The sequence below is a fragment of the Gymnoscopelus braueri genome, assembly GCF_963280865.1.
Source record: "Gymnoscopelus braueri genome assembly, chromosome: 23".
In the NCBI taxonomy this organism is placed as follows: domain Eukaryota; kingdom Metazoa; phylum Chordata; class Actinopteri; order Myctophiformes; family Myctophidae; genus Gymnoscopelus; species Gymnoscopelus braueri.
In genome coordinates, this window is record NC_137625.1 from 18,265,940 (window position 1) to 18,338,028 (window position 72,089).

The window sequence follows — 72,089 nt, forward strand, 5'->3', positions numbered from 1 at the left end:
ATTTATTCTGGACCAAGTACTCATCATCCCCAGTACTTGAGTCAAAGTATACTTGACTCAAGTACTCCCGGTCAAATGTTACTTAACTACAAGTGAAAGTTGCTCCGTCAAATTTGTTCTTGAGTTAAAGTACTGCAGAATTTGCTTTTAAAAAATACTTCTGCAGAATCTGCACCATGTAACTTACCTCTTCTACCCCGGATTTTAACCCGGTTTCTGCGCAAGTGCTGACATTTCTACCATTGAGCTAATAGAGCCTCCCTGCTTGCTCAGGGGATAAATAGTATCTTGACCATCAGGTCAAAATTCATGTCAGGTCCTGCCTGTGTCTAGGTGAGACACATGTTTCTAGAAGAGCAGGGAGACAAAATACAACCACCCCAAAAGTTATATTGTATTGTGTAACATACTCTATCATACAGATTGGACAAAATGACATTTTATTCATAAAAACAGTGAGGCTTTAAGTATTCAAAAGCATGCTTTGAAACATATAGTATATGTCTGTACAATTTTATCAATATTTAGTTTGAGGGTGTCTTTGATGTTAACTAGTTACAGTATGTTACTCTTCTGTACCTACTGTACTGCTATGCCCTGTATCTGTAACTTTTATGGCTGTGCCGTCTCTGGCGCCTGAATTTCACCCATGCACGGGATCATTAACGGTATCTTAACACAGTAAAATCTTTTACAGTGTTCATTTATCCATTTGTAACTCGGAGAGTGTAGTGTGACCAAAAGGTCCATTTGCTCACATTTGGTTCTCTCTCAGAGTTAAATTAACACCGACAATTGTGTATAACGTCTCTGGCGGGTGGAAACCTCAAAACTGTTACTTTTCAGGAAAGCAGCAGATCTACAATCTCAAAAATCTAAATCCTAACCGTTTTTGGAAAAAAGGAAAAAAATGTTTTTTTCAATATTTTTCAAAAATAGCAGATCTACAAGCTCATAGCGCGGCACTCGGTGCCGCGCTATGAGCTTGTATATCTGCTATTTTTGAATAGCCCAAAGAAATCTAAAGTGACACAGATGCGTTCCAGGTCTTAATGGGTTAAAGATTAAAAACCGGTACAATACAGAGATGGACGTTCCAGTGATACGGCATATTTTAGGTTGTTGATATTGTTTGTTTGTTTGTTTGTTTGTTTTGTCACAGGAACCCCATGACAACACATCCCACACAGGGCTGCTCTGTGTGGGCTAATTGCTCCTCCCACAGGAACTCTCTGATTGAGTGGCAGAGCACGCCCACTCCTGAGGGCGGGAGTGGGCGGACATGTTGACATCGCCTTGGCAACTGTGATTCTACATTTTCCTACTTGTAAAATGTTTCCTTTTTTCCTCATTCTCAGTGGTTTTTTATTTACTTGAGTTCTGTGTGTAAAAAAGAAATATATATATATATATAGTCTACTTCACTTTAACTATTATATATATATATATATATATATATATATATATATATATATATATATATATATATATATAAATACTATTTTAAAGTATTTTTAGAAGCAATTAATCCAGCACTTGAACTCATTTGACATAGAAACTTTCACTCATAGTTGAGTAACATTTGACGAGGACTACCTATATACTTTGACTCAAGTTCTGGGGTTGAGTACTTTGTCAACCAATGATCATTCTCTGCTCCCGCCGCCTCTGGCGTGATTTAGCGAGGCGGCGCCGCGGCAGCGAGGATGTTGATGTCACCTCTGAGCTGACAGGGAGTGAAACTCGAACCCTTTGCTGTCTTTTCTTCTTCCTCTTCCTTGTTCTGATGAACCTCTTAACCCGACACCAGAGTGGTCTGTTTTACTTAAACATTTCGTGTTGGTTGGTGGAGCCTGACCCTGTCAAGGCTGAACCAGAACACACAGACACACACACACACACACACACAGACGCACCGTCAAGGCTACACCACAACTGGCCTCTTCAGGGCCCCGAGGGAATTTACAGGTTAGTGAGAAGTTAAGACATCTAACCCACCTCCACAGTGCGCGCACACACACACACACACACACACACACACACACACACACACACACACACACACACACACACACACACACACACACACACACACACACACACACACACACACACACACACACACACACACACACACACACACTCCCCCCAGCCTGGGGGAAAAAAAGAAATCCTGTTTGGCAAGCTACTAAAGTCTAAAGGTTTGGCTCAACATGTCTGGACATCTCTCCCCTATACATGTAGCACCCTGTAACAGAAACTGTTATATCATTATATGTAATTATGACACCTTATAATTATAATTACATTCACACAGCTTCAAATTCTAAAATTGCAAAAGTAGCAGATCTACAAGCTTGAAACGCATCGCTTCGCGCCGCGTTTCGAGCTTGTAGATCTGCTACTTTTGATGCTTCTGTGAGACGCTGTATAGTATGATCAAGTGCGTTAATTTCCAAAAAAAACACTAAAAGTTAAAATATGGCGATAAGAGTTTTCTGCCCGACAGCGATGATATATGGAACCAGGCTGGTGCCTTCACTTCTGTACATATCAACCCTCCAACTTCTGTCCCTGTCAAACTCAGAACCAGTGTGTGGACAAAGTGTGTGGATAAAGTACTACCCCAGTAGTTGATTCAAAGTGTATACTCCTGGTCAAACTCAAATACAAGTGAAAGTTGCTCAATCACATTTGTTCTTGAGTGCTTTTAGAAATACTAACTAAAAGCACAAATTACAAAGTACAGTTTCTTTTTAATATCAGTGCATTGTTGTTTTAAAAAATTTAAACATTTAAAACATTTGAAACATTCAGAAATGGTGAAAATAGCAGATGTACAAGCTCACATGTACAAGCTCACAACGTGTTGTTAGCTTGCAGATCTTCTATTTTCACAATTTTTTAAATAGGACATAAGTGGTTAATTCATTTTGTATTGTATTGTATTATTATAAGTTTGGGTCCCAGCAGGGGGTGGGTCCCTTCCTAGAATTGTAGTGGACTCAAAAGTGCAATGTTTGTCTTTGAAATGGAGTGGAGTGAAAGTCATAAGCTTCAAAGGGAAAGTAAAGTACAGAACTTTACTCAAAACTTTTACTTATATAAGCAGTGTTGATTTCGTCGACTAAAACTATGACGAAAAATGTTCGTCGACTACCTTTTTTCACTGACGAAAACTAAATAAAAACTAAGCTATGATGACTATAATCAACTGTGGATTTAGTCGACTAAAATCTTATGATATTTAGTCGACTAAAACTAGACAAAAACGAAAACATTTCAGATGACTAAAATATGACTAAAACTAAATGGAACTTTATCCAAAAGTCTATGACTAAAACTAAATCAAAGTTTGCTGTCAAAATCAACACTAATGTACAGTTCTAAAGGAAATGTACTTTGTTACTGTGTCCACCATTGCTCAGAACTATGTCCAAACAAGCCCCTAGCACCAGTACATGCCCTGGTATGTCACCAGTACATGCCCTGGTATGTCACCAGTACATGCCCTGGCATGTCACCAACACATGCCCTGGCATGTCTCCCTACACTGAGTCATCCAGAAGTGGACCTCTGTGCCAGTAACCTCGCGTCACCAGTCTTTCCACCTCGGAGGAAAGCCTAGTATGCGTTACTAAAGACCCATATGATCCGGTCTAGGCCACGCCTACTGAAAAAAAAAAGAAGAAAAAAGAATCCTCTTTCCGGATTGTCGCGATCCGGTTTTGCTGTGCCGCTTTGTTTTGGTTCCCCAATCCCTATTTAAATGGAATAGAATTTCCCCGTGGGATAATACGGATACAGACGCTAAATAGTCTCCGGAAAGTACAATCACATTTATATTAAAAAAATAAGTGAAAGTAAGCCGCATCAAGGATTTTATTAGGACGGACCTATTTTGGGGTGACGTCTTTCCGGATTGTCACGATCCGGTCGCCTGATGACGCGGATGACGCGCCTGGTGACGTAGGGCTACTTCCGCTCCCGACCGGATCATAGACCCGAAAAGCTTTGCTTCCCAGGCTACTGTGCCAGTGGCTCTCAAATTGGTGTCCAGGGACCCTCAGGGTTCCTTGAGGGGTGTTCCAAATGGAACCTTACAGGTCTGTAACTCTGAGTGTGTACAAATGGAACCAAATGGACCCTTACAGGTATGTAACTCTGAGAGTATACAAATGGAAACAAATGGACCCTTACAGGTCCATTTGGTTCCATTTATATACTCTCAGAGTTAATGGGGGTCCTTGAAAGTAATTAAAAAAAAGTTTGAGAACCACAGATTTTGCGTGTTTATCGGCCCGTTATTTCGTAGTTACCCTAACAAGAGCCCCATATCACGGCACAACACAGCTGTGGTTTCTTTATCTTGTTTGGAATCTTTACTGTACAGCATTGTAGGAGACTAAGGAGAGCACATAATGTTTGCTTCCTGTGTGTGTGTGTGTGTGTGTGTGTGTGTGTGTGTGTGTGTGTGTGTGTGTGTGTGTGTGTGTGTGTGTGATGCATTTGATCCTCAAACCACGACTGTACTGTATATTATGTGTCAGCGTATACTGGTTCAAACCAGCTGTGAACAGAAAGAGAAAGGTGCATAACCTATTTTGTGTCAGGACACGTGTGTGTGTGTGTGTGTGTGTGTGTGTGTGTGTGTGTGTGTGTGTGTGTGTGTGTGTGTGTGTGTGTGTGCGTGTGTGCGTGCGTGTTTGCGTGCGTGCGAGCGAGCGAGCGAGCTCCTGATTGGTTAAAATTGGTATCCTGACCTGAAAAATGTTTATTAAAGAGCTGGAGAGATGGGTAGACCCCTGTTACTGTACAAACACTAAACTTTTGTTTCGTCTGTGTCTGTGATATGCAAACAATATGTGAAGCAAGCAAAACTGAAAACCAAAGAGCCATCACTGCTATTGTTACACTAAATCGTATACCGCACAAAAATATGACAACAGGCATAAACGACAAGTTTATTAACCACATGAACCCTAACGTTCCCTATTCTGGAGTGTGACTGAACATTCAGTGAAAACAGATTGGCTATTTTCTGCAGGGATTTGGTGTAGAGGGGAAGAAAGTAGGAGGCTAGAAGGACTCCGGTCCACTAAGTGTATTGTCTCTGTAACCTCATATGTCCAAAACTGTTATTTTCAGGATTCAAATTCAAGTATAAAAAATAGCAGATCTCAGGGTAGTTAATACCCTCACAAAAACGCTATACCGCCTCCCCCATGACAGCCGGGGCGCCTGATGGAGGGGAAGGGAACTGGTTGGAATAACGTGTTCCTTCCACGCGTTACGTCCAACCAGGGAAACTCCCCCCTGTCAGGTGACAAGAAGGTCAGTTGGCTCTCATGCATTGAAGGAGGCATGAGCTCGGCCCTGGCCTCCCTAGGCTGGTGAGGGGAGTGTAGCGCCCAGGATCACTTAGAAAATTGGCACCGGGTGAAAAATAAGGGTTACAAAATCGCGGGATAAAAAAATTAAGCACACAAAAATATATAGCAGATCGACAGGCTCAAAACGCCTCGCTTCGCACCGCGTTTCAAGCTCGCAGATCTGCTGCTTTCGATGCTTTTGTGTGACGCTGTAGTATGTAGTGATGGGCATATCGATACTTTTTAATGTACTTCCGGTTCCGGTTTACGGCCATTTCCGGTTCCGTTTCTGGTAATTCCGTTTCCGGTTTACGACCATTTCCGGTCCCGTTTCCGGTTTGGTTCTGTTTCCGGTATCGGTATTGGTATCGGTATCGGAAAATTGGCCCCAAAAATATCGGTATCGTATCGAATTGAAAAAATGTGGTATCGGCACATCACTAGTAGTATGATGTTGAAAGTTAAAATATGTAGATAGGGGGCTTCTGCCCGACAGCAACGATATAGGATTTAAGTGGCTAAACACACTTACAGTACAACAAGTGACATTATGTGACCAAAAGATATGCTGTATGTGTCATCATAACAGATACAGAAAGAGCAGGGTGTGATATGATTGAGCACTCAAGAAAACATGATGTTCTACAGTACCATGTAGATGAGATGTTCTTCAACAGCAGCATCCCGTATCCTTGGCAGTGGTGGAAAGTAATGAAGTACATTTACTTAAGTGCTGTACTTAAGTACAATTTTGAGGTATTTGTACTTTACTTGAGAATTTCCAATACTTCTACTTCTACTCCACTACATCTCAGAGGCAAATATTGTACTTTTACTCCACAACAATTATTAGAAAACTTTAGTTACCAGTTACTTTTCAGATATAAATGATTATATTAAGAAACATACATTAACCACTTTAGCCCTATTTTATAGGCTATTTGAAAATAGACGATCTACAAGCTCACAACGCGTCGCATCGCTTTTGGAGCTTTAAGTACATTTTGATGCCAATACTTTTGTACTTTTACTCAAGTAAATGTTGAATTCTGGACTTTTATTTGTAACAGAGTATTTCTACATTGCAGTATTGATACTTTTACTTAAGTAAAACATTTGAGTACTTTTTCCACCACTGATCCTTGGGCACGCAGTGTCTCTGTAACGGAGTGACCGCGGTGTCACCAGTGTCTATAAAGAAAGGAGGTCAAAGATAAGTGATAAAACGATAAAGACAGATGAGACGGTAAAATAAAGAAGCCAGAGAAAGTCTGTCGATACTGTGAACCCCTCCAACTTATACTGTACACACGCACACGCGCGCACACACACACACACACACACACACACAGCGATTTTGGGCTCACAAAGTTCCCACTAGATGCATCAGATGCATCTCTGGATATCGTCATGTGTCTCTCTCCAGAGGTGTAAACTTGTAAAGTAACTAAGTAGGCCTACATGTATTCAAGTACTGTACTTAAGTACAATTTTGAGTTACTTTTACTTTACTTGTGCATTTACCATTTCAAATACTTTATACTTCTACATCTCAGAGGCAAATATTGTACTTCTACTCAATTCATTTGAAAATATTAGTTACTAGTTACTTTATAGAGTTAGATTATTATCCATGCATTAACCATTAAAGTCCTATTTATCAGTGGCTGTTTGTCAGCGGCTGAAACGGGACATTCTACGTAATGAGTACTTTTACTTTTGGTACTTTAAGTACATTTTTATGCCAATACTCAAGCAAATGTTGAATACAGGACTTTTGCTTATAACAGAGTATTTCTACATTGCGGTATTGATACTTGTAGGCTACTTAAGTAAATAAATTGAGTGCTTTTCACACCACTGGCTGGTCTCTGTTGCTGACGCTTGGACTTCTCTGTGAGGCTGCAGGCCAAGGCACTGGGGCTAACGCTGATAATCAATACCGGCTGGTATTTTTCCACACACACTATCTGCTACATTGAAAGTGCTTTTTTTTTTAAGTCAAGTGACAGCCAGGTCAACAAGCTTCACCAACGCCCAGGAGGTCAACGGTTTCACGTGGCCTATGGAACTGAAATGATTAGCTGTCATTAACAAGGAAGAGAGGCAAAGCTAACCTTCGTTAGCTTTGGGCGTGTTGAGTGGTGTTACGTCATTCCATTATGTGGAGAAGATGCTAATCAGAACCTAAGTGGTATGAACCGTGTTGTTTAATGCTCTGACCTCATTCAGTAAACTGCCTTAACAACCATTTTGACACTCAACCACTTAAACCCCACAGTATATCACGCTCAACCAGGGGATGAATTGGTATAGGACCCAAAAAATGCATAGAACACACACACGCGTGGTTGTAGGCGAAAACTAAGTATTTTCGGACAAAAAGTGAACCACCACAAGCACACACCTCTCGCAGAGGGAAAACAGGCCAGCAAAAGTTCTTCCCCAAAACAAGGGAAACTGTACAAACAAGCAGTAACTCGAGCAATCACTAACACACTGAACACACTGAAACACAAGACTACAATCCGGCAACAAGACAAACAATGGCAGGCAGTCCTTTAAATACCACACTATAATAACTCAAACATCTTCAGCTGGGTTGCCACTCAGTGTTGATTTTGATTTAGTTATGTTTAGTTTTAGTCATATTTTAGTCTTCTGAAATGTTTTAGTTTTGGTCTAGTTTTAGTTGACTAAATATCATAAGATTTTAGTCGACTATAATGCATTTTTGGCGGGCCGTGATGCCATTGAAATGGCTGATTTTCACTGCATGCCGGAAATAGCAGATCTACAAGCTTGTAGATCAGCTATTTTCGGTCTGTGACACGGCCGCGCGCACCCATGATGACTTGTCTTAGTTCTACTGGATCTCTTCGACACTAGTCCCTCACTAACATTTTGATCTATAGTTTTTATTTGTTGACGAAATTGTCAGTATATTTAGTCATAGTTTTAGTCATCATAGCTCAGTTTTTTTTCAGTTTTTTTTTTTTTTCGTCTTAGTTTTAGTCGACGAAATCAACTTTGTTACCACGGAGGAATCAGTCTCTGACGTGCGTGCGTGCGTGTGTGCTTGCGCGTGTGTGAATGCGTACGTATGTAATTGCTGGTGTGGATAGTGGTGTGATTAGTAACGTTGGTCTCCATAATAGCAGCTGGTTATCAGCACAGATAATACGTGGAAAGTCTCACCAGTCTGTGAGTCACACAATGAGACATGTTAGCTTCTGGTCACAACAGGCCCCGTTACGTGTTCCACTGTGTAAGCCCCTCCATGATTAGATCTACGCATAATCTGTCCGACAAGGTGTGTACTTTGAGGTACATATAAGTATGTACATCTTTCAACCCTAAGAGATACAGTATACCGCATGTGTTACGAGGAAAACTTGAGAGATATCCTTTTCAGCGGTGGTGGACGAAGTACTCAGATATTTTACTTAAGTAAAAGTAGCAATACCACAATATAAAAAGGCCTGTGTTTGAAATGTTACTTGAGTAAAAGTACAAACGTATTGGCATCAAAATAGACCTCAAGTACCAAAAGTAAAAGTACTAAAATGTTTGAAAATAGCAGATCTACAAGCTCAAAACGTGTCGCGATGTGACGCGTTGTAGATCGGCTATTTTCAAATAGCCTAGGTATAAAATAGGGCTAAAGTGGTTAATGTATGTTTTATAATATAATAATTTATATCTGCAAAGTAACTAGTAACTAAAGTTTTTAAATAATTTTAGTGGAGTAAAAGTACAATATTTGCTTCTGAGATGTAGTGGAATAAAATACTGAAAATTGGAAATACTCCAGTAAAGCAAAAGTACCTAAAAATTGTATTTAGTACAGTAAGTAAATGTACTTAGTTACTTTACACCACTGCGTTTGACCTGGAAAATATCTTTATACATGACAAGTATTAGAGGGTCCAAGTTGTTGAGCTGAAGTGATATTGGTGAATTCCAAATATTATCAAACTATTCTGCGGCGTCTCTGGACTTGCGTCACGGCACCCTAGGGTGCCACAGCAGCACCCACTTTGAGAGAAAGCCTGCTCTAAATTAGGCATTGTGTCATGAATGAGATGACAGCTGGAGGTGAAATGACAACGTGCTGCGTGGGCCAGACATGGATCTGATCCCCAGCTGTTTGAGGCCTAGCTGTTTCAAGTGTGAGTCATGTGGAAAGCTTTAGGTATGCCCTGTGTGTCACTGACTCAGAGTCACACCCTCCACTCTGGGCTCTGGCACAGGGGTCTTCAATGTTTTTCAGGCCAAGGACCCCTTAGTTGAGAGAGAGATGAAGCAGGGACCCCCCACTGCATATTGTATAAAATGGTGATGTGGATGGATTTCATAGATAGCTTCATAGACTTGTTTGACAGCACTGTCAATGTGTATAGCGTTGTGTTGGATTCATGTTAACGTGTATTTTCAGACAGTTAACCACTTAAACCCTCAATACTTAGAAAACTTGTACACCAAATTCTTTGCCGAGAATAGTCGATCTACTATAAGCCCACAACGCCTTGCAACGCTATTTTTGGCTAATGTTCCCCCCAGAATAAGGATTCTAGGGTTCAAGTGGTTAATGTAAAAAAAAAAGAAAGACAAAAGTTTCCTATCACACAAAGATTTGGCGGCCCCCCTTTGGTAACTCTGAGGACCGCCTAGAGGTCCCGGATAGAGATATATGGGCATAAAAGGGACACAGACAGACAGACATACAGACAGGTACAATGGGTAGCCTAGACTTGCATCGTTCCCGAGTAGACCAGTGCCGGTCAAGTATAAATATAAGTAAAGATTACTCAATATAAAAACGTTTAAATGTTTGTATCTTTCTCTTCTCTCTCTCTCTCTCTCTCTCTCTCTCTCTCTCTCTCTCTCTCTCTCTCTCTCTCTCTCTCTCTCTCTCTCTCTCTCTCTCTCTCTCTCTCTCTCACACACACACTCGGTATTCAGACAGATGGTGGTTAAATGGATGACACCGCCTTCATGCAAAAAAAGCTGTACCGAGTAGAGGTGTGTGTGTGTGTGTGTGTGTGTGTGTGTGTGTGTGTGTGTGTGTGTGTGTGTGTGTGTGTGTGTGTGTGTGTGTGTGTGTGTGTGTGTGTGTATCTGCGTGCCTGTGAGACTTCTTCAAAACCACTCTCCTATTATCTCAGTCAATAACATATCCGTCAGCTCTGTCAAATCTCAGCCAAAGGGGGAGTCATTTTGGGGACTTTTGTTTTCATTGGCCGTCATCGATCACCCAGGGCATTCTGACCGACCAGGAAACCAACCCTTCCAACCTTGAGGGCAAATCAGTTCAGAACAGGGATCAAATAGCTTTGCTTGAGGTGTCTTCTTACTCAAAAATAACACACACGCCAGGCCCTGCTACTGCTAGCCAATCAGAGCCTAGTGTTTACCGTACTCATGCCTAAATACACACTTGGAATGGTTTATGTTCAGAAGAGTAGGCTACTTGGTGAAACTGTTCTATGATGAGTGGATGTAATATTTATGGGAATGTAACATATTTCGTTGCTTTTGGGTGGAAACCTTATGTCCAAAACTGAAGCGATGCATTTTGAGCTTGTAGATCGGCTATTTTTTTTGTGTGTGTGTGTTTGTGTGACACTGTAGTCTGGCAAAGTAGGGCATTTATTTACAAAAAAACATAAAACGTTAAAATATGGAGATAAGAGGTAACGAATTATGTACAGCTCACTGTTTCAAAACACTTTGAATATGTCCCAGACATGCTGCCACTACAGTATGTCCAAGTCTGTGTGTGTGTGCGTGTGTGTGTGTGTGTGTGTGTGTGTGTGTGTGTGTGTGTGTGTGTGTGTGTGTGTGTGTGTGTGTGTGTGTGTGTGTGTGTGTGTGTGTGTGTGTGTGTGTGTGTGTGCGCGTCGATAGTGAAACCATTGCCTTCTCATCAGGGAGTGCCCGCAAGCCATTGCACAGAATCATCACAGTATTGCATGCAGTGTGCCCAAAACACTGCCCTCATGGTGTGTACTATCTTGTCTGAGCACACACACACACACACACACACACACACACACACACACACACACACACACACACACACACACACACACACACACACACACACACACACACACACACACACACACACACACAAATCATTTGAATGGTAGAGCTTGTTAGATTGGCTATCGTTTTAAATCAGTCTAAACATGTTTTTTTACAAGGGACCCCCTGAAGACATTTGAATAAAAACTTATGTTGCTATAGCTAAAATCTAAAATGACACAGTGCTTTCCTAGTGGTTAAAAACTAATTACAACTAACTGAAAATGAAAATAAAAAAGTCAAAACTAAATAAAAGTACTTCTATAAAAACACTTCTTCCACCACTGATCCTGTATGAAACCTAGAGTTCAGGTGATCAGGGGAGAAGAACTACACACTGTGTCTTTTCATGGTTGTGTAATGACACAAACCAACCATCCTTTAAAAGGTCACACAGCAGGCCATTACAGGCAGACTTATGTGACACCACGGCCTACGAGGCGGACTAGACCGCCTCAAGCTCTAAACATAACTTAGTGCTACTGGGGGGGATACTAATTACAGTCTGGGTCAAACCTGTTTCATGACATATGTGAAATACTGTACGAGATTCAAAACCCGATTATTTATGGGCTTATGTGTCATTGGGGGACATCAGTCCTGGCACTAGCACAGGCACTCACACTCTCTCACAAACACACACACGCACACGCACGCGCACACACACACACGCACGCACACACACGCACACGCACACACACACACGGGTATGTCGTCCCTATTTTGGGCAAAAGCCACCAGCTCAGTGGCCTCATGGTTAATTAAGAGTGTCTGCCCTGATATTGGGAGGTCGGGTATTAGATCCCCGACCTCGCCGGGTCAAAAACGGTACCCAGTGCTTCCCTGCTTGGCACTCAGCATCAAGGGTTAGATTGGGGTATGTCCCTACAACTTACAACTTAACATCATGTCCAGGGAATGTACTTGTACATCAAGCCGCCTCACACTACAGAAACAGGAGATAGGCTCCTGGCCCTATGGGCCACATGGCTCGGCAAGGCTTACGTACGCCGTAGAAAAAGGCGGACGTTTGGCTATTTTCGCTGCGTGGCACCGTCGTACAACAAAGTATAATTCCAGGCTTAAAATGGTTGAAACAATAACTTGTTTGACTTATTATGAGATTCATTAGTTATGGATTCAACTCGTTCAGCCAACAGCCGAGGTGAAATCCCTCCTGGAAGTGAATCTGGCGACTGAATATAGCTGGGGTGTCTCAAATGTCACGTCTATAAATACCACACACACACACACACACACACACACACACACACACACACACACACACACACACACACACACACACACACACACACACACACACACACACACACACACACACACACACACACACACACACACACACACACACACACACAGAAATATAAATAGTGCTGTTAAACATAGTATAGCTCCTACACATGTGAAGACGAGAGTCTGTAGTAGCCGTATCTTAGGCGTGAACATTTATAGTCAACTCTCTACCGTCTGACTCAGAGCTGAGTCAGGCCTTGAACCTCACCTCTCCCAACATTACTGAAGCAGTGAGGGAGAGACATAGGAGCAGATCAGCAGTGGTGTAAAGTACATTTACTTAAGTACTGTACTTATGTACAATTTTCAGGTACTTGTACTTTACTTGAGTATTTCCAATTTCCAATACTTTTACTTCTACTCCACTACATCTCAAGAGGCAAATATTGTACTTGTACTCCACTGCAATTATTTGAAAACTTTAGTTACTAGTTACTTTGCAGATATACATTATTATACATTATATATTACATTATAAAACATTAACCACTTTAGCCCTATTTTATACATAGGCTATTTGAAAATAGCAGATCTACAAGCTCACAACGCGTCGCGATGCGACGCGTTGTGACGCGTTGTGAGCTTGTAGATCGTCTATTTTCAAACATTTTTGTACTTTTACTTTTGGTGCTTTAAGTATATTTTGATGCCAATACTTTTGTACTTTAACTCAAGTACATTTTTAATTCTGGACTTTTACTTGTAACAGAGTACTTCTATATTGCAGTATTGGTACTTTTACTTAAGTAAATAATTTGAGTACTTTTTTCACTACTGCAGATCAGACAGAAGAAAAGACGTTAGGCCTATTGCTGCGTTCACACTGGCAGCTACAACCTTTCAATGTAAGCCAGGGGTCCTTGGGGGGGTTCCAGGGGGTCCCCCGTTAAATTTGTTAATACAGCATCACAATCATTTTAACCACTTTATCCATATTTTATATGTTGGCTATTAAAAAATAGCAGATATACACGCTCACAGCACTTGACTTTGTGCAACACTGCAAGCTTGTACATCTTAAAGTATTGGAAAATTGTGAATTATTAAAAAAAAAAACGTATTTACACAAATCCTCTCTTCTGGGGGTCCCTGGCACAAAACATTTTCACATGGGGGTCCGTGGCCAAATATACATCAATTTGGGGGTCCTTGGCATGAAAAGGTTTGAGAACCACTGCTCTAAATGATGAAGTTATTATTTTAAATGTCCTAATTGTTTCCTCCCAGTTGAAGCCCATTAACCGAATAAATACCAGAGATCGAGTCTGATCGTCTGGCTATACGAGAGACTTAATTCTGTCCCCATGCTTTGCTCTGTGTGTGCATGTGCACGAGCGAGGCCAAGCCACAGAGCACACAACCACAACCAGAACCTTATAGTACCCTACAGCGGGTTCAGGCAGCTTCCTCCTGGAGTCAGCATCACCACAGTGAGAGAGAGAGAGAGAGAGAGAGAGAGAGAGAGAGAGAGAGAGAGAGAGAGAGAGAGAGAGAGAGAGAGAGAGAGAGAGAGAGAGAGAGAGAGAGAGAAAGAGAGAGAGAGAGAGAGAGAGAGAGAGAGAGAGAGAGAGAGAGAGAGAGAGAGAGAGAGAGAGAGACCAGTGTTTCCAAGTCTGCTTATTTGGGCTTTTTTCCTAATGTTGTTTAAACCAGTGGCTCTCAAACATTTTCATGTCAAGGACCCCCAAATGAATTTGTATTAGTCTGAAAATAGTTTGTGCCAAGATTCGTGTTGTTAAAAAGTTTCAAAACATATTCCACAATGTTCACGATTTTTATAGCAGATCTATAAGCTCACGCCGTTGTGAGCTTGTAGAACGGCTATTTTCAAATAGCTGATGCATATACTGTAAGTTTAAAGTGGTTCTCATCTCGATGATTTTGCTCTAATGTGAGCGTGCGTGCATATGTAGGCAACCCTCTTCTTTTGGGCTTGTTTTTGTAGACCTGGCTGCTTGTTTCTCTCGCAATATGGCAACGCTGAGAGAGACAGACAGAGAGTGAATGAGAGTCATGGAAAGTTTGTGGTTTGGTGAGTGGAGCTCTTCCTGCATGCTGTCCCGGGCATCAAAAGGGTGCGGAGAGTTTCCTTCACTTGTTTTTCTGAAAGGTGATTAACCCAGTAGACGCCGCACCCAAAGCACATTCACTTTAAGCATTAACAACATCACCGTCGGGTGGAAAACTTGTATGTCCAAAACTGTCACCTTTCAAGAAATGGATAAAAGAACCAATGGATGCGATGTTGCTATTATTTGGTCACAAGCTTTTCATTTCTTATTATGTGTACAACCCACAGACAGACTATAACCACTTTCAACCTGGTGTACCTATTTTGGGCATGTCAATGAACTACAACATAAAAAAGAAAGTTGAAACATGAAGATACAAGGACATGCACACACTAACCATACATAATGCAATATGTCACATTCAGTTATTTCCCATGTATAGTATGAAATATACTGCGTCCACACTGCCGGATACAAAGATACAAATCTACACAGCATATTTGTAACTTTGTACCTTTGTAGCTAAAGTTGAAGCTAGATCAACTTTAGATCAACTGTATAGCTTTGTCGCTGTTGTAGCAGCTACAAACGTTGGATGTAGCTTTGAATCTTCATGTCGCTGACTTCCGTTGAAAAAGAATGCTAGCCTGTATCTTTGTAGGTGCTAGTGTGAATGCAGCTTTACTCAGGTTGCGCAGACAGCTTCATAGCATGAGGTATTGTCCTCCCTTACTGAAAATTCTAAGGAAATCCTTTTGTTTGCGTACTCGTAAAACGCATGGTATGAGTTCAGGTTTTAATTTGCCCGACCGATCCCACAGTCCGATAGACAATAATAATCCCATTCTTTTGACGATAAAAGGGGAACGTGAGTCACTGCAGTCCCACATACCTGCTGGTTTATCTGTTTTAAGACTACAGCCAGAAGATAAGCCAAACCCTAACCTGAGATATCACTGATTATCACAAAATGTTTCAGGAGCATTAAAGCCAACTCTGTGTGTGTGTGTGTGTGTGTGTGTGTGTGTGTGTGTGTGTGTGTGTGTGTGTGTGTGTGTGTGTGTGTGTGTGTGTGTGTGTGTGTGTGGGGGGGGGGGGGTGCGTGTGTTATTTTAAGAGTGTTGTTTTGTCTACACTGTTGGTGAGCACAGAGCATATTGCTTTACCTTTTCTATGAACCTCACATGTTTGGGCTTTGCCTGTGTGTGCATGTGTGTGCGTGCGTGTGCGTGTGCCCTGGCTTGTGTATATGCATGCATGCACATGCCCTACCAGCAGACTATATGAAAGAGTGCAGGTCGGCTAGCCACCCATAGGCCTCTCTGTCTCGCTCCCGTGCCCCCAACCCCTCCCCACACACACACACACACACCAGAAAGTTCACGTGCGGTTTGACGATAAAAGCCTCCATTCATTAGTCTGAACCGAGGACCCGACGTAAGGACAGGATACCCCACCCTCGTCTGGCATTGAGCAGGAACACATTTCTTTAAAGCAGCGCTGGTGGTGGTTGCTGCTGCTATGGAACACAACTTCATTTACTGACATTTGGCTGTTGGTGAACAGCACACTAAACCAGTGGTTCTCAAACTTTTTCGTGCCAAGGACCCCCAAATTGATATAGATATATGGCCGCGGACCCCCATTTGAAAATGTTTCGTGCCAGAGACTGTGCCAGGGAAAATAAATGAATCTTTGCATTGCGACGCATTGTGAGCTTTTAGATCGGCTATTTTCAAGTAGCAGATGTATATGTGACGCTATATTAACTCATTTTGCTGGGGACCCTCTGGAACCCCCTCGAGGACCCCTGGGGGGGCCCCAGACCGCACTTTGAGAACCACCGCTGTACTGTACTATAACGAGCAGTAGGGTTGCTTTTACTTTCACACAGTGGGAAAGTCGGGGGAATTCTGCTCCAGGTCTGATGAGGGCACACGTTGTATCCGTCCATAAAGTCCCTCGATTGTTCTCTGTTGCTTTCTTTCTCTTTCTCTTTTATGTTGTGCCGTTTGTTTTCCTTAAGCCCGATTTATACTTAGTTGCACTCTGGTGTTGGCATGCCGTAAAAAGCAGATCTACAAGGTCACGTTGTGAGCTTGTAGATCTGCTATTTACTGAGCATGACACCGGCACGCAACTAAGTATAACTGAGGCTTTAACTATACCGGTCTCCACCTATAGACCAGGCGGCTATCTTCCCTGCCATGTTGCCAGTCTCTCAACTGCTATCTCTCACTCAGAGAGGCGGTCCATATGGTAAATCTGTCTGCCGACCCAAAGATGCAGCTCTGCTCCTCAGTAGGAACAAAAGTGGTGGAAAAAAATATTCTTTTAGTAAAAGTAGCAATACCACAATGTAGAATATACTCTGTTACAAGTAAAAGTCCTGTATTGAAACCAGAGTAAAAGTACACAATTTTTTTTTATGTTTCAAAACATTTGGGAAATAGCAGCTCTAAAAGCTCACAACGCGCTGCGTCTGGACACATTGTGAGCTTGAAGATCGGCTATGTTTTGAATAGACAAAGTATAAAATAGGGCTTAATTGGTTAATGTATGTTTTGTAGCAATAATATAAAGTATACTATAAAGTGACATGTAACTAAAGTTTTTTAAATAATTGTAGAGGAGTAAAAACTACAATATTTGCCTCTCAGCTGTAGTGGGGTAGAAGTATAAAGCATCAGAAGTTAGTTACTTTCCACCACTGCAAGAGGAATTGTTGTGGAAACGTCACGCAGTAGTGAAAGCACAAGAGCAAAGGCCTGTGGATGTCTTCTATGACAGCTCATGCTGTTAAGTGTGTGCAAACCACCGGGGGGTTCTGTGCCTTTTTGTGGAACAGAGTATATGGCTCAGTGTGTGTGTGAGTCAGTGCCGTGTCACAGGCACGTGTACAGAGGTCCAAATGTGGCCATGATGGCCCCTGTGCTGCTGCCCTTTCATGCCCTGACACGCAACGCCCCGCTATGGGCCATGTTTATTCACCTCATTTGTCAAATATTTACATTTACTTGGAGAAACGACATGGATCCGACATGAAAGTTGAGTAGCTTTAAAAAGTGGGGTCCGGGGGACCCCCAGGTACACCATAATGAACGCCTCGGATATGATATGGATTGTGATATTAAAGATAAGAAAATAATGTTAAATGGAACACGATGATGTGACACGTCTCACACACAGCACAGATACAAGTCTTTTAAAAGGGAGTCATTGTTTTGTATAGAGGAGACATTAATATTAAATCGATAGTTTAAATGTTTCACCATTGGCATCTGATTAAAACCCATAATATATTGTATAAGGAAGCCAGTGTATGTATGCAATATGTGTATATATGTAGACGGAACAGCCAGACACTTGAATGAACTCTCTGCTGGATTAAAGTTAATTTAAATTAGCCAGTCTGCCAGCCAGCCTGCAGATGGATATTCATCGTTTCTGTTGGCTCCATCATACACATAGTTTATCATCCCCAGATGCATAGTCTGGCATGCCTATAGACAGGTCTCACATGAGTACTGAGTATACTGTACGGGTCACAGGGGGTCCCCAGCTAAATGAGTTCAGCATCACAATGACTTTAACCGCTTTATCCATTACGTTAAGTGCCATACTGTGAGCTTGTACATCTGCTATTTTTGGGCGGTGAAACCGCCCCTATATGTGAGGTTTGTAAATTGCACCCCCCCAACCCTGCGCTGTGATTGGCCACCAGTGTACCCCCCTAACCCTGCACCGTGATAGGCCAGTCACAGTCTATTCAGGACTGTGATTGGCTAGTGAAACATGACACATGTGCATAGCCCTATAAATAGGACTATGGACTTAAAAAAAAACACATTTATTGTTTTTTTTAAGTTAGGGGTGTACAATGGTTGGTCCACAATATTACTTTTCTTTAAGTGAACTTCCATCACTGTGATTTTTTTTTTTATATTTGAAAAATATCAAACATGTTTGGACAATTTTGAATAATTTGGATTTTCTTTTTTTTAACACAAATCTTCTCTTCTAGGGGGTCCCTGGCACAAATCGTTTTCAGATGGGGGTCCGCAGCCAATTATATATCAATTTGGGGTCCTGGAGTCCTTGACTCTTCACTGCCTTATGCAGACAATTCATGTTAATGTTTTACCCGGCAATATTGCTGGTATTCCAGCAGAATCACAGCTTTATACACGAGCAGCAAGTGCTGGTTGTGAAATGCAAATTTACATCACTTGTCCCTTAAATCAGGGGTTCTTCAATGTTTTTCATGCCAAGGACCCCTTAGCTGAGAGAGAGAGAGATGAAGCAGGGACCCCCACTATATATTGGATTCATGTTATTTTCAGACATTGTCATTTTCAGACATTTAACCACTGAAACCCTCAATTGACCTTTGGCCCTGTACTTGGTCTGCTCTTTTTTTTCCTATCTACACCAAACCTCTTCGCAAAGAATTGCCGATCTGCAAGCCGATCGGCTATTTTCGGTGAATGTTCCCGCCAGAATGGGATGCTAGGGTTCAACCCCTAACTGCTCCCTGAGCGCTGTTTGGATTGATTGAATACTTCAATTCAATTTTCAATTCAATTTTATTAAAGTGTCAAATCACAAGTTGTCTCAAGACACTTTACATGTAGAGCAGAGACCCAACAGTTCCACCCTGAGCAAGCAATTTTGCGACAGTGTCAACGAAAAACTCCCCCTTAACTGGAAGAAACGTAAGGCAGACCTAGGTTCTAGGGTGGGCGGCCTTCTGCCTCGACCGTGTCGGGGGGGAAAGAAGAGAGGGAGAGGGAGAGACAGAGACAGAGGAGAGACAGAGAGAAAGATTCTAAATATATATAAAACAAAACGAAAACGAAATATTGAATAGTGTTAGTTGTATTTTGATTATTGCTTGTCAAACGTTTTAGCTATTCTATTTAATCTGATTGTTAATTAGCTCTGCATGGTTGCTGCTTTTGCATCCTGATTAGTTACTAGACCAATTTAAAATGATAGATGTTTTTCGTTTGTAATAATCCATGCTAATTATTATTGAACCATTGTAGATGTTCATATTTCACAAATATACATAGGAACCTATTCTTTACTATTACTCCATTAATAGGTCACGTCAGTAGCTCCATTTTACGGCGATCTAGTCACAGTCCAAGTTTAATATCATAGCGCTCACTTGTCTATCAAATCATCTACACATTGCCTGTATGCATACGATTATTTGTTACACTTAATATACAGCTTCACACTCTACAGAGAAACACGCAAAACCAGCCACCAACAACTGCCCGCTGCGGGCAGTGTTGCCAGGTTCTATGAGAGAAACAAACAACCAGGTCTAGGAAAACAAGCCCAAAATAAGCAACCCCCTCTTTGTGTGTTGGCTAGTGAGGCGCGTCCTAGCGAGACCTGATAGAATGGGTTTCATTGCGCGCACACTGGTTGCACGCATACTGGTTCTTATCAGTGTGTCGTCGTCTGTTAAGGGGTCTATAATGCACTGTCCAGCGCCGGGTTCTGCAAGAATAAGATCCACGACCACGTCCCCGACGCAAACAGCCTTTTCCTGGGAAGTTGAAGCACAAGGGGGCGGGGGGGGCGGGTGGGGAGAGAGTCAGTGCACTGAAGTCAAGGCACAGACTACTGTGTTGTTGACGGACAACGTATGCACGCTTATGAGAAACAACAAAAATAAAACCTGGCAAAACAGTTGCGTGCATTAGCGCAAGATGGGGATAAAGGAAACATTCAGTCTAAATGTCCAGTTTGCTAATTCACAACTACTGTGCCAGATACTGCAGATAATCCCCACACCAAGAGAGTAAAAAAAGAAGAAACGTTTCAGTCATTATTCAGTCCGACTTCACCGTAGCCTATAGTAGCCTTTTCATAAATGATATTTGTACCTAGGCTGTCCTGAAAGTTTATAATATTTAGAGAAATTTAAAGTTTCAAATACAAAAGTAGTAGTAGTAGTAGTTGTGAATTAGCAAACTGGACATTTACACTGAATGTTTCCTTTATCCTCATCTTGCGCTAATGCACGCAACTGTTTTGAAAAACTAGTCTGACTAGTTTGTTTTGAGAGGTCTGTAATTTAGATTTTAGTGCCTTTGAGGTGTTAGAGTACCATGAGGTACCATGCTAGTGTGCTCAGTGGATTCCTATTGACCATTGAGATGTATGGCATCCATCTAGGGGTGTGCCGATATATCGTCCCGTGATATATCGTCTCGCGATATATCGCGATACGTTTTCGTGACGATATATATCGTTTTGGCGTTTTTTTCTTCCCCCCCATATATTTTCATACGCTTTTTTCCCTCCCATATATATTCATAATAAAAAAGTGCCATATATTGTATCGTATCAACATCGCGAGCCCAATATCGTGTATCGTATCGTGAAATGAGTGCACACCCCTATCCACTGCTCCTATAGTTATGATGTGTTCAATGCAGAGGACACATTCCAGGTATGTGCAAATGTATTTATTTTATCCGTTTTTATATGTATTTAGAGACAAGAGAGACAGATTTTGAGACCTGTTTTACCATAAAATGAGAGAGAGTGGAATTGCTATTTGCCGTTCCTTGCTCATGCATCATGGAGCACATGCGCTACAGATAATAAAGATAGCATGGACCCCCCATAAAAGATTTGGGTTGTTCAAATGTTTCAAAATATATTCCAGATTTTTCAATCTTTTTCAAGATTTCTTTTTAAATGAGCAGATCTACAAGCTCCCAACGTGTCTGGAGCTTTTAGATCGGCTAATTTCAAACAGCCAATGTACATATGGGTTAAAGGGGTTAACTGATTTTGTTGCTATATCAACTACACATTTAGCTGGGGACCCTCTGGAACCCCCTCAACAAGGACCCCTGGGGGTCCCCGGACCCCACTTTGAGAACCACCGCATTAGCGCACACATCATCACACCTCCAACACACACGCAAACACACCACCCCTCTTCTTTCACTCATATAATGTAAACATTTACACTATTCCTACTGTAGCCTGACGGGTTTATGAATCACAGACACTGAATGCATTCTGAGAGAGAGAGAGAGAGAGAGAGAGAGAGAGAGAGAGAGAGAGAGAGAGAGAGAGGTGTGAACTTTCATGTTTGCTCCAATGCAAACTGACACATACCACATGTACGACAGTGTCCTGCCTTGAAAGCGCTCCAGAGCTTAGCATAAGCGTCAGGGTGAGAATGCAATGCATTGTCAAAGCCATGGACTCTGAATGGGTATTTAGCGTTACTGTCGGGCAGAAACCTCTGGATGATCCTCAAAATAGTGTTTGCACTTTCTCCCTTTTTGGCCCGTACATCTACATAAACGTTCAGATTTCAAATATAAAGTGCCTACCCCATGGCCATGGATGTTACAATTATGTACGGGTCCTCAGAAGTACCAGTATATTCCGTATTGTTCAATAAAAACATTTTTATCCGATCGGTGGCCATTTTCTCTGTATTTTCTGCATATGCTTTCAACTACGTGACCCTATCGTCTGGGAGGTGTATTGCACTGTGATACATTATAACTCTATGAGAAAATGGCCTGAAAATGCTTTTTATTTAACAAATTAACAATACGGGATATATGCTCTGAGGGAATTATAGCAAAACTGTAATATGGCTTTTACCAACTTTTCTCCTCAATTTAGTTGTTAAGACAATTGATTCCTCCCCACATACATTTCGGTGTGTTGTCACTGACGTTGTATCCTACTGGATCATTTACCAGTGAGGAGCCCCCACCGGAAGGACATAGAGCCTTCATACTCCTCCCACCCAACACTCCCTGCTGACAGGTGCTCCCCCGGCCCGTAGGATCATCACACTACGTGCAGTGACAATTATCACCCTCCCCGCCTGGTTTCCCTCCTCTGTGTTCGTGTAGACACACGACAAAGCCGGATGCACCCCCTAAGGGTGCCGGACCCCCTGTTGGGGCGGCCATAGCTGAGTGGTTAGTGAGCCCGCCTAGGGAGCCAGAGGCCCTGGTTGCCCCAGGTACGATTCCAGGCCACGCCAGCATATGTGTCGATGAAATGAAATTTGTCCCTGAGCAAGACTCTTAACCCCTAATTGCTCACAGGCCCTCATTGGAAACAAGCCCGCAAGGACTTTCATGAACGTCCTGTTAAAAGGATTTTTTTTTTTTTTTTTTTAAGACCCCTGCATTATGGGATACATAGCTATAGGGTTTACCGAAAATATCATTTTTCAAATTGATTTCAAAATGTTGCACTTGCTGACAAAATATCAGTTAAAAAACTTGTATATAGCAGTGGTTCCCAAACTTTTTAGCTCACGACCCAAAAGAGAAATAAGGCCCGGTACCCAAACTAGTGAATATAGCAGATCTGCTATTTTCAATACAGTCACTACTAAATGTATTTATGAAATACTTTAGAAAAATGCTGGAATTGTTTTAATTGATGAAAAGTTGTGATTGTTTTGTTTAAACTTTTTTTAAATCTTTTGAAATAATATACTGTATATACTTTTTTAATGTAGGAAACCAAAAATGGGGATTTCCCCCCCCCCCCGCATCAGTGGTCTATATGCCTCTCCAAAAATTGGCATCAGACCGCAAATTCTGGCATCGTTCGGGCTGTAATACTGTCTGTCCAAAGCAAGATGCACCACACTGATTGTAACAAGCACGGTGGAATGGATCCCTCACAGCTTTGTGACTATTCACTGCACCTGTATCGAACAAAGTGCAGATAACAGACTGCTTGATTGTCTGAGACCATCTACTGCTGTTAGCAGTGGATGTACCCGCCTCCCCAACACACACACACACACACACACACACACACACACACACACACACACACACACACACACACACACACACACACACACACACACACACACACACACACACACACACACACCACTCCTGAACCATAAAAAGCAACAATGGTCAGACTTTGGACATGGTGCAATAAATGGGCTTGCACTTTGTTTACAAGTAGTGATTGCAGTGTGCTAGTATTAAAATGTAGGTCGCTGTTGCTCCATGCCATCCTTTCACTTCCTCACTTGTGGTGGCACATTGGGTGACTGTTGCACAGAGTGGCAAGTCCCTCTCTCTATACTTTGCAGAAACATTGGCTTGGAAAATCCCTCTTTTGAACCACAACAGCAGAATGTCTATTCCTTGTTCAGTTCTGACGCAGAAGTGTTTTTATATATCTGCATATTCAAAACAATTCTGCAGGGAAAGGCCCTATTGAAACAACACTATGGGCCAGTAGGCCTATAACAACATTGTTTTGTTTTTACACACAAAAAAACATATAAAGCATATACTGTTGTAATGCACATAATGTGGCCATATCCATTTCTGCCATCAAACAGAGCCCTGCCTTGTGCATAATCACACATTCAATATGCATGCATTACATCATCTAACAAACCAATGCGTGACTAATATGCCATTTCCTTTGTCTTGCATAATACAAATAAGGAGGATAACTGGATGTTAAATCCTCAGTGTTAATTTATCCACTTGTAACTCTGAGAGTGTTACAAATGGAACCAAACGTGGTTCCATTGGTCACGCTCTCAGTTAAATTAAAGGGATATTTCACTTTCAAATAAAATAAACATAAAGAATGTATATTAAAAATGAATGGAAAAATCCTGGCCCCCTCACGCATTAGAATGTCCTTCTGGGGGCCGTGATTACTTTTTTATTATATTTGTACAAATATTTTTTTATGTTTATTTTATTTGAAAGTGATATATCCCTTTAACACTGATGATTTTTTTTACTGTGTGTTGTTGTTGTTGTATATTGTGCCCAATAATAATAGGGTTAATTTCACGCTTGTGTGTCTCTGTGTGTGTATATCACTGTGTGTCTCACGTGGTGTGTTTATTTTCGGAGGCTGCGGTGCGCATGACGCGCAGCTAGTCCATCCTCCAACATTATGGGCCCGTCAGGGCCGTGCGCCGCGCCGATTGGCCCGTCTTTGTTGCTGTATATCCCAGGCCCCGTGTCATCCATCCACGCGGGGCGGTGGGGGCCGTATAAAGCCCACGGCGAGCCTCTGTCTCTCTCACTCTGGCGGAGGATCGTCGTGGAACAACAAGGGACGGTGGGCTAAAACGCTGGCTGTGGCACCGTCACCCCTCTCTCTATCTATCTCTGTTGTTTACCAACAACAACCCCACACAACAGGCGTCGACCTATATACACTGTATTGCACCTATCACACCGTCCTGGCGACCACGCGTAAAACCTTATACATTCACGCGTAAAACCTTACATTTAAGCGTAAACCTAAAACATTTACGCGTACATTTGACTCTCTGAAAACCCACAAGCCCTCCTACCTCGACAAAAAAAACATAAATGCCAAGCATAGGCTCCACCAGAGACAAACCACCAGCACAAGAAGCGAAGAGCGAAGACCATCGTCGCCGCCGCACGAAAGTGGAGAGAAAAACGAGCCATCACCACCGTCGTCGGACATCGTCGGATCGTCACGTCGTAGGACAACAAGAAGAAGCGCACGGATAAATAAAAAAGCCTCCATCGTGGCTGCTCTACTCTCCTCCTCCATGCATACCCTTTGTGCTCGGGGAACCATGAAGCCAGAGATCACGGCCGCCGTCGGGTTTCTGTCGAGGTTCCTGCGGATAAAAGGACACGTAAACGATCGGCAGCTTCAGACGTTCAGCTCAAGCTTACAGGACATTCTGTCAGGTGAGAAAAACCCCACTGAATCCTAAAAGGAATGTGTTAATTTACGCATGTGTTATAAATGTGTTATACACCCAGTAACCTCTTATTCCTCCCCCTGTTATAACGGTTGTTTTTCAGTGATTCCTCATACATATGGATTGTGCTCTAGTCACCCTGGTGAAGGATTAAGGAGCGCTTCTTTGTTCTCTCACAGAAGTCATCAGCGCTTCCATAATGCGCGCAACAACACCGCGCATTTTTTTTTTTTTGCGCACAAAATAACAGCGATCATCATCATCATCGCGGCCTCCGTCCGTACCATTCGATCGATCTATTCGTCGTGTATTCGTATTATAGACGTCGAATAAAATCGTTTGAACGGCCAGTTGTTTTTTTCTCTTTGATATACCAGTGACTAGAAATGGCTGCTGTTACTGCATATGTTCCAACATGGAAGGAAGTGCGCTGACGATGAAGCTCTTTAGAATGAATGTGTGTGTGGGCGGTTGGATCACGTAATGGATGAAGAGACTAATGCATCAGGCCACTTATTTTTTTTACTAGTAGCCTAACAAAATCAAGTATAGCACATCTAGCATTTACAAAGTGGAACGTAAATTAGTCTACACTTTTTCTTTACTTAAAAAAATAAAATAATAGGGCCCATATAGCCTATATACGAATTTAAAACGATGGCTTTGTTTTTGTATGTTTTTGGTTGATTGGGGGGAGATTGAAAATAAAATGGCGACGGAGGAGAACTTCGTTAATCGTTGGTGTTTGTAAACAACCAAAGTTGGGGAGTCTGTCTGTCTGTCTGTCTGTGAGCAAAATGGCCTCAGGCTCCAGCCAGTCAGTGGGTGGGGGATGGGGCTTGGGGGCGGGGCCGTCCGCTAACCAGAGGAGGGTGGGATGATGATATGGGGGGGGTTGGACAACGTCATCCAATGCAGAGTTGCCATATTTTGTGAGAGGAGTAAGCAACCAGGTCTAGGGGGGGGGGGGACAAAACACAAAAGAAGCTACTATAGGCCACATGAGCACGTTAAACGTCGCTGCTAAATAGATCTGCCATTTTCATAAAGTCTTGGATTTTTTTTATAGAATATTTGGATTTTTTTTTAAACATTCTAACAACACAAATGCTCCCCAAATGCACAAAATATTTGAGAACCACTGGTTTAAAAAATAATAAAACATTCGGAAGAAAGCCTAAATCAGCAAGTCCACGTTAGAAACAAGCCCCAAAAAACGCATCTACCAATTTTTACAAGCTACTTTACAGAAAAAGAAGCCCAAAGTCTTATAATAAGCCGACATGGCAACGCTGATCTAATGGGGGGAAGGAAAAAAAAGTTGTGGAGAAGATTAACAAAGAACGCCCCCCTTCTCCTCCCCCCATTTGTACTTGTATCCATAAACAGAACTGTATACATGTTTTTATCCTGTGGGGGCCCGTAAATAAACTAGGTCTTCACAAGCTTCTTCACAAGCTTCTTTTTTTTGGAGGGTTAGGGGGGTCGGAAATAACCTCATTCTTTCAATAGTTGCATAATGATAAGTTATAGCAAAGCCTTCTTTCTTCCGGTTTGTCTGTAAACGTTTTAGTGGTTGCGCTTTAGCTGTGGCCCCATCTAGAACATAGTCATAATAGATATGATAAATAAACGTTAATGATAAACCTAAGCTATATGGCACATAGGCCTACTGAGACAAAGTTACACAAAGTGCTTTATATAAAACTGAAGACAAATCGAATCAAACAACAGCACTAAAACATGAAAGTAGAAAGTGCAATGTGAAATAAATAAACATATATATTAGGACCAAAAATTACATTTCAACCTCAAACTTGTGGAAAGGCCCTTCGACACAAGAAACAAGCGTTCGAAGGCCATAATAGATGTATAAAAACAAAGTGCAGTAAGAAAAATGACCACTGGAGAATACAATTACAACAAAAGTCACTCTATTGAAAGGCCTTTCACTGCACATCTAAAAGCGTCTCCCAAGTGTCATGGAAAATCCCCAGTTACAGAAACATTCTTCGTCCATCGATCATTTATTTTCCCCCCCTCGCCACAATCTGTCGGAGCCTTTTATCATTTGATCACCCAAACTATTCCTAGTATTTATAATAGTTCCGTTTGAGCCTAAATAAACAAAACCTCCTTTGTTAAACCCTTTAGATTGAGATTGAGAGCTCACTCATCTGTTTGTTTTTCCACTCCCATCCCCGGCCTCCAGTACCCTGGTTCTTAAGAATAGGCCTTGCTAAGCCGAGCTGTTGCTCCTAGCTGCTCTAGACCAGTGGTTCTCAACCTTTCCAGGCCGTGACCCCCAAAAATAATCATATTTGAACTGGGGACCCCCCACCTTGACAAGCGCTTGGAATTGTAGGAGTTGAGGCATTAAATTCCTCAGTTCCACAGAAAATATCATGAAAATAGCAGATCTACAAGCTCACAAACGCCTTGCGCGTTTGCGCGGCATTGTAAGCTTGTAGATCTGCTATTTTCAAAATGTGTAACAAAATGTTTGAGCAGTTTTTATAGTATAGTTTGTTGATTACTTTTGATGCAGTAATGGTCTTTTTTCTTTTCTGTCTTTTGAGGTATTAAAAAGGTCTTAAAAGTCCTTAAATTGTCACTTTACTGTCATCTGGGACCCCCCAAAATCATGTGGGGACCATTTTCAATTATTTTAATTATCAGTCAATTGATTGTGTTTAGGCTTGGATCAATGGACTAACGTAGTATATATATTTTAAGGTCCTATTTATCGGTATCACACTGAAAATGCATTTTTCAAGGTTTTAATGGGAAAAATACCACTCTCTTAGTTAATACTTTAATATTAGTGTTATATTATCAACAAAACCTTTGTGTTTTGCCAATCATCTCGGGTCCCAGTTTGCAATATCCTCACAGCCCCACCAGTGGGCCTTAGCCCACGATTATGGCCATTAATTAGTGTTATATTATGAATGAAATCTTTGTGTTTTGCCAATTATCTGGGGTCCCAGTTTGCGATGACCAGGTTGGGAATCACCTGCTCGTAAGTATAGAGACATGGTTACACGTCTTTGTGGCTCGACCGGTGGTATAAAGATCATCCACCTCCTGTGCTCTTTCATGGCTGCCAAGCCCTCCATTAGCTGGGCTGTATACACAGCAGGGTGCTGCAGTGTTGCCATGTCTCTTTATTATAAGCTAATTTGAGCTTGTTTTTCTGTGAAGTTGCATATTTGGGCTTGTTTCCTAAATGTTGTTTAAACCAGTGTTTCCCCCTATTTACAAATAGCCAATGTACAGTATATAGGTTTAAAGTGCTCATGTAGCCTTGTCGCTTCTTTTTTGGGCTTGTTTCATAGACCTGTCAGCCTATTTCTCTCACAAAATCTGGCAACAGTGCACAGGGGGGGTGGGGGGCAGGGTTCTGTCTCACAAAGCTGTGGTGCAGGTGGCCTCCGGCCTCGGCGCTGTGGCCTACTTCACTTACCATGTTTTTCATTAAGCCAAGGCAGCACTACACCTCGAGGAGTTACCGTGAATGGAAATTCAATATGTAGAGGGGGGGGGGGGTCTTTTCAGACTAAATGGATGTTAATGTTTCCCTGAGTGGGTGCATGAGCTCGGTAAACGAAAAGACGCCACAAGAAACGAGAGGGAGCGTGAATTTTAAATCATTGTAATATCAAAGTGTTTGCTCTATAATACTATATTACAAATTAATTTCCCTCTTTTAAACCCCAGCATCGGTATTGTGGGGAAAGCTTTCGCTGAAAATAGCAGATCGACAAGTAGAACAGAAAATACTAGTATCGAGCCCTGAGGGACTCCGGTTACCCATATGGGGTTTAAGTGGTTCATATGGCAAAAACATTTAACTACAAGATAACAATTAGCCACCTTTTTCTTTGCTTTCCACGCCCGACTGAGTACTGCGGAATATCAACACAGGTTTTTTTTCTTTTACCTCTAAAATGCTTCAAACATACCATAGCTGTGATATCACTCTGATTCACTGTTTTCATTGCAGTAGCAGTGCCAGCCAGAAAAATAGGACACTGTCCCTTTAAGGGGAGGGGCTGCTCTATCCCAGATGGTTGGCTGGGGCTTGGATGCTTTGGCTGTTGATGTTCTGCCAGTAAGCAGTGTTGCCATGTCCGCTTAATATAAGCCACTTTGGGCTTGTTTTTCTTCAAAGTCGCTTGTAAAAATGTTGGTAGTTTGCCGGGTTTTTTTTTTGGCCTTGTTTCTAAAATGTAGTTGCTTATTTGAGCTTGTTTCCTAATGTTGTTTAAACCAGTGGTTCTCAAACATTTTCATGTCAAGGACCCCCAAATTAATATGTATTTGTCCACGGACCCCCCCCCCCCCCCATCTGAAAATAGTTTGTGCCAGGGACCTCCATACAAGATTTGTGTTGTTTAAAGGTTTCAAAAACATGCCACATATTAGTTTTTGTTACATTTTTGCCAAGATGTTATTTATATTGCAGAGCTTGTAGATCGGCATGTCGCTTCGTTTAGACCTGTTTTCATAGACCTGGTTGCTTGTTTCTCTCTCGCAAAAGATTGGCAACCCCTGCCAGTGATGGAAGACTGTGTGACCCAGAGGAGTGATTGTGCAATTCAGTGGCCGTCCCTTTGTCACGTAGACCAGTGGTTCTCAACCTGTGGGCCCGGGACCCCCAGGGTGGTCCCCACATGATTTTGGGGGGGTCCCCAGATGACAGTGAAGTGACAATTTCATTACTTTTACAGACCTTTTTTTTTTTTAAAGAAGAAAAAAAAGAAAAAGACCACCAGTGCTGCATCAAAAGTAACCAACAAACTCTACTATAAAAACTGGTCAAACATTGGCCAAATTGTCAAATAATATAAGAAAGAGGAAAGAAAATTGAAAATATTTTCACAATATTTATCTGTGGAACCGAGTCAAACAAAATGTAATGCCTCAACTCCTACATTCCAAGTGCTTGTCAGGGTGGGGGGTCCCCATTTCAAATGCCTGAAAAGGTTGAGAACCACTGACGTAGACCCAGGACGCTGCTGACAGACTGTTTATGACGCATAGCAGCCATACAATGGCTGTTTTACTGCACACAACAAAACCCATGCCCCAGTTCAACAGATGTTTGTATTTTTATCATTTAATAACATTAATGACAATAGAATATGTCTGCACTCTTAATTCAAGTTTATGTGTTATTGGGCGTTGTTGTTATGACCATGATAATGGGGAAATTACGGTACTTATTGAAAAGCTGTATGTAAATAAGCTGTGCGATCCAAGGGTGAAGCATAAAATATTGATTCATCCCCACCTTTTCTGCGGTGTAGGGCAGATACATTAAATTAATAATTAAGTAGATTATGCCTGTAATAATTAGGAGTTGTTTTACACTCTCATGCACACGCGCACACACACACACACACACACACACACACACACACACACACACACACACACACACACACACACACACACACACACACACACACACACACACACACACACACACACACACGTACGTACAGTATACATCATCATCACCCTCAGGCAGAATACGGAACATAACATTTTAATAATTGAATTAGGCTTCCGTCTTTTCACCTGATTGACATGGTATAATTCTTTTGACATATAACAGGGTTCAGTTGGGTAGGTTATAGTTGGCACTATACACTTTTGGATCAAATTGTGAGTGAATATTTCTGCTAATAGTGGGCAATCGATCATGTCATTATAAAAGCAATAGTACCCTAAAGGCCATGATAAATCATGATATATAACTTCAGACATTTAAGACTCGGTGATATAATCACAACCTCTCGTGTGTTTTGAATACAGAAAAACATATAACGAAACGTTAACCCACACAAACAAATCCTTCACATTTTTGTCAGAAGAGATATTTTACTACACTTGAGGCCCTTACTGTTTTGTAACACAAGCGTTAATAGTTTTTCCGTCTCTTGTGTAACCATTATTAGCGTATTATTAGACCGTAGTGTGGTGTTCCTTAATTTGAGTCATGTAATGATTATAATATTTTTGTCATTGGTTTTCTTACATACAAATCCGTAGCAATATATAACATGCGTACGACAAATGAGGTTGACCCATATTATTATTTAAGCCTTATTTCCTCCAATGATATCCGAGCGTGTGTCCAAACACCTGTGGCCTTGTGTCAGCAAGTCTGTCTGAGTGATTATATGTAGCTCGCCCTTTGATCCCTGGGCTGAAAGCTGCTTTACTGTGACTGACTGCCCTGGCCCTGCAGATCCCATCTGCACTCGGCGCCACGAGTATAACGTTCCACAGTCCACCTGGACACCAGTGGTTCTCAACCTGTGGGTCCCGACCCACATGACAGTGAAGTGACAATTTAAGGACGTTTGAAACCTTTTTAATACCTAAAAAAAAGAAGAAATACCATTACTGTGTAAAAAGTTATCAACAAACTATACTATAAAAACTGGTCAAACGTTGGCCAAATTGTCAAATAATATAAGAAAGAGGCAAATATTTTCAAAAAAATGTATCTGTGGAACTACATGTAATGCCTCAACTGCTACAATTCCAAGTGCTTGTCAGGCTTTGGGGGTCCCCAGTTCAAATATGATTATTTTTGGGGGTTGCGGCCTGAAAAGGTTGAGAACAACAATGGGTTTCCCAAACAATGGGTCCCAAAACAAGGACACATTTTTCTGGGTCGCAAGTAAATATCATTTTTTTCCTCCATTTCTTACAAAAAAGAAACAGCAAAGTATATAGGCCAGGGCTTAGGTGGATAGGAGACATGCAAACAAAGCTGCACCAGACCTGCACCTGCACTTTTTTTTTTTTTTTAGCTTCATTTTAGTTAACTATAATAACTGTTAAGTAAGTTAGTAGCCTCAGGGAACCAATGGTTCCCGAGCCATGTGGCCCATAGGGAAAGAGCCTATCTCCTGTTTCTGTAGCGTGAGGCAGCTTGATGTACAAGTACACCCACCAGCCATGATGTACAAGTACACCCCCCTGGTCGCCAGTATGTCGCAGGGACGTACCCCCCAATTCAACCCTTCATGCTGAGTGCCAAGCAGGGAGGCATGGGGTCTTATTTGTACAGTCTTTGGTGTGACCCGGCCGGGGGGATCGAACCCCCGACCTCCCAATCTCAGGGCGGACACTCTAACCACAAGGCCACCATGAGCTGGGTCCCATAATAACCTTGTTGCTAACATATTTGTGTTCTCTTCTCTCTTGTTTGTGCCTCTTGCAGAGCAATACAAGCACCACTGGTTCCCCGACAGGCCCTGCAAGGGCTCGGGCTACCGCTGCATCCGCATCAACCACAAGATGGACCCCCTGATCGGCCAGGCGGGCCAGCGCATCGGCCTGACCATCCAGCAACTCTACTCGCTGCTGCCCAGCGAGCTGACGCTCTGGGTGGACCCCTTCGAGGTGTCCTACCGCATCGGCGAGGACGGCTCCATCTGCGTCCTCTACGAGTCTCAGCCCGTGGTGGTGCAGGACCCCAGGCCGGCGGTGGTGGTGTCCGCCGGGCCCTCAGGAAGCAACGCGTCGGTCAGCTGCAAGGAGGAGATGATGGGGCTGGCTAGGACCAGTCCCTCCAAAGCCTACAACATGATGACTGTGTCCAGCTAAAGAGGGGGAGGGGGGGACCCCTCCCTCCTCCCTCCTACCTGGCCCGCTCTCCATTCAGGGTCTCACTGTCGGTCGGTCAAGTCTTTTTGGGCCGGGAAGCAGGACGAGCCTTTTTAAAGCTAAAAAAAGAAATTGAAATACAAAAAAAAAAATCTTTTAACGAAACCAGAAAAAAAGAAGAAGAAAGAAGCAGAGGATGTGGCCTATCGTCCAGGTGATGGAAACCTTGTAGGTTTGATTTTTTTTTCTTCCTCCCAGCCCCCCAACCTCCCCACCCCATCGTCATGGTCTGTTCTGTTGTATCATTGGATCTACCGAGCCCTCCCGTTTTTTCAGGAGAGGCTGTGTGGAACTGGAACTGTTGGGGCAGCTAAACCAACCAACCAGGAGCCCCCCTCCCGGAGACTGGCTCCGCCCCCACACCCCCTGACTGTAAACAACATGGTGATTGGCCCCATCGTCACACTGAATGGGGGGGGGGGGGTTTCAGCATCGCTCTTTAACGCCGAGGTCTACATTGACTTTGCACTTTTCTTACTTGTGGTTACTATGGGTACCATGTTTTCACCGACACCGCAGTCGCAACAACAGCAAACGCCGAAACATTCTTAAATTGTAACGGAAGCTCTTGTCAGGAATTATGCCCGATGAATTTCAGATCCAGACGTTGTTTTTTTGTGTTTTTCTTTTTCAATTAGCTTTTTTATTTCCTTCATCTGGTGTGTTTTCCTGTGTGTAAGGGGAGGACGATGAGGTTCAGAGACCGTGCCTTTCCATTGGTCAGCCCAAGGTAAACACGATGCCAAATTAGAGCCTTTTTTTTCTCCTTTTCTTATTTTGGACCACGGGGCACTTGTTTTTTTCTCTTTATCCTCTGGGCTGTCGGCACAAAGGCTTTCTGTCTCCGCCTCTGTTCCTCCTCCCTGACACACAGCGTCAGGACATGCACCCCTCACCCCGCCCCCCCCACCCCCACCCGCCTGTACAGTATTGGCTCTTTCCGACTACCAAGTGAACTTGAAGGAACCGTGCGGGCCATCATGCCGTGAAACGTATTCCACAGGTTCTTGGAAGGTTCTGGGGGGTTTACCCTTCATAGTCGAAACAGAGCCATATCGCCGCTGTCGGGGCAGAAACCTCCTATCTCCATATTTGAAACGTATCAAAAAATAGCAGATCTACAAGCTATGTTTTGACATTTTCTTTATTTGAATCCTGAAAAGGTAGCCGTTTTGGGATATGTGAGGTTTCCACCCGACAGAGGCGATATGTAAGTGCACATGGGAAGGTTGCTGTGACGCCTGTTGCCTATGGATACCAGTGTGTCACACTTCCCCCCAACCCCACCCCCCCCAGCCCCACCCCCCACATCACGTATGTGTAGCTTTCCAGAGAGGAGGCTCAGGGGGGGCTTCGTGTCCCCTCTCCCCTCCTTTTTGCTTAAATGAATGTTGTTAAAATTCACAATCAAGTTCTCATGTTGTTACTTTGCCCCCATCCCCCTCCTCCTCCTCCTCCTCCATTGCCTTTTCGTTCCGTGCATCACCAAAATTTCAAAGTGTAGCATAACGGGGAAGGGCCCTGTTTACCTGAGATGTGGGCCTGTCCCGTTTTTTTGTTTTTTTTTTGGTCACGTTGGCCCCCCCGTCATAAATGACTTTGAAAGCACTTTGACGTTGCGATTGTGTGGGACGTGTAACTCAGAGAAAGGAAAATCGCCTGCATTCCATCCACTCGAATGTCATCTCTTCTTCAACTCACCGTGTTTCCTTGCCCTTTCCCCCCCCCCCCCCCCCCTCCCCCCATCTGTAGTCATTTGTTCATACGGACACTTCCTGTGTTGGGGGTCTTGTTTAATCTGTCTATTAAGTTGGGGGCGGGGCTCGAGTTTGGGGGATGTTTTGAAACAATTTTTACACTGTATTTGTTGAACATTTCAGAGCCGTTTTGTTGTAGGGTGACTTTGGTTGATCGTGTTTTTTTAGGCAAGTTTCTGTCCGTTCGCATGGCACTGTTCTCCAAAAGCTCAGACAGGAAGCAAAGCTAAGCTGCTTCCCCCCCCTCCCCACAAATACACAGATGGTGTTTTTTTTGGTCCTGGTGGAAAGCTGGTATGAAAGCTCTGGCGTGCGTGATGACTGTGTGTGTGTGTGTGTGTGGGAGAGAGAGAGAGAGAGAGAGAGAGAGAGCATGAGAGGAAAGGCCCTGCAGGACGGTTCAGAGAGCAGTTCGGCTCCACTCAGAAGTCTGTCCATATGGGTTTATCGTTAGGTTCACCCAGCATCCTGGACGGGGCAGGGGGAGGTGCATTGTGTTACATATAGACCCGACTGTCGTAATCTATGAGCCATCCTCAATTCTCAGACCAGGGTTATTATGTGAACCCCCCGAAACTCCTCGGAGGCGCCCCCCCCCGCCCGCCCCATCGCCCCCCCATCCAGCCTGGCAGCTCGCCACTAGCCACCACCTCTTAAAGGATGCAGGTAGAAATAAAATGTGACATATCATCTTTGATCACCCCCGAAGGGAGTTGGTTCACGGAAGGGAGGGAGGTGAGGGGCGCTGGTGTGTAAGAGGGGGGGCGGCGGGGGAGGGGCGACTGGGCAAGGGCCGGACTTCTCGTCCAGGGCAGCTAAAATCCCTCCAGCCCTGCCCCCACCCCCACCCCCCCCTCTCCAAAAAACGAATCCAACTCAAACCCCTTCCTCCTGACCGGAAGCCCTCAACCCTCCCGGGCGTTTGGGTGACGGACAGAAACCAGCACACGCCTCTGAGCGTGCTTCAAGCTGCACTTAACGGGGTGGGGCGGGGCGGGCGGGAGGGAGGGAGGCAGGCGGGAAATGTGAGGATGGCGAGGGAGGGTACGAGGCCGTTTGTTTTTTTCTCTTCGATCGTCTCACTGAAATCGGCGGTGCGGTTGAAATACTGAGCTTGAGTAGCAAAAATTTGTTTACATGGACGTGAGGTCTGCTCCCTGCTGCCTCGCTCCTGGCTAAATCTGTGGCAGCGGCTTTGGTCACACAGTCATCACCACCACCAGACCCACTGCTGGTGTTTAAGCTCCCTTAAGCCCAAGAGGATCATGGGTAAACACAGCTATAGCCAATGACGCACTGCAACCCCCCCACCCACCCCTTCCCTCTGCTTTCTGCTGATGCTCCCTTCAGCAATCTATGAAAAGCAGTGATTTCATGTTGACCAGATGGACAGTGGCCCGTTGGGCGGACGTCCAGAGAGCTTTGGTGGATGTCACGTTTTAACCACTTAAGGCCTCCGTACTTCGGCGTATGACGAATAGTGAACATAGGCGAAATCTACAGGCTCACAACGCTTCGCAAATGTGACGCGTTGCGATCTTGTACTTTGGCAATTTTTTTTTGAAAATGTTTGAAACTATTTGCGTACAATGTCATGCCCATGAATGTGGTATGCCAGGTTGAAAGTGGTTTAAAAACATGCCGTTCCACAGTAGATTTTATTGTGTCATGCCACACAAGACGTTATGAGATTGGTCTGTACTTGGGGACGTGAGGCAGTTGATTTGTCTCACTGTTCTCTAAATGTATTATAGGTTTTCTCATCGTGCCCCCACTCCCTCACCCCATTCTCTACCGTCCTCTTGTTAAGAGGATCGTTTAGTCTGGAGATCCAAGACACCCCTTTTTAACCGGACCTCGGTTGTAGACCTACAGTAAGAAAACGAATGGAAACAAAAAAGAAAACCCAAATCCCTTTGAAGCCCTTCTCAACTATAACACCCAACTCCAGCAATGGTTTTTCAAGGCAACATTAATATTGAATCTCTCAATGGCATCCATTCAGTTTGTGTGCACATACCGTAGGTTTCAGAAATGTTGTGAGAGCGCTTTGAATAGTCAGAGGTAAGATAGCACATAAAATGCACTAAATATGTCAAGTTGAAGTCGTGTGACATTTTCGAGACGCGAGGGGTCTCTTCCTGGAATGTATTGCCAAACTCAGGCCTCGGAACATTCAATAAATACTCTTATGGAAAGGTTGTGCATGTCGAGACATGAAATGGGAAGGGAATAGTTTTTTCGTTGTTGTCAATCTTTGTCATCGCTGAGTTGAATTATTGCCACTTTCACATTTGAGGTGTTTTACATATTGTAGAATGTATTGTAACAGTAAAGCAAATGGTAGAGTACATAACATTACACATGGGAAGTGCCAATAATTGATATCTTGAGGTGTTTTAGCTTGTGTATTCCTTTTGTATTTCATCTTTTAACACTGATAACTTTTTTTTTCGTAAGTGAAGCCATTTCGTTGATGGGAGTGTTGGCAAGGACCAAAGTTGTTTTGGTAAAAAAAGAAAAAAATATCAGTTTCCATGATCTGTACTTATAGACTTATCCTTTGTTTTTTTGTTTTTTATTTACGTACAAAACCAGAAAACAAAAAAAAGAAAAAAAAATCTCTGAGCTTACCCAAGAAGAAAAGCTGTCTATTACTATCATGTGATCTCATGTCAGTACACCTTTTATTGTTTTCATTTTTTCTTTTCTTTGGGTAATGTTGTGATGAACTGCTGTAAATTTGTACAGTTCATGTAAATTGATTGTTGCGGAAGTTGTACAGATTTCTATATTTTGGAAGAAAAGTTTTTTTTTTCTCTGTAATAAAAGATTTCCTATCTTGGCATCGTATTCCCCGTGCGCCGAGTCATTCTTTACGTTGGCCAACAAATGTCCATTAAGTGGCCAAAAAAAAAAACACATATATACAATATATGACCAAATATTGATTTTAACAACTTCATACGACAAATAGCGAAAATAGCCAATCTACAGATGGAGGATTAAAGTTCTCAGTCACTAGGACTGATTTGAGTCCATTTGGTTTCCATCATGCCTTCTATGGAAACATATTTTTGGTTATCATTTTAAGATTAGAGCATTTAAAGTGGGAACTCGCAATTGTGTTCATAAGCGTCCTCCATAAAATCTCAATAAGTCTGGGATATTTCATATAAAAGCAAAGGTTAAAGCCCCAATCTGTGATTTCTTCACCTGGTTGGCAGTATGTAGAACAGCAGGAACCAAATACTAAAACATAATTGTACATATTGTGTTAATTGTTTTCACAAATCGCACATCAGGACTTGACTTGGTCATACAAACATTTTCATCCACGCATATTAGAAATAAAGGGATGCCAGGTTGAAAGTTGGTTTCAGGCTAGTCGGGTCATAAGACTGGTAACTATCTATCTTCTAACGTGGAAAGGGTTCACAGCTGTTTGTTATGTATCTGCCTAGGACCCAGATGGGAATTTGACCTCTGGTGCTCTCGTCCCAGCAGACAGAATGAGCTCTCTGTGCCAAGAGCAAAGCGGATTGCATCAAGTCAGCGTTTTCTCTCTCTCTCTCTCTCTCTCTCTCTCTCTCTCTCTCTCTCTCTCTCTCTCTCTCTCTCTCTCTCTCTCTCTCTCTCTCTCTCTCTCTCTCTCTCTCTCTCTCTCTCTCTCTCTCTCTCTCTCTCTCTCTCTCTCTCTCTCTCTCTCTCTCTCTCTCTCTCTCTCTCTCTCTCTCTCTCTCTCTCTCTCTCTCTCTCTCGTTCCCCCCCTCTTGGACGTATGACAGTGAAAGAACTGCACGTAGCGTACACTGGGATTTGAGGTTAAGATATTTCACAAGCACAGTGCATTACATTTATAGCGGATTCTAATCCAGTTACACAGACATTATGGAAGAATGCTTTCCATTAAGAGGAACATTTTTGGAGCAATGAGCATAGCCATACGTGATTTTATCTACAAAAAGGACAGCAGACCTTTTGGGGCATGACATGCAGTCATGACTGACTTTATGACTGTAAGTAACAGTTAGCCTATAATAGCGTTGTATTTTTCATTTTTATTTGTGTTATTATTGTTCAATTCAGTCTAGTTTGTTAGTTTCCAGAGTAGGTTTGCTTGTTTAATTTAGTTTTTTATTGTTTTAAAGTATTTAGTTTTTAGTTTAGTTTATATTATTTATTTTTAATTATAATGTTGGGGTATTTGTTAGGGGCATTACAATACAAGCAGAGTCACCACTTTGTGAAGGTAATTGGCTCAATAAACATTATGCACCAATGCCTCTTCCTCATGTTCAATTGACAGACTGAAACTAAAGATATATTTCGTAAATGTTTTATTTCAGCTAGTTTTGTGAGTTTTAAGTTTTTTATTTCAGTTAGCTAGTTAACCTTTCCCCCCACCTATAGTTTTAGTTTTTTAGATTTTTGAATTTATGGAGATTCTTTTGTTTTTGCAGCATTCCTAAGCCAATCATATGATGACTGGCGAAGAGTCGAAGAGTCTCCTTTGAGTCTTATACTGAGAAGCCACACGGTCATCAAATTATTGGCTTAGGAATGCAACATAAACCAAAAAGAAATATCTATGTATTCAAGGCTTCATGGGGTGTGTAATTGATAGAAAATAAGTAATGTTTTTGGGTGAACTACTCCTTTAACTAATCACCAGGATCTTATCTACAAAATGTCAGCAGACGCCTAGGGGAATGAAATGCAGTTAGGCCTGATTGTGACAGAGCATGTACAGTATGTGTTGTTGGGTTAAAGGGCCAACATCTCATAAACTTAACCATTTAAACCCATTAACCCATTAAGACCTGGAACGCATCTGTGTAATTTTTAGATTTCTGTGGCTATTCAAAAATAGCAGATCTACAAGCTCATAGTGCGGCACGAGTGCCACGCTATGAGCTTGTAGATCTGCTATTTTTGAAGAAAAAAAAACGTGTAAATCTGAATATATATATATATTTTTAAAGCAGACTTTTGCAACTCAAATATTTGCTTCTCGGGATTCTCCAGTCCAAATGTCTTCTAAACCCTAACAGTATTCTTTTTTAAATACCCCCCCCCACCCCCCCCCAACACTTTCAATTTTTTTTTTTAAATAGCAGATGTAAAAGCTGTTGACACACTGTGAGCTTGTAAATCTGCTATTTTTGATAACCACTGTTCTAAATCCTATATAGAGTTTTCTGAAAAACACATGTTGCTATATAGCTCAAATCTAAAATGACACAGATGCTTTTCCGGCTTCAATGGGTTGTCCAGGGTTCATCACTTCCAATTTGATGAGTTTTCTCCCGATTTTGGATACAACTGGTTTCCCAACCTGGCAACTTAATTTCTGTTTAAATAATGAGCTGAAGAAACACTCTATATGGAAATTATTACTATCAGAATATACAACTCGGGTGGCGCAGTGGTAAAGTGCCTGCCCACCACCAAAGAGGTTGCGGGCTCGAATCCACCGCGGTGCATCCGGCTTGGGCGGGAGGAGTAGGACGAAGGCTCTACAACACAACTCACCGTTCCCCTCTGCACAACCGGCTGACTCCGCAAAACCCAAGAGTTTGGATTAAGACTGCAATCCTTTGCAGCGCTGTGTGTGTGAATCCCCCAGGTTGCCTAGCAGCAGCAGGCAGGGCCAGACAAGAAGGACATTTTGGCTTTGTTTTCGACTGACGGACAAAAGGAGGAACAGGAGCTGGTTTTAGCAGGAGCCGAGGGGTGTCGTGAGTGCGTGTGCGTGTGTGCGTGTGCGTGTGTGTGTGTGTGTGTGTGCGCGTGCGTGCGTGCGTGCGTGCGTGGCGTGCGTGCGTGCGTGCGTGCGTGCTGTGCGTGCGTGCGTGCGTTGCGTGCGTGCGTGCGTGCGTACGTGCGTGCGTGCGGTGTTGGGGTTGGACTCTGGGGCGGGGGGGGGGGGGGATGGTGGCAGGGGGGGCTTTAGCTCTCCAAACACTGGCTGGGGTTAGGTCTCTATCAGAATCAGAAACTGTTTACCTAGCCAAGTAGAGGAATTTCAGTTGCTGCTATTTGTTCATTATAAAATATATAATGATAAGGAAATATATACAGCAGATGAGGACAACAGGTACAGTAGGCCTATATATACAAATTAATATATGAATATTTTAGTTGATACTACGGTGTCAGTCATAGTGAAGCATAGCACAACAACGATAAGACATTATACTGTACTAGAGGTTCGGGTACGTTTGCACCGATGATCCAACTGATATGCCACATATATGGATAACTCTGTATCTGTCAGTCCTTGTCCCTTTTATGCCATATATGGAGATCTCGGTAACTCTTTATAAGTAAGCTGAGTCCGCCCGGCGGCCCTTTCTTAGGCCAATTTTAATATAGGATACATGCAGTATACATTCCAAATTCCATATTCAATTCCAAAATGCAGAATTTAGAGCACGTTTGGACAAGCTTCGACAGGCCGAGCTCCTATACGTTGCAGGGGCGCCATATGCTATTAATATATCCCACTTCTGAGCATTCCACAACGGTGCAGAGGCAGCTAAACATTTCTCTGGAAGGCAGAGCTAGCGTTCGAGATTCACAGGGTGTGTCTGGCCGAGAGGCCCCGCTGTGGTTTGTTATGTATGAAAATATCATCTCATGGGGGAAGTGAATGAACACCAGCCAAAAGCAATAAAATACATGGCGTTCACCACCAGTAGTCGGGAGTCGAAACGAACAGGATTTCGCAAGCCTTCCCCCTTGGCCCTCAGGCATCATGCACCGATGTGTCGCAATGACTGACTTCACTGAGCAAGATGTTGTTGACACGGTTGTTATTGGTCATCGTCTTCTCGAATCAAAAAGATCTGTCCCCGGGATTTCAGAAGTGGAGAAAGACCAGTGGTGTAAAGTAACTAAGTACATTTACTCAAGTTCTGTACCCAAGTACAATTTTTGCTGGAGTATTTTCCAATGTTCACTACTTTATACTTCTACTCCACTGCATCTCAGAGGCAAATATTGTGCTTTTACTCCACTACAATTATTTGAAAACTTTAGCTACTAGTTACTTTGCAGGTATAAATTATTGTATTATAAAACATACATTAACCACTTCAGCCCTGTTTTATACCTAGGCTATTTGAAAATAGTAGATCTACAAGCTCACAACGCGTCACAACGCGTTGTGAGCTTGTAGATCTGCTATTTTCAAACATTTTAGTACTTTAACTTTTGGTACTTTAAGTACATTTTGATATCAATACTTTTTTACTGTTACTCAAGTGCATTTTTATTCCGGACTTTTACTTGTAACAGAGTAGCCTACTTCTACATTGCAGTATCGATACTTTACATTTCAGTACTTTTTCCACCACTGAGAGAGACTGCGTGCCGAAAGTCTGTCAACATGTTAAGAGATATAAATGTTTGAGTGATGTCAGAACATGTGGAGGGGTTTATACTTCCATGAATGTTTCACACACAGAGAGAGAGAGAGAGAGAGAGAGAGAGAGAGAGAGAGAGAGAGAGAGAGAGAGAGAGAGGCTGCGATCGGGCCTCGATGTACCTTAATTTATGGATGTTGCACTTCATTTTCTCTGACCTAAATACAAGTTATTGCATAAGTAAGAAATATCCTCTGAAGCAAGACGTGTATTTGCAGTTTTGCTGTTGCTTTCACTTGCCTCCCATTGCAACACACGTACACACTGTAGAATCCTGAATGTTAATGTAACTCTTAAGGGCACTGGTTATGCAATCCATGGTGCACACAGTCTTACAGTATTAAAGACCTGAGGCAGATTCTACAAATGCCTTCTAAACCAGTAGTTCTCAAACTTGTTCGTGCCCCAAGGACCCCCAAAATGATATGTATTTGGCCGCGGACCTCCAGATCTGAAAATGTTTTCTGCCAAGGACCCCCCAGAAGAGGAGAAAAAAAGCAAACTATTCAAAAATGTTCAAACACTTTCAAGATGTTTCAAAAATGTTCAAAAATAGAAGATGTGACACGCTGCAAGCCTGCATATCTGCTGTTTCAGGCAGTACTACTTGTCAACCAGTGTCCTACCCAACACCAGGGTCTATGTCTCAATGGAAGAGTAGGGGAGACTAGTTACAGTATATTGTATTAACCCATTAAAACCGGAACGCATCTACCACTTGAAACATTATTTTATACTTTGGTTATTAAAAAATAGCAGATATACAAGCTCATAGCGCGGCACTCGTAGATCTGCTATTTTTGAAAAATTTTGAAGATTTGTGCAAATCTCTTGAATATATGAATATTTTGAAAGCAAACATTATGGGGGGGTCCCTGGAACAAAACATTTTCAGATGGGGGTCGGCAGCCGAATACATATAATTTTGGGGGTCCCTTGACATGAAAAAGTTGAGAACCACTGATATAGTAACATAGTTTTTTCAGAAAACTGTTAGATTTAGAAGACATTTTGTAGAACCTCAGGCCTAAATGGACTAACATACACAGATTGAGATTGGTTGAAAATAAACACTATTTTTGGTTGTTTGTGTGAAAGCTCAGGACTGCAGCTGTAACAGTGAGAATTCTACCGTGCAGCAACATGTCCAGGTTGTCAGACTTCTTCACCTTGGCTTGGAGCTCCATCAAAAGGCCCTGACGAGATGCCAGCGTAATAAGCTGTGCATTGTGCGGTGTTCTTCACACGGCAAGCTGATCAAACCCACAGCGCCTGGAGAACGATAAGGCGAGGCGTCACGGAGAGAGATCTGATGGGATTGTTTTGGTTAAAGGTTATGATAACACACTGGAATGATAAATACCAAGCCCTGCCGTGTCAGCTCGTGTATTGTGTTGTCATAACTATACGCAAATTTCATTGGAATTATAATGATGTGTTAAAAAACACTTAAACCCTCTAGAGCAGGGGTCTTCAACAGGGGGTCCGGGACCCCTAGGGGGTCCTCAGAGTTACTACAGACGGGGCCGCCAACTCTTTGTGTGATAGGGACTTAATTTTTTTTATTTTTACATGAACCACTTGAACCCTCGCATCCCTATACTGGGGGGCGACATTAGCCGAAAATAGTAGATCTACAAGCTGACAACGCGTCACGCTGAGAAGAGTTTTCAGCTTGTGAATCTGCTATTTTCAATGGGTTAAGACAGGGGTCTTAACCCATTGAGGTATAGGTGTAGAGGGAAAAAAGGGCAGACCAAGTAAACCAAAAAAGCTTAATCTAAAACACAATTTTATACAATATGTAGTGGGGGGTCCCTGCTTCATCTCTCTCTCAGCTAGGGGGTCCTTGGCCTGAAAACGTTGAAGACCCCTGGGTTAAGAGGTTAAATGTCAATGTGACATTTTTGGATCCCACCGTGGCATTATTTGACTCCATAGTCTGTTCTGCGTGGGAGTCGTGTCCTCTAACTGTGCCTGTCCTGTGCTGTGATCCACTGTGACTTCTATGTGCAGGTAATGTGTGTTTTTTGTCTCTGAACAAAGACAAAATGAGCCATGGTGTGCGTGTGCGTGTGTGTGTGTGTGTGTTGTGTGTGTGTGTGTGTGTGTGTGTGTGTGTGTGTGTGTGTGTTCACTAGGCAGACATCTGGGACCCACTCTTGCGCCAGCCGGATGACAGGACAGCCCTCCTGCGGTGTGTGTGTATACGTACGTATGTGTGTGTGTGTGTGTGTGTGTGTGTGTGTGTGTGTGTGTGTGTGTGTGTGTGTGTGTGTGTGTGTGCGTGTGCGTGTGTGTGTGTGTTTGGATGAAGCTCAGAGGACAAAAGCTCTATGCAGCTGCATCAATTACATCCTTTCATGCCACAGCTCGCCACACAAGGCTTTGTGCGTGTGTGTGTGCGTGCGCGCCCCGCATGTGTGTTTGTGCATATTATTTGTCAATGTGACCGTCTAAACACGTTCTATGTACATTATTCATAGGCGCTGACGTGTTTACGTGTGATTGTGTACATTTCCATCTCTATAATAGCCCTGTGCTCTATACCAGTATATGTTAATGTATGGCTCATTGACAGGACACAGGCCAAGTTCATTCTGCCTGTAAATGGAGCCATGCCCAGCTGGTGGACAACCTCTCTGGGTATAGACTACCAACCTCTCCATCTCTCTCTCTCTCTCTCTCTCTCCTCTCTCTCTCTCTCTCTCTCTGGGGTATAGACTACCAACCTCTCCATCTCTCTCTCCCTCTCTCTCTCTCTCCCTCCCTCTCCCTCTCCCTCTCCCTCTCCCTCTCTCTACTCTCTCTCTCTCTCTCTCTCTATGTCTCTCCACCTCCCTCAGGGCAGGGCGTTCTCCTCAGGTCTGATATCTGCTCGGTCATGGCTGTACATCCCAGCCTAACCGGTGTCCTCCTAACGGGACAGACAAAAGGACGAGGAGGACAGGAGAACATAAATACATCCGACATGGCCTGGCTGGTCATGATGCCACCCGGGGAGTGTAAGGTGGAGCTGTGACTAATGACCGGCTCCTGGTGAATCATGACAAACATTTGATTCTGTGAAAAAAAAATGAAAAAAAAAAAAACGCAAAACAAGGGGTATTTATTGAATATAGTAGATCATATAATTAGATATTTAAAAAAGATATTCACAGAATCAAATGTTTAATTGTCATGATTCACCAGGATCCTGGATAGCTTGATTCTAGGCTTAAAATAATTTATATAAATATTTTTGGAAATCTCTATGGGAAAAAGTGGGCTTTTTTTGAGTGGAACCACAAAATGGCCTCCACTGCTATGCCCTATAGGAGAGATTAGAGGGAGAGCTTTGTGATGATGAACACAATGGGATGGATATAATACAACAACAATACTTCAACGATTTTCAGGCCAAGGACCCCTTAGCTGAGAGAGAGATGCAGCAGGGACCCCCCCCCCCCCCACTACATATTGTATAAAATTGTGTTGCAGATTAAACTTTTTCATAGATTTCATAGATAGCTTCATAGACTTGTTTGACAACATCAGTGTATGTTGGATTCATGTTTATGTGTATTTTCAGACATTTAAACTTGACCTTTCTGTACCGGTCTGTTCTTTCCCTCTACACCAAACCTCTTTGCCGAAAATAGCCGATCTACAAGCTCGCTTGTAGATCGGCTATTTTTGGCTAAAGTTCTTGGCTAAATAGGAATGCTTGGGTTCAAGTGGTTATGTAAAAAAAAAAGAAGGTCCTATCACACAAAGATTTGGCGGTACCCCTGTAGTAACTCCATAGCGGTCCCAGACCCCCTGTTGAAGACCCTAATAGATCAGTCGGCCCCCAAATAATTGGCAAAACACTTACGTTTTTTCATGATAACATTACGTTAATATAATAGAAAATAATAAAAAGAAATGCCATTTAAAAAAGGACATGGTATTTTCTTTGTCATAACGACTAACTGCATTAGTTCCATTGATCCAAGGCGGAACACAATCGATCGATTGATCATTATAATAAACTATGTTCAGAAAAAATGCACGCGACCCACCCATCTGACCACTTAACACAGCAGCCGCAAATCAGCTTTTGAGTGGGCCCTGAGTCCCTGACCCCCCAAAAAAGGTTGAGAAGAACTAAGATAGTATACCTTTGTGCATGGGTGCCATGCTCGTAAGCTGGCAGCCTTGCTCATTTGTCTGGCAGTGTGTGTGTGTGTGTGTGTGTGTGTGTGTGTGTGTGTGTGTGTGTGTGTGTGTGTGTGTGTGTGTGTGTGTGTGTAGGTAGGTGCCTACCCTACCTACACTTGCATTTTAGAACGTTCAAACTACCATTTTACTAGAACTACACAGTAGAACAAGTGAACTGCACAACAGCTGTCTGTCTCATTGATTGTCAGTCAGTGGCAGCACATGCATGTGCACATCAAAATCACACTACAAAACCCGACATTTGATCAACAACAAAATATAGATTAAGACATTTGACAACATACAGCCAACATCCCAAAATGGAGTCTTAATATCCAGCAAGTAGCCTAATATAAATTAATAACTGCAAACAAATTACAAGTTTAGGCTATCAATATCCTACAAAAGTAGAGATAAGCTGTGACCTCACCGGCGCTCTGATGGACAATAAATAAATAATCCTTTTGCAAACAACATCCATGTTCTGTTCTCTTGTCAATAATGATACAAATGGAACGTTTATTTCAGCAGCTAGAATGTGATAGTTTGATATTGTTTGAGTGCGTTTTGGGTGCAACAGCGCAGCTCCTCGTTTAAGTTAATTGTCTTCTCCTGCTGCTGTGCTGCTGCGCAACAGGGCTTTAAAAAAACTTAAGTCATTATTAGTGTTCGTAGGTGGACACAATAGGGACATTTGGGCACCTCGATGTAAAATTGGCTATTTAAGTATCTACATATAAATGCATTTAGTGGGCACTTTTTTTTTTTTTACCCTTTAACGGGAATTCCCGGGAAGCCCGGGAAAAGGTCTGAACATTCCGGGAATTTAAATTAGCTATTTCCCGGAAAATGTTAAACCCTAGTGTGTGTGTGTCACGTACGTGCACGTGCGTGACACACACTTCACATTCCCGAGTATTGAGTTCTCCTCGGGTCAGAGTTCATGTTGGCACAGACCCGACACAGGCGGGACGTCTATGTCCCGCTATAGGCAATGTCTGACCGCCAAGAATAGGCCTCGACTGAAGGCCTGGGGGGGTGGGGGAGGAGGTGGGTGCTGGGGTGGTAGAGTGCTAAAATTACAATGTGAACACAATGCGACGCAACGCGGCTATTTTCAGCTAGAGCTTACCCCACAATAACAGAAAACAGGAAAGACACTATAGTATTGAGCCCTGAGGGACTACTAGGTGTGCTCCTTTTAGCTGATCTACAAGCTCTACAACGTTGTAGAGCTTGCAGATCTGCTATCTTTGGGCTGAACGTTCACCAACAGAATACGGACGCCGGGGTTCAAGTGGATAATGGAAGCCGATTGAGAGAGAGAGAGAGAGTGGCCACCCGTATCTCTTTCCACCGTCTATCTCTGTCAGCCAAGCTCTCCTCACCCCCCCCCCCCAGCTCACCCCCCCTGTTCTCATTTCGCCTGCAAAAATAGATCCTTCCATCTCCGCGCCCCGTCCTTCTCTATCTCCGTCTTTATCTTCCGTTCGAGCCTTTCCCACATTCTCCCCTCTCTCTGTCTTCGCTCTCTCTCTCTCTCACTCTGTCTCTCAGTCTCTGTCTCTGCCTCTCTCTCTCTCTCTGTCTGTCTCTCTCTCTCTCGCCCCCGGCCTGGTGGTTTGGGTCTGTCTGACAGTCAACAGTCAGCTCACACTCTGCAGAGGAATGTTGTGCCACAATCTGTTGCTGGGCCTTAATGGGCTGAGGTGAAGGGTCCTCAGTGGGAAGTGTGTGTGTGTGTGTGTGTGTGTGTGTGTGTGTGTGGTGTGTTGTGTGTGTGTGTGTGTGTGTGTGTGTGTGTGTGTGTGTGTGTGTGTGTGTGTGTGTGCTGGTGGGGGGGGTGTGCGCGTGCGTGCAGGCACACACACTATACAATCCTCAATCTTAATGAATCGTTTAATTGATTGATTTGTAACTCTGAGAATGTACAAATGTACATGTACAAATGGGTCCATTTGGTCAGACTTTGGTCATCGATTTGTCGACTTTGGTCATCAAAACATACTATTTTCATGCATATTAATTATCTACACACGTCAGTAGGTCGTAGAGAGAGTGAGAGAGCAGCAAAGGTGGAGAAAAAAAGAGAGAGAGAGAGAGAGAGAGGAGAGATGACGAAAGAACAAGGAAGAGCTAGAGTTCAGTAATAAACAATGTGCAGGGTGTTTATAACGTACAGTAACCAGTGATAATGACAGTGAGCTGTGTTGTGCTCTAATGATAAGCCTACCAGTCAAAACCACACCGCTGTGTTTACCGCCACCCTCCACATATATGGTTATCTGTAGAGGCAGCGGGCTAGACAAGCAGGCTACACAGCCCTGTGGTCAGCCTCTCCCCTCGCCCATCAGCAGGGAGAGAGATAGAGAGAGAGGGAGGGGGGGGAGAGAGGAGAGAGAGAGAGAGAGAGAAGAGAGAGAGAGAGAGAGAGAGAGAGAGAGAGAGAGAGAGAGAGATGAAGAGACGAGAGAGGAGAGAGAGAGAATAGAGAGAGAGAGGGGACTACCCCCCTAAATATAGCGTTCTCCTTATGGATCAGCAAAAGGAGGGGTAAATTTGCACGCACGCACGCACGCACAGCACGCACGCACGCACGCACTACACACACACACACACACACACACACACACACACACACACACACACACACACACACACACACACACACACACACACACACACACACACACACACACACACACACACACACACACACGCACGCACACTTTGATGGAAGGTCACTTCCCTGGAAGGGCTGTGGCTTTGTGCTGACTGTGAACACCCCCCCCCCCCCCACTGGTGGTGACATGCAGTCATTTCACAAACATGGACGTCACCTTTTCTCACAAACTCGGCATGGGTTTTTGAGGGTTCTATGGAGAAAGCTTGTTGTGTCGTTTTCAAGTGGCCTTTTCAGAAAACCTCCCTCAGCTGAAGGTAAAAGTCTTATGACTTATTTCCCAGCCCACCGGCAGCCATTCAAGTTCAAGCATTTTCATTGTTTTTGTTTGTGTTTCAAAGAGCAGACAAGACAGAAAGTACAGCCGCCGCCTATGTGTCATATCTTCTGTTGTGGAGTTGTTCCGTATCTAATAACACAGCGTGGCCCGTGGGTTTATGTGTCCTTGAGCAAGACACTTAACTCCTCACAGAACCCTCTGAGCAGCATCTGCTAGGTGAAGCTGAAACCAAACTTCCCCCACGGATTAACAAAGACCCCCCCCCCCTGACCCTATATTTCTAAAAAGATCCCCCAAAATGTCAAACCTAAACAAATTTTAAATACATTTTCGAAGTATTTTAACCACTTAACGCCCCCTGTAGTCTTAGAGAACTGTACATGAGTTACTTTGACCACTTTTTCTGTCCACACCAACAATAGCCGCGTTGCAACGCATTGTGAGCTTGTAGATGTGCTATTCTTTGGCTAATGTTGCCCCCAGAATATGGACGCACGGTTAAGTACTTTCTAAGTACTTTGTCGTATGGCTCTTCGCCATACGACGAAGTCTCTGTCGGGTGGAAACCTCATATGTCCAAAACTGTCACTTTTCAGGATTCAAAGAGGTTTCTGCACGACAGCAACGATATACTCAGTGGTGGAAAGTAACTAAGTACGTTTACTTAAGTACTGTACTCAAGTATAATTTTGAGGTATTTGTACTTTACTTGAGTATTTCCAATTTCCAATACTTTTACTTCTACTCGTACTTTGTACTATTACTCCACTACAATTATTTGAAAACTTTAGTTACTAGTTACTTTTCAGATATAAATTAGGATATTATGAAACATACATTAACCACTTTAGTCCTATTTTATACCTAGGCAAGGCTATTTGAAAATAGCCGATCTACAAGCTCACAATATGCGACGCGTTGTGAGCTTGTAGATCGGCTATTTTCAAAAATGTTAGTACCTTTACTTTTGGTACTTTCCACCACTGAGGCCAGGAGCTTAAATGTTGAAAGCCCTTCAGTTCCGTATCTCTGTGGCACTAAACCATGTGCCGGTTTAAATCCCCCTGGGTGCTTTGTGAACGCGCTGCAGCATGCATTGCAATGCTTCATCCATATAATCACACCACCACCACCACCCGCCTCTCTCTGCATGCGCTCCGTCTTCGCCGTAATAAGCCAGTTATACGAGCTGAGCTTCTGGTGGTTTTTTGGTGGAGTTTCTGAGAAGTGAGAGAGAAAAAAAAATCCCAAGAGAACAAAAGGCCCTCAGCTGTTTCCTGTTGACATCGCTACCAGAAAGCGCAAACCAAGCGTGTGACAAGCGCGTCGAGATACAGCGACGGTATGAGATAGAGCTGAGAGATGAAGGAAAGAGAGGAGGGGGGGGGGGGGGTTGGGTGATGACAAAAACTGATGTGAGAATCTGAGTTACCGGTATAGAGGGGAACATGTAAACATGACCCACTTTAATTACTTCAGTATTAGTAGCTTTAATGACTAGTATTACAATTGTTTTCTCTTTTTTATGTCCAATGTATTTGTATTTAAGTTCATAAAGTTATCATAAGTATATAACTAAATGCATTTCAAATTAAATAAAAATGTTACTTTTCAGGAGTCCAACTCAAAAATAGCAAAACAATAATTCAGGATTCCAATTCAAAAATTGCAAAAATAGAAGATCTACAAGCTCAATGTATCGCACTGCCACATGTTTTGGGCTTGTAGACTTTTGCGTGACATAGAATGTCGAAGTAGGAAATTCATTACGAAAAAAGTTAAAATACAGAGATAAGAGGTTTCTGTACAGTATATTATGCAATGTGGCCCTCTGGAGTGAGAGTGGAAATATAGTGGCCCTCTCCATCATCAAAGTTGCATCACCCCTGATATAGGGTATTCAAAAATAGCCGAAAATCGGCAGTTTTAGACAAAATGTGAACATCTCTTGAATAATTTGGGATTTTTTCTTACACAAATCTTCTCTAAACACACAAAATATTTTCAGATGGGGGGTCCGTCACCAAATACATTATGAAATTAGGGGTCGTTTGAGAACCACGGATGGACATCAAGCTTGAGAAAGCGAGTAAGCGGCTCGAGAAGTGTGGGGGCAAATACACAGAAAGAAAGAAGTGTGGGGGGGGAAATACACAGAAAGAAAGTGATGGTTACAGAGAAGAGAAGAAAAACACCAAACCAGCTGACAGGGAGGTTAGTCGCACTTCCCTGCCACTGTGAACACCACAACACAGCTGTGTGACTACACACACACACACCCACCCACCCACCCACCCACCCACCCACACACACACACACACACACACACACACACACACACACACACACACACACACACACACACACACACACACACACACACACACACACACACACACACACACACACACACACACACACTCTCAACCTTGCTTCTAATAGCACAACCAAAACAAAGAGTCAGTCAAATAACGTGTTTGAGCTCATAACACATACTGTAGCATATTGTCTCTGTCGGGTGGAAACCTCATATGTCCAAAACTGTTAGGATTCAAGCTCAAAACGCGTCGCGAGATCTGCTACTTTTGATGCTTTTGTGTGACACTGTAGTATGATCAAGTAGGGCGTTAAAAAAACCCACAAAAAGTTAGAATGTGGAGATAAGAAGTTTCTGCCCGACAACAACAATACAGTCTAGCCTCACCCCACCCGTACGCATGCACATACTGTACACACACACACACACACACACACACACACACACACACACACACACACACACACACACACACACACACACACACACACACACACACACACACACACACACACACACACACACACACACACACACACGGCTTAAAGCTGAGTTGGCTTATTCTTTTCATATTTCATCTCTTACTTGTGATTAATGATGATGATATATTATCAGTGTCAGGAAGAAACCTTGTATTTCCATATTTAAACTTTACCATGCTTTTTGTTGAATTAATGCCGAAGTCATCTATATGAATCAGAGTCAGAAAGACGTTATTGTCACACCTTAAAAAATACTTTACAGTAAAAAGAAGGGTGAAATACATCATTTCCCAGGGCTCCTCAGACTTGCAGTTCATTAATAAAAGACAGATTACAACTATATCACTAGCTATATAAAAACATCAATACATAATGAAAAACTAAAGTGTTAAAAATATAAAGTACTAATTTTAGAAAATCTTCATAATATTCACTGAAACCTAACATCACATTTGTGTGTATCAGAACACTAAGTCTAATTGCTTGGTAAAAGAACGTTCTTTGTGCTCTTTCTGTCTTGCCCATATATCTATGAGCTCATAGCGTGTTTCCAACCCACAGCGTCCAGTCTATCTATAGTAAATGTGCACATTGTTCTTTTGTTTGTTTTGCCCACTCAGCACCTACGGTGTTGCAGGCCTGTGTGTTCAGGAAGAAGGCCGTCACTTTTGTCCTTCATCAGGTTTCTTCCTTTCTTTTCGCATCAAGGTTTATTTTTTTCTTGGATGTTTTTCCATCTCTGATTGAGAGTCAGAGGCAGTGGTTTTACACATTTATTGGGGCAATGGGCAGGTCAAAATCTCAACGCACACCTCTGTATTCATAGTGAAAAAAGCAGATGTCCAAAATAGGCACGCCAGGTTGAAAGTGGTTTAAGTAGGGCAAGTGATTTTCTTTGATTACAATAAGTGTTAAATAGCTCTATATTCTGATAGTAGGGGAGAGCCGCCATGTTTGTAACGCGTCATGGTTGCAACAAGCATGTTTTCTCTTGATTGGTCAATTTTCTCATAACGTCATCACATCAGTATGTGACCAGTGCTGTAATGAACGTGCCCAGGAAGTAGGAAGTATTTTCATCCAGACTAGAGAAAGTTATCGCAGAAAAACTGATTTATCTTAAAGTTAGTAAAAAAAATCACCTTGAGTATCTTTGGTCTACAAATATTTCCTTTAATGTTGTCGAGCTAAAATCCACATGGTTGTCTGCATGTATCTGTTCTTCATCAGTTTACATCGTTTTATTACTCTATGCACGTTAGCTCTGTTCTGTAAACAAAGCCAAAGCAGTGGAGCACAGAGCGACCCGATTGTAACACCCATCTGTTTAGGTGTAATCAATGGATTTTCCCATGGAATTTACTCAAACTGCTATCCCGGTAAGATTTAATAAATTCCTTACGTTTGATACATTATCTTATCACATCCTTGGTATGAAAACAATGTAAAACAGTTGCTTGAAATGAATATAATTGATTTAAGCTGAAAACGATTTGTTTAATGCCGTTTTTTAGCAGTGTTACTTTTGTAACTATGGCTGTTACAATTAGTCTGATAAGCGCTTAAAATGTAACGTCGGAACAGCGTCCACTTTCGGTTTAATAACTCACAACCTGTTTTATCAATTGAAAAACTTTAAGTGGTTTATGATAGCAGACATGTGTAGGTTCTTTGCTTGAAAATATTACATATTTCGTAAAACGATCGCCGAGTAAAAGACCGAAAGGTGAAAAATGTTACAATCTAAGCGGCCCTCCCCTACTCATTGCTACAGTAGAGTGTTTGTTCAGTAAAAGGAGTCTCCATGTGTGTCCAGCTCTTTATTAAACAGAAACATTTCAGGTCGGGATACCAATTTTATCCAATCAGGATAGAGAACGCGGACAGGATATTTTGCCACCTACCAGAACATTTATTCTGTTTTTTATTAAAGAGCTGTAGAGACGGGGAGACTGCTGTTATTGAACAAACACTCTGTAGCAATGTTTACTGTCAGAATATAGTGCTATAACCTTTAAACCCATTAAATTAAAAACAAAAAATGTAATTAAAATAAAAAATATAATAGGCCTGTGATACCTTTAAAAAACTATTTAGGGGGCGCCCGCTGGCCTAGCGGTCCAGGCGCATACCACATAGGCTGGTAATCCCGATCCCGACAGCCTTTGCTGTGTGTCACCCTCCCCATCTCTCTCCCCATTTCCTGTCAGCCTACTTTCCTCTCAAAATAAAGGCGGAAGGGGGCGCGGTGGCACAGTCGGTAGCGCTGTCGCCTCACTGCTAGAAGGTCCTGGGTTCGATTCCCGCCGGGGGACGTTGTGGGCGTGTCTTGTCTCCTCCGCGCTTTGATTTGACAGGCCCCTTTTTTCCCCCTGTAAATTAATACCTTACTGCAGTGTCACACAAAAGTTACAAAAATAGCTGATCCACAATCTCCAGATGCAAAAATGTAAAACATTTTGAATGTGAAAGTGATTCATTCTGTCTGGGTTAGACAGAATGAAGACCACTCACTCGCGAACGCTCGCGGGGTCGGTCGCGAGCTGGTCCTTGGAATGAAAAAGTTTGAGAACCACTGGTGTAAAGTAACTGTCTTGTACATGCAAGGTTTCCAACCCGACAGCGCCGGTATATCTTTAATGAGCAGCATCCTCCTGGCTGTGATGTTTGAGCTCCTGGAGCATGGAGACATCATGGATGATAGATAGGAAGATATAAAAGAGCCAAACATTTGTGTGCAAAAAAAAAAACACAGCCGTGACCTACTTCAACCTGGCAGCTTAATGAGTAACTAGCTGTGTTCATTTCCCTGTGGGTCGCATAGTTACTCATTATCTCCTCCCTGCTTCCTGGATGACGGACAGGATGGAATCTGGTAAGTATGAATTATTTCACACGCATACATCAGACAGACAGACAGACAGACAGACAGACAGACAGACAGACAGACAGACAGACCGACCCACCCATCCCGCATCATGTACACCATACAATGTGGGGTAAAAAAAAAGAAGTCTTCCGCTAATTATTTGTTTTAAAATGTCCTCACATTATTTCTTGTGATTTTCACGAGGCCTCAGTGGCAAAGACACACAAGGACACACAAGGACACACAAGGACACACAAAGACGCACAAGGACACACAATGACACACCGAGGATGGACTGATGGAAAGATATCGTCCCTGTCGGGGGGAAACCTCATATGTCCTGCTATGATTCAAATTCCAAAACAGCAAAAATAGCAGATCTACAAGCTCAGAACGCGTCGCTTCGCGCAGCGTTTCGCGCAGCGTTTCGAGCTTGTAGATCTGCTTCTTTTGATGGTTTTGTGTGACGCTGTAGTATGATCAAGTAGATCAAGTTAATTTAAGAAAAAACACAAAAAGGTAGAATATGGAGATAAGAGGTCTCTGCCCCACAGCAACGATAACATGATGAGAGAGAGGGAGAGAGAGAGAGAGACACTGGAGGGCACGAGGGGGCCGAGCCCAGAATGTGTCTCCTCTCCCTGCACCCGTCTCCCCTCTGCAGCTGTTGGTGTGCGTGTGTGTGTGTGTGTGTGTGTGGGGGGGGGGGGGGGGGGGGGGGGGTGCGCGTGCGTGCGGCTGCAGTTGGCTACATTCTAATAGGATTTGGGAGCCGTGCCGCACATTCCTACAACACAGAACGCCTTCCATTGGCCTACTTTTGACAGCATCACACACACACACACACACACACACACACACACACACACACACACACACACACACACACACACACACACACACACACACACACACACACACACACACACACACACACACACACACACACACACACACCCCTACCTCAACATAGATGCAGATGAAAGCACACCTTTGCATCATTATATCATTGCTGTTGGGGGCAGAAACCTCTTATGTCCATATTCTAACTTTTTGTGTGTTTTTTCTTTATTAACGCCCTACTTGATCACACTACAGCGTCACACAAGAGCATCAAAAGTACTTTTGCTACTTTTGAACTTTAATCCTGAAAAGTAACAGTTTGGACATATGAGGTTTCCACCCGACAGAGACGATATTGCGTTAATAAACAGTGCACAATTAGTAGACTCCTCCCTTTCCTGTACTTCTTTCATCCAACCTGGTCAACAAAGTTGTCACAGTGGTGACGTTTGTCCAAATCTGGAAATACATCAATATTTGAAGACAAAGTGTAGTCTCGGGCAAAGACCAGAATTCAGCCATTTATCAATGTGTCAATATTTGACGAATAAGGACAACATGGATTGAATGCTGTCTGTCTGGTCTGAAAGCAGCAGTTTTTACATTAAAACTAAACTTAAGCCTAAACGTAACAACTTCATCAGTGCCTGCCTACTCTTAACCAAACCAACTGCGCCTATGCTTGACACAATTATAGTTGACAATGTTATTATTAAAAGCTACAATCTCATTTTAATGAATAAAATAATGCTTCTCAACCATGATACTGACCCAATGCTGATCATGATACTGACACGATACTGACCATGATACTGACATGATACTGACCATGATACTGACCATGATACTGAGAGATACTGACCATGACACTGGCCATGATACTGACCATGATACTGAAAGATACTGACCATGACACTGGCCATGATACTGGCATGATATACTGACCATGATACTGACCATGATACTGACATGATACTGACATGATACTGACCATGATACTGACCATGATACTGACCATGATACTGATATGATACTGACCATGATACTGACCATGATACTGACCATGATGCTGACAATGATACTGACCATGATACTGACATGATACTGACCATGATACTGACAATGATACTGACCATGATACTGACCATGATACTGACCATGATACTGACCATGATACTGACATAATACTGACCATGATACTGACCATGATACTGACCATGATACTGACAATGATACTGGACATGATACTGACCTGATACTGACATGATACTGACCATGATACTGACATGATACTGACCATGATACTGACATGATACTGACTATGATACTGACCATGATACTGACATGATACTGACATGATACTGACCATGATACTGACCATGATACTGACATGATACTGACCATGATACTGACATGATACTGACTATGATACTGACCATGATACTGACCATGATACTGACATGATACTGACCATGATACTGACATGATACTGACCATGATACTGACCATGATACTGACATGATACTGACCATGATACTGTCATGATACTGACATGATACTGACCATGATACTGACCATGATACTGACATGATACTGACCATGATACTGACATGATACTGACATGATACTGACATGATACTGACCATGATACTGACCATGATACTGACCATGATACTGACATGATACTGACCATGATACTGACATGATACTGACTATGATACTGACCATGATACTGACCATGATACTGACATGATACTGACCATGATACTGACATGATACTGACCATGATACTGACCATGATACTGACATGATACTGACCATGATACTGTCATGATACTGACATGATACTGACCATGATACTGACCATGATACTGACATGATACTGACCATGATACTGACATGATACTGACATTTTATCAATGTGTCAATATTTGACGAATAAGGACCACATGGATTGAATGCTGTCTGTCTGGTCTGAAAGCAGCAGTTTTTACATTAAAACTAAACTTAAGCCTAAACGTAACAACTTCATCAGTGCCTGCCTACTCTTAACCAAACCAACTGCGCCTATGCTTGACACAATTATAGTTGACAATGTTATTATTAAAAGCTACAATCTCATTTTAATGAATAAAATAATGCTTCTCAACCATGATACTGACCCAATGCTGATCATGATACTGACACGATACTGACCATGATACTGACATGATACTGACCATGATACTGACCATGATACTGAGAGATACTGACCATGACACTGGCCATGATACTGACCATGATACTGAAAGATACTGACCATGACACTGGCCATGATACTGGCATGATATACTGACCATGATACTGACCATGATACTGACATGATACTGACATGATACTGACCATGATACTGACCATGATACTGACCATGATACTGATATGATACTGACCATGATACTGACCATGATACTGACCATGATGCTGACAATGATACTGACCATGATACTGACATGATACTGACCATGATACTGACAATGATACTGACCATGATACTGACCATGATACTGACCATGATACTGACCATGATACTGACATAATACTGACCATGATACTGACCATGATACTGACCATGATACTGACAATGATACTGGACATGATACTGACCTGATACTGACATGATACTGACCATGATACTGACATGATACTGACCATGATACTGACATGATACTGACTATGATACTGACCATGATACTGACATGATACTGACATGATACTGACCATGATACTGACCATGATACTGACATGATACTGACCATGATACTGACATGATACTGACTATGATACTGACCATGATACTGACCATGATACTGACATGATACTGACCATGATACTGACATGATACTGACCATGATACTGACCATGATACTGACATGATACTGACCATGATACTGTCATGATACTGACATGATACTGACCATGATACTGACCATGATACTGACATGATACTGACCATGATACTGACATGATACTGACATGATACTGACATGATACTGACCATGATACTGACCATGATACTGACCATGATACTGACATGATACTGACCATGATACTGACATGATACTGACTATGATACTGACCATGATACTGACCATGATACTGACATGATACTGACCATGATACTGACATGATACTGACCATGATACTGACCATGATACTGACATGATACTGACCATGATACTGTCATGATACTGACATGATACTGACCATGATACTGACCATGATACTGACATGATACTGACCATGATACTGACATGATACTGACATGATACTGACATGATACTGACCATGATACTGACCATGATACTGATGATGTCAGTATCATGTCAGTATCAGTATCATGTCAGTATGTCAGGAGCCTGAAAGCCCTGTGACAGGGCCTGACATCCTTGACAGGGCTGATAATATGTTACCATGGAAACAGAGCAAACAGAGAACATGTTTTTTGATTATAAAAAACATGTTTTACCGACTGAGAACAAAGATATATAGCTCTGCATCATCAAGTATTAAAGAGTCAAAACATAGAGAACGGCTCAGAACGGCTCAAAGTAATTTTTTTTCTTTCTTTCTTCTCGCCTTTTGATTCGCTTCCTCTGCAAAACTGGAATAGCCGTGAATGAAAGAGTTACATCAGTACGCTTTGACATGAAAGCAATCTTTGATTGTGGCTCCAGTGTGAATACGCTTGTCCTACTGCTGATGTCACGGAACACTAAGCTCTGCCGTCCTTGAAGTCTTAAAACGCTGGAGAGAGAGAGAGAGAGAGAGAGAGAGAGAGAGAGAGAGAGAGAGAGAGAGAGAGAGAGAGAGAGAGAGAGAGAGAGAGAGTGTGTGCGTGTGCGTGTGCGTGTGTGTGTGTGTGTGGGTATGTGTGTGTGTGTGTGTGTGTGTGTGTGTGTGTGTGTGTGTGTGTGTGCATGTGTGTGTGTGTGCGCACGCGGGAGTGCGTGCGTGCGGGAGTGCGTGTGTGCGGGAGTGAGTGTGGAAGCATACAAAAGCATGTTTTATGACGTATTACTTAGAATCTGGTGTTTTATTATACTGTCAAGGGTAAAAGCAGTTCTTGCATCGCTGTTTTTATTTCCCTTGCTTCGGTTTGCCTTAAAAACACAAATACATTCATCAACTTATATAATTGTTTTCTAAAACAGTGACTATGCACCTTGCCATCACAAAGTGTTATAGTGTTTTAACACTATTACACTGTAACACTAGTGTTATTAACGCTACTAGTAGCAGGTCAGTGTTAGCATCCATTTGTAACTCTGAGCGTATAGGGTCCATTTGGTGTGCACTTTCAGGGTTAAAATGAACACAGAGGTGTGAGTGAGTGTTTCAATCAGGAACTCAGGCAGCCAATCAGTCAGTTTGATGAGTGGTATCTGGGGGGTATTTATAGTGGTGGTAGTGGTGGCAGTGGTGGCAGGCTGGAACCGGCAGGGCTCAGTGATGAAGGACAGGCAGGGAGGATGGACACAGAGAGAGAGAGAGAGCTATGTTGGGATCGCTTTAAACATGGTGTTCATTACATACACTCACGCTGCGCACAGACACGCGCAGACACGCGCACGCACACACACACACACACACACACACACACACACACACACACACACACACACACACACACACACACACACACACACACACACACACACACACACACACACACACACACACACACAGTACACGGTATGCTATACCGTATATGCACACGAACATACGCACACACGCACACGTTTGAATCACCTCATGTTGACATCAACATTTTATGCATGGCATCTATAAAAGGCCTTACGCTGCGATGCAACGCATTCTCACTCTCAAGATGGCAAACGGGTGAGGGCTTGGGATGGATTTGACCATACGATAAAGGGTTGGCTTGTTGGGGGTACCCACGACCGCATAATGCCCGCGACCGCATAATGCTAATATAAAAATATTTATGATTCTGTCCCTATCGGGATGTAACACGAACGGCACAGAGTCGGATGAAGCTGACTTCGCAAAGTTTGGCACTGTGACTCGCTCGCTCGGCGGTGCCTCTCGTGGCTCAAGTCCGCTTCAGATGGTCCGCCACCGTCTTTTAAATGTTTTTAGCGTGCCATCACTCGTATAGGTTTGACGGCGTCAAATGGCGTGAATGGGGACCCCCGTCACGTCAAACGTTTGCCGTTTGGTCGCATCCTGTCCCGTGAAGTCACTACTATACTATTTGGGAGTGAGAATACGTTGGCTATGAGCTTGAAGATTAGCTGTTTTCAGTGAACGACAAAGGCGTGCAACAAAATATAAATCAGGCAGCATAACTCCAACCCTAACCCCTAAACCTAACCTCTAAAAGCCTAATCCTATTCTCCAGGAAAATATGCCACCAATACAAAAATTGGTAGTAAGGATGAAGAGAACAAGAAGAAAACAGAAGAGTGCTTTCTGCGATGAGTGAGTGTTGCATATAACATGAAGAAACTCCATAACGAAGGCAGCGATGTTTCTGTGCACCAATTACTGAGCCCAGGGAGCACGCTCAGTATTGTTCCTTTAATCGCTTAGAAACGTCTTGTTGCTAGGAAACATTGAAATAGAAGTTTTTAAGTTTCATAATAGCTTGTCACTGGGTTACGGTTACCAGGTTTGTCCTACTTAGAAAACATATTATGAAACACATTGAAGCTGCCATGTTTGGTAGAATACAGATTTAGATTAGTATATAGATTTGTTTTTGGTGCTTCCAAGTGTTTCACCACATTATGGTAGCAGAGAGCAGGGGAGCTAACCACAGGGTGGGGGTTTCTACAAGTCAACAAGGTAGCAGAAGCAGAACAAAGGGTGTTGCTTGCTGAACACTGAACAGATCTCCTGGCTATAAGAGCCGCATCGCAATGTCACACGTTGTACTGTGTGTTGCGATGGAGTATAAACCAAAAGAAAGTGAATAAAGCCCCTGCCCAGTGCCCACAGGTTGAGAACCAGTGACCTAGGTGGTAATGTTGGATCTTGATCCAGTGTGTGATGGAGTATAAAGGCATCACGTGGCCGCAGCCAAAACTCACCTCCCAACCCCCCATCATCTCACTGAGATCATCTTGTCTACATCGCCTTTGTTCCCTATATCGCTTTGTTTACGTTATCCTCATATGGCACAGCCAACAAGGTGCGTATGCCCCTGTGTGTGTGTGTGTGTGTGTGTGTGTGTGTGTGTGTGTGTGTGTGTGTGTGTGTGTGTGTGTGTGTGTGTGTGTGTGTGTGTGTGTGTGTGTGTGTGTGTGTGTGTTTGTGTGTATGTGTGTGAGTGGGTGGGGTAGAGTATGGTGGTGTGTAGGGGCGGTACACACTGTAAAACAGTTTGTGTACAGTACACAGCGAATGTGCGCCTGTTGCACTTCTGTTGTGTTGACAGACAAACAGCGCTTTGAAGTCGTTTCTCACTGTTTGAGAATACAAACAGTGAGAAACTCGAAACCATCGGTGGGGAGAAGAAAAAAACTGAAAGATTACAAAAAATACTGTATATCGTTGCTGTCCGGCAGAAACACCATTTTGACGCTTTTGCATTTTTTTCCATAAATCAGGGCCATTGAACACCCTTTACGTCATGTGTGTTGTTGATAAAAAAAATATTGAACCAATCAAAAGCATTAAAAACGCTTCTGACAAAACCAACTCCATTGGATCCTCAAACTTTCTGCTAAATCAGCTAACTCCACCAAAGGGGGGTGGAGTTAGCTGGTTTTGCTGACTCCGGGCTCCACCCCCTTTTGACCTCCAACCTTATTGTGAGCTTGGAGGTCCTTTCAGCTGGAGTTAGCTGGTTTTTGCCGGACAGCAGAGATATACTGTATATATACGTACAGCAACATTAAAACAAAATCTTTAATTTTTTTAGCTTAAATACCTTATTTGGAACTTTCTACCCCATTGAACGTCAAAATGTAAAGTAGGTCTGGTTTACTTCAATGTTTATAAATGTAACCAACTTAAATGCATCAAGCAAAGACAATCAATGAATTGCGGGCAAACAGTGGGATTAACTACGACTCACTGAAAGTAGCCTTCCTACACCAACTCCCCATTGACCTCCACACCCACACCCACACCCACCCCTCCAACTCCCCTCTACCCACCTGAGGGCCCGCTGCAGTCCTAGACTAGACCCCAGCTGACCTCCACACCAACACCCCTCATAATCCCCTCTACCAGCCTAAGGGTCACAGATACCCGCTAAACTCTTGAGGTTGACCTGCACTGACCTCCACCCCGCCCCACCCCTCATAATCCCCTTTACCTGCATGAGGGGCCCTCTAGCCCGGCTACACTCCACCACCATCTCTACATCATGTGCACACGCAACCACAAAATAGCAGATCTATCAGCTGCTTTTGGGGGCGTTGTAGGGCGTTAATTTACGAAAAAACACAAAAAGTTAGAATATGGAGATATGTTGAATATGTTGTCTGCCCGACAACAACGATGTGTGAGTGAATGAATGAATGAAAGAATGTTTTACTTCCATGTCCGGACAATTTCTTGACCCATCCCACATGGGATTATCAGACACATCAATTTTAAAACAAAAACAAAATAAACATTCCAGTCAGTGTATACCCAACCAGCAACTCATAATACAACCTGATTTTAAACAAGCCGCATACATACAGTACATACATTTATAAATACCTGCACATAACATGTGTGTGTGTGTGTGTGTGTGTGTGTGTGTGTGGGTGGGTGGGTGGGTGTGTGTGTGTGTGTGTGTGTGTGTGTGTGTGTGTGTGTGTGTGTGTGTGTGTGTGTGTGTGTGTGTGTGTGTGTGTGTGTGTGTGTGTGTGTGTGTGTGTGTGTGTGTGTGTGTTGTGTACTTGTACTGTGTGAACAATGCCACCAGTTGCTGTGGGTGGAAGGCCCCTGGACCTGTGCCAGACAGCAGGGAGTGGCTGACAGCGTTACAATGGTGGGTGTGAGAGTCTCTCTGCTCTTAGAGGAGGAGGAGGAGGGGGGAGTGGAGGAGATGGGGGGGGGGGGGGTTAAAGGGGGAGATAAAGCCACCCAGATGGGACAGACAAAGAAGTACAGACACCATCTCTCCATGTCAACAACAACTCCCCCTCCACACACACACGCACACGCGCACGCACGCACAAATGCACACATGCACACACCCACACACACACACACACACACACACACACACACACACACACACACACACACACACACACACACACACACACACACACACACACACACACACACACACACTGTTACGGAGACGCCCCCTATACGGGCATCTCCTATATGAAACGGCTATGCTCTAGGGTCGTCCTTATATGGCGAACGTACGTATGATGTATTACGTAGGCTATATATGGCTGAGCTATGCCCGATAGATGCCAGATCAGAGATATTTCAGTTCAGTAACTATAAGTATATAAGTATAACCTTATAACTAACTAATAAGTTTAACTAACGTCCAAGAGTGAGGGCCTTACACACCACTCACTCTGCCACATCTGATCCATCTTCGGCCATAGTTACTAGGGCACCCAGGAGAGGTACCGTTCTAATAGACGGCGCTCAGGGCAACCTGCTACCAGCAATCCACATATAAGAGCTATCGTAGTTCTCTCTTACATTTGGTCCTTCGAGCCGGATTGGAGCAGAACCCTCTAGCTCATTACCCTCCCCAGAAGATATTATGTCGCACCAGACATCCCAAACGGGAACCAACGGTCATGCTGACCACCTGTGTCTTGAGGACGACATGCTAGCCATGATCCAGGACCGCCTAGATAGGCTAGAACGGAAGCTAGATACCGGTTACCATTCCGGTAACCAGAGATCAGATGCCCTAGAACGAAAGCTAGACGCCCTGATTCACGCTATCTCCCCCGTCATCCCCATCCTCCGCGAGATGAACTCCCAGGAGGCAGACCAGGCCACGACCTGGAATAACCTTGATGATTCCTATCAGGCACAGTACGCTTCAACCCCGAGGAAGAAGACGTATGGAACTTGCCCTCGGAATGAAGACAGCGACTACCAGAGGCAGGAACCGGAATACCACGGTCCGCCAAACCACGGTCCACCAAACTACACTCAACATCCAAACCCCGGATGCATAGACGGGATACTGCAACAACTAGCCACGACTAGCCAGCAACTGGTTAAGACCCAGGTGCAAGCCTCACTCCCCCAGAGAACTATGGATATCTTCCATGGTGACCCCCTGAGGTTCGCAGGCTGGCTAAGAGACTTCGCCAGGATTATTGCAGACGTGACCGATAACAACGACACGAAGCTAACCTATCTGCAACAGTTCACCTCCGGAAGAGCACACGATATCGTGGTAGCCTCTAGGAACAACACTGACACAGACATAGGGTATAGGACCGCTATGAGCGGCTTAAAAAAGGAATTCGGTTCTGCGAACGTGATGTCTAAAGCGGTAAAAGACGCGGCTAGGAAACAGCCCTACGTGAAGGAAGGAGATCACAAGGCTCTACGTGACTTCTCATCCTTCATAAACCAGTGCCGCAGTAACCTGAAGGCCGACGCAGCGTACCAAAGCATAGATATGTACGACACCCTAGGACTATTCGCCATAAGACTACCAGAGTCTATACTCAGCGAATGGAGAAAGGAGGCGTTCCGTTACAAACAGAAACACGGCGCAGACGCGGAACTCGACCAGCTCGCAGACTTCGTAAGGGACACGGTCGAAATGAGGAGCACCTATAACTATATGCCTAGTGAAGGAAGTACTAGGCAAGGAGGAAATTCAGTCGATAACCGGAATAAATACAACGGTAGCAGACCATACGAACCCAGGTACAAGCAATCCAGAGACCGCCCCAGCTATAAGCCGAGGGCGAGTCAAATACTGTATAACGCCCAAACAAACCCTAACACCAAAGGGTCCCAAATCGAGTCCCCGATAGGAGAATCCAAGGAAGGATGTCTCTTATGTAACCAAGACCACCCTATCAACTACTGCAGGAAACTCGAGTCCCTCCCGACAGAGGAGAAGAAGAAATGGCTATCGTACGCAGACAGATGCTTCAAGTGTACCCGCATCCACCAAGGGTCAGACTGTACACTGACAACCAAATGTCAACTATGTCAAGGACAACACTTCGATAACCTCCACGACCTCAACCCCCCCCCAGCAGCGGTAACCACCCCCGATGTAACTAATCATCAAGCTGAGGTAGTGTACTACATAGACTACCCACAAAGTAACCAAGTACTGGTCAAGCTCGCTGAAGTTATTCTGAGGAACGGGGATAAGACCCATAGGACATACGCAATCCTAGACGATGGGTCCGAACGTACCCTCCTACTGCACAGCGCAGCCCAGCAACTAGGCCTACGAGGAATAACCTCTAGTCGACCCCTCGGAACCGTCAGCAACGATCAAATCTTCCAGGGACACATTGTATCCTTCTCCGTAGCCTCGGTCATGAAACCCTACAAGGCATTCGATATAGAAAACGTCTTCACGTCAAAGGCATTCAGACTTAACAGTCGCACCTACCCAATCGAAACAATACAGAGGAAATATGAGTACCTGAGAGACCTACCACTATCAATGATAAGGGATGTAGAGCCCGAATTACTTATAGGATCGGACTACCACCAACTGCTAGTACCCGAGGGTAAGGAAATGCGAGAAAGCTGTAGAGGCGGACCGACAGCCGTACATACGAGGCTTGGCTGGGTCCTACAAGGGTCCCAATTCAGCCCCCTAAAGGAAAGCTGTCGTCAACCACCACAATGTCTAACCGTATCCCTAACTACACCCAACGAGAGCAGTACATATGATCCGGTAGAACTATATCGCCTCGCAACGAAGATATGGGAGTTAGAAGCCCTACCATTCCGAAGCGAGAAGCTCGCTATAAGATCAACAGAAGATGGTGAAGCAATCCGCATACTCGATGAGGGAACAACTAGGGTGATGGTAGACGGGGTCAACCGGTATGCCACCCCGCTACCATGGAGGGAGGACCTCCCCCGACTCCGCGCCCCTACGAACGTAGTGATGGGCCTACTCCGCAGTACCGAAAGACGACTGACTAAAGAACCAGAGCACGCCGAAACCTACCGAAATGAGATAAAGAGACTACTAGGAGCAGGCTATATCACCGCCATGACGACCGAAGAAGCGAATAAGAGTACCCACTCTTGGTACATACCCCATCACCTGACAGTCCACAATTCGAAACCTAGGATAGTCTTCAACTGCTCCTTTACTCACGATAACCAGAACCTGAATGAACACCTCCTTCCAGGACCCGCTTTAGGAGCTAGCTTGCTCGGAGTCCTACTCCGATTCAGAGAGTACCCCATAGCCACAAGTAGCGACATCAAAGGTATGTTCCATCAGGTAAGACTGGTACAGGAAGACAAACCATTCTTCCGATTCCTGTGGCGCGATATGAAACTAGACGAGAACCCAACAGTATACCAATGGGAGGTACTACCGTTCGGTACAACCTCAAGTCCTTGCTGTGCTATCTATGCGGTACAGGAACACGTCAAGAGACATGTCGTAGACGAAGAGGATGATGTTAGGAAATCCGTAGAACAATGCTTTTACGTAGACAACTGGCTACAAAGCTTCCCAACCATAGAACAGGCTAAGAAGACAATTATTCGACTACACGGTCTGCTTCTTGAGGGAGGATTCGAACTCCGACAATGGGCCAGTAACAAACCACAGACCATAAGACACTTCGAGGAGGAGTCTCTATCTAAGAGTAGTGAACTGTGGTTTAAAGAAGACATAGCAGATCCTCAAGAACTCACTCTCGGACTCGTATGGCATTGTAAGTCTGATACGTTGCGATATAAGCACCGCCCACGGGAGAGCGTGATTCCCACTATGAGGAACATCTACCGACAGCTTGCACGACAATACGACCCCCTCGGATACCTCATCCCATACACGACACGAGCAAAACTTATAGTACAGGGTCTGTGGGACAAACACAGAGACTGGGACGAATCGAATCTCCCAGACGAACTGATACGAGCCTGGAAATCTTGGGAAGAGGAACTTCCCAACCTGGAGCAGATAGTTCTACCAAGATGCTATCTAGGCTCAGGAGAATCTAGTAAGTACAGCATCCACGTGTTCTGCGATGCATCCGAGCGAGCGTACGGGTCAGTAGCATACCTGCACGCTGAGGACGTAAGAGGACAGATCTATACGACCTTCCTAGCTGCGAGATCGAAGGTAGCACCGAAGAAGAAACTATCGATACCAAGACTAGAGCTCTGCGGCGCTCTATCAGGAGCACGGTTGGCCGCTACCTTAAGAAGGGAGCTCACCATAACAGTAGGCAAGAAGGACGTATACTATTGGACGGACTCGACCACCGTACTGTACTGGCTAAAATCACCATCCATCCGATATAAGGTATTCGTGGGACTCAGGATCGCAGAGATACAAGCGATAACGGACCGCAACGCATGGTGCCACGTTAGCTCCGCTGATAACCCTGCGGACGACATAACCAAGGGAAGGAACCTACTACAGCTCGCTGGAGTGAATCGCTGGAGTCAGGGACCGCCCTTCCTAAAAGGATCGGCATCTCAGTGGCCTAAACAACCCCTTATAGGCCTACCGCGAGAAGAGGACGAACTGCTGAAGACATTCCCCTTCTGCGGAAGAATTGAAGAACACCAACCCAGACTACCAGACCTGAGTAAGTTCACCACATATGAAGACCTGCTAGAGGCTACAGCGAAGCTAGAACACACGGCAACCGCAGATCAGCTAGGTCACGAGGCGGCCACGAGTCAGTCAGGACACGGGACGGCCAGGAACCAGCCAGAACACAGGGCGGCCATAGACGCTGATGCATACCGGAGAGCAGAGCTAACACTCCTACAGCAAGTCCAACTAGACAGTTTCCCAGAGGAAATAGCAACCCTCATGGCGGGGAAGGATATAACGGCGTACAACGCAGGGAAAGGGAGACTAAATACCCTCTGCCCAGAGTACGACAAAGATAGTCAACTAATAAGAGTAGGCGGTCGTCTCCGCCGATGCGACGAACTAAGTCATGGTGAGAAACATCCAATCCTCCTGGATCCCTCACACATAATCACTAAGCTACTCATCCAGCGATACGATAAACAGATGATGCATTCTGGCCCGGAACGGGTCTTTGCAGAACTGCGCAGGAAGTACTGGATACTAAGAGGTAGGGAGGCAGTGAAGAAATATCAACGTGACTGCGAGGACTGCAGGAGGTGGAGAGGACAACCACAGATACCGCGGATGGCCGACCTCTCAGCCTCCAGTTTGAGAGTTTACAAACCCCCATTCTACTCCACGGGAGTCGACTGCTTCGGACCAATACTGGTCAAGATAGGTCGGAGAACGGAGAAGAGGTGGGGAATAATCTTCAAATGCCTTACCACACGCGCGATAGACCTCGAGCTCTTAGATAAGATGGACGCAGAGTCCTTCCTAATGGCCTACCGACGCTTCTGTAACACGAGAGGAACACCCTTCGAGATGTACTCAGATCGAGGTACCAACTTCATAGCAGGAGATAAGGAACTAAAAAGAGCCTTCCACGCCCTAAAGCCTGAAGTACAAGATCAATTAGGTAAGGAACAGGTTCAATTCCACTTCAACCCCGCAGGAGCGCCCCACATGGGAGGCTCCTGGGAAAGAGAAGTGAGGACAGTGAAGTCAGCCCTCAGGACCGTCATAAAAGACCAGATAGTAACGCACGAGGTGTTGGGGACGATCCTAGCCGAAGTGGAAGGCATGATCAACTCGAAGCCTCTAGGCTACGTATCTTCGGACATTGCAGATGCAGACCCGATCACACCATTCCTACTGATAGCGGGAAGGCGGGACCCCTCAATACCACAAGCGATCTACCCGAAATCTGAACTAATCACGAATCAGAGATGGAGGTACTCCCAGATCGTGGCCGACGAGTTCTGGAAGAGGTACGTACCAAACTACCTGTTAAACCAACAAACCCGGAACAAGTGGCAGGTGGAGAAGGAGAATATCAAGGTCGGAGATAGAGTCATGATCGTCGACCAGCAGCTCCCTAGGGCATCATGGCCCCTAGGGATCGTAAAGGACGTAATACGAGGGAGAGATAACCGGGTGAGAAGTGCCTCAGTACGAGTGAAGGAGAAGACCTACACACGACCAGTGGCTAAACTCATCCCGATGCCCCAGTTATCATCAGATATAGAGGAGGACTTTGATAAAATCAGGTCCAATAGGAGCAAATTTACACACTAAATTTGAGGACGGCGATGTTACGGAGACGCCCCCTATACGGGCATCTCCTATATGAAACGGCTATGCTCTAGGGTCGTCCTTATATGGCGAACGTACGTATGATGTATTACGTAGGCTATATATGGCTGAGCTATGCCCGATAGATGCCAGATCAGAGATATTTCAGTTCAGTAACTATAAGTATATAAGTATAACCTTATAACTAACTAATAAGTTTAACTAACGTCCAAGAGTGAGGGCCTTACACACCACTCACTCTGCCACATCTGATCCATCTTCGGCCATAGTTACTAGGGCACCCAGGAGAGGTACCGTTCTAATAGACGGCGCTCAGGGCAACCTGCTACCAGCAATCCACATATAAGAGCTATCGTAGTTCTCTCTTACACACACACACACACACACACACACACACACACACACACACACACACACACACACACACACACACACACACACACACCCCCTGTCAGGAGACACAGCTCTCCCTATCTCCCTATATATCTCCCCCCTCTCTCTCTCTCTCTCTCTCTCTCTCTCTCTCTCTCTCTCTCTCTCTCTCTCTCTCTCTCTCTCTCTCTCTCTCTCTCTCTCTCTCTCTCTCTCTCTCTCTCTCTCTCTCTCTCTCTCTCTCTCTCTCTCTCTCTCTCTCTCTCTCTCTCTCTCTCTCTCTCTCTCTCTCTCTCCCTCCATTCATGTAGCTTTTAATGAAACATTTCCAGAGCGGTTTCTCCACAGCAAGGTCCTGAGCGTCCATTATACATGGACAATCTACAAACGGAACCTTTTACGGGGTCAGTTTTTTGTTGTCCTTACTAAACACTCTCCAGTCTCAGGAGTTTAAATGTGTTCTCTTTGAGCAGACCACTCTGTCCTGCTCCTCCCTGGTTCCTTCCTCACAACCGCATGGTCAAGATAAAGAGACAAACACATGCAGCTGGAGATTGGAGAACGAGAGATAGGGAGAGAGAAAGAGAGAGAGAGAGAGAGACAGACAGACAGACAGACAGACAGACAGAGAGAGGTGTAGGCCTACTGTAGGTCAGTGCATGGTTCTCAACCTTATCTGGATCACGGCCCTCTTGAAAATCTTGAAAGTGTTCACGGCCCACCCATCTGATGGCTGATTCTATAAATGCCTTCATTCAAGATGTTTCAAAAATGTTCAAAAATAGACACGCTCACAGTGCGGCACGAAGTGGTGCGCTGTGAGCTTGTGTATCTGCTATTTTTGAATAGCCAACACTATTTATCTAAAATGACACAGATGCTTTCCCGGTTTTAATGGGTAAAAAAAAAAAATAACATGCCATTTTTGTATATTATATATGTTCATCATTAAAAACGGTGGTTTTGTAAATGTTTTGGGGGCCCACTTATCAACATCCTTGATAACCTTGATCAACCTGTGGCCCCCGGCCCACAGGTTGAGAACCACTGGTGTACAGGAGAAGAATTGGGCGGTGCTCCGACGCCACCTGTTGTTCTGGAGGACCCCTTCCTCTTCCTCGGGTTTCAACAAAGACCCTCAGCTGTCAGAGAAGTGAGCAAGCTGCATCGCCCTCCTTCCTGTCCACCTCTCACTGTGTTTCTGTTGCTTTTTATAAACGCAGGCTCTTTGTTTTTGGAAAACACTTCTAGAGAGAGAGAGAGTGCACACGTGTGCTGGCGTTGGAGGATCATAAATCCCCCTCATGCT

The 72,089-nt window shown here is 43.6% G+C and overlaps 1 protein-coding gene across 1 annotated transcript; it reads left to right on the plus strand.

Moving 5' to 3' along the window:
- The first annotated feature begins 24,864 nt into the window (after positions 1-24,864).
- On the plus strand, positions 24,865-37,837 carry btg1 (B-cell translocation gene 1, anti-proliferative). The gene is made up of 2 exons (XM_080420897.1): positions 24,865-25,524; positions 32,782-37,837. Exons 1-2 carry the CDS (start codon positions 25,380-25,382, stop codon positions 33,165-33,167), a joined length of 531 nt encoding a protein of 176 aa, XP_080277023.1. The 5' UTR covers positions 24,865-25,379; the 3' UTR covers positions 33,168-37,837.
- Positions 37,838-72,089: the final 34,252 nt, after the last annotated feature.

Excerpts from the sequence above, each read along its gene's own strand:
- btg1 (XM_080420897.1), top strand. The coding sequence starts at position 25,380 with ATGCATACCCTTTGTGCTCGGGGAACCATGAAGCCAGAGATCACGGCC. Across the intron at positions 25,525-32,781 it reads CTTACAGGACATTCTGTCAG|AGCAATACAAGCACCACTGG; the intron begins GTGAGAAAAACC and ends TGCCTCTTGCAG.